This window comes from Anomalospiza imberbis, chromosome 1 (genome assembly GCF_031753505.1).
Source record: "Anomalospiza imberbis isolate Cuckoo-Finch-1a 21T00152 chromosome 1, ASM3175350v1, whole genome shotgun sequence".
NCBI lineage: Eukaryota > Metazoa > Chordata > Aves > Passeriformes > Viduidae > Anomalospiza > Anomalospiza imberbis.
Window position 1 is genome coordinate 63,470,917 of NC_089681.1, and position 72,089 is coordinate 63,543,005.

The 72,089-nt window shown below is 36.1% G+C and overlaps 2 long non-coding RNA genes across 3 annotated transcripts; both read left to right on the plus strand.

The window, feature by feature from the left end:
- The first annotated feature begins 18,648 nt into the window (after positions 1–18,648).
- Positions 18,649–20,630, plus strand: LOC137476554 (uncharacterized). Its single transcript, XR_011000411.1, has 3 exons — positions 18,649–19,060; positions 19,546–19,661; positions 20,319–20,630. It is a non-coding gene; the product is annotated as an uncharacterized lncRNA (long non-coding RNA).
- A 3,019-nt stretch (positions 20,631–23,649) lies between these two features.
- Positions 23,650–57,917, plus strand: LOC137476544 (uncharacterized). 2 transcript variants are annotated; one of them, XR_011000409.1, is made up of 4 exons: positions 23,650–23,871; positions 25,258–25,322; positions 56,164–56,211; positions 57,670–57,917. It is a non-coding gene; the product is annotated as an uncharacterized lncRNA (long non-coding RNA). The 2 variants fall into 2 exon arrangements; XR_011000410.1 differs by lacking the exons at positions 56,164–56,211; positions 57,670–57,917 and adding an exon at positions 30,027–31,350 and having other exon boundaries at positions 23,651–23,871.
- Positions 57,918–72,089: the final 14,172 nt, after the last annotated feature.

Here is a 72,089-nt window from a genome sequence, read left to right on the forward strand (position 1 = left end):
CTTCCTTCATGTGGCACTATTTCCTTGCTGTATATCAGATCTGACAGAATGCCTTGACACGAGTTCTGTGCACATAATAGATATGACTGCACATAGCAGAGATAGAGCCTGCTCTGCCTCTATGACCATGACACAATGCCACATTAATATTTGCTATGTATTGCAAAGCTTACTCAGTTGTAGTAAACTTTAGTTCCTAAAGGTTTAAGTACAGCCCTCTGTTACTTTGACTCCTGCAATGTATAAATAACACTTTGCACTTACTGCCTGATCATAAACTAAACATTTTAAAAGTTTTTTGTGAACACTTGTTCATATTTCCGTGGTTCTAGAACTTGATTACCCAAGAAATCTGCTTGCAATTTCTGGTCCACATTAATTCATGGCTGGCCCTTGGCTATAGTGGGAGGGGCCCTGAGCAACCTGGTCCTTTGAAAGGTTCCCCTGTCCATGGCAGGGGAGTTGTAACTAGATGATCTTTGAGGTCTCTTCCAACACAGGCCATTCTATGATTTGTGAGTCTATGATTGTTCCTTGAAATTAGTTGCTTTTCCACCATCTCTAACATTTTTACACAACATATTGGAAGATATAAGCAATTACAATCTTCTTCTTTTTGCTACAATGAATGAACACAGCCTTTAAAGTCACCAGCTGATCAAAAAGCACTTGAGAAGCAGGTAAAACTATTTTTCAATTGTTCTTAAGAATATTTCAGTTTTGGTCCCAAAGCTCCATAACTTCAAAGAAAAAAGATATGTTTTAAATAGGGAGTGATTATAATAATTTTTAAATTATTTGAATATACTTTAGACATATTTAACATATAATATATTTCCTCTGAAGACCTCCAAGGAATTAAAAATTCACTAATTAAGTACTGTAACATCCTTGAGAGGCATATACCATAATTATCTCCATTTTACAGATGGAGCAAGTGAAGCACACGGAAGCTAAGTGATTTGTCCAAACTAACACATTCCACTGGAGTGTAGCCAGGAGAGATACCCATGCTTTCTAATTTCCAGTGAATCAATAGATTATGCTACACACACCAGCCCCCAAAGGCAGGCTGTTACTGTTTCTTCACCAGAAATTTTTGGCTTCCTTATTGAAAACAAGATGCAAAACTGCCTTAATTCAAATTGTCTACTAGCTGCCAAACAGTTTTTAAAAATGTATTAACATACAAATAATTATAAAGGGCTCAGTGAAAGACTGACTTGAAAATGATACCCAAACAATCTTGCTCAATGATAGTCTTCAATCTTGTACCTTCTTGGCCAGTTGCATGTCTGTTCATTCAAAATTCAGGTGTCTCCCTTCATAGGACAAAATGATGTCTGATGAGGTAATAGTAGATTGCTTACACACCAAGCAATCCACTGGAAGATGCTACCATGACCCTTTAACTAATCAAATGTGCATCCATTACAATGACAGGGAATATCTTCATTTTGGACAGTGTTCTGGCATAGGTTTAATCATATGAGAGGACAGTGGCTACAATCACTCGTTATATCCATGACAAGCTGTTTGGCTTTCCCAAGCCAAAACTTTTGTTGCTGACTAGCAGCAGTTTATAAGGTTCTGGAAACCTTCTGAGAAATGTCTCTATTCTCTTTGATATGTCAGATTTTATCCAACATAAAATTCATTTTTCAGAGCCAGATCTGAAATTTAAGAAGCTTGCTGTTTCATTTCCTCTCTTTCCTGCATCTCCTAATTACTAATGGGTTATTCTCCTCTTTTGCATATTCTCTTTCTAATCCCCGACTTCTTTATTACTTTAGGACACAGCATCAAAAGGAGAGTAACACATCTGCCTCCATCTTCACTAATAATGTGCTCCCTAGAAGGAGCTAAAAGACACTTTTCAGAGAAGTACAATATGAAACAGCTGGTTTCACTTCAGGAGAGAAGGACATTGATTCTGGTCTTCAATTACAAAAAAAATTCCAGACAACACCAAATAAGAGGAGTTGCAACTACTCTGACCTCTTCCATTCTCTGAGTGAGAAATGAGGGGACTACATTGATGTTTCTGAGATGGAGTTGGCTGTGGGCCTGAGAGCCTTCGTGGGCTTGCTCAAGTTGCAATTTCACCTAGGTAACTCTCAGTAATTCCCTTCTCAACATTTTGATGCTTTGGATACAGTCTCAGATGCCATCTGCCCTACAGCATATTGTTTCAGATTGACTAATAGGTCCAGTGAGTTAAAATTTGCCAGAAAAGCAAAAATAGTAGAAATGTATAGCTCTTATAACTTCCTTGTCATGCAGAAGTAGCTCTAAAAATAAGTTGGCCATTATAAAACCCTTGTACTGATTATTCTATTAATTCATATTTAATGCTACTCTTGCTCAGACTAAAAGTAATGACTTATGCTTATGTAGAAGAAAAGAATATCATAAATGTTGGGGGGGAAAATGGTGTTTCATTACAAAATTTAACATATTGAAGAAGCTGGTTTTGCTGTTTGCATGAAAAAATACAGAGATTAAAGATGACTCTGAATTTCAACCTCACAGAACCTCATTCAACCTCCTATCAACCTCTGCTCTCTTAGAAAGTTTACAATGTCCTCTTACCATAAACAATTATTTGAAAAATTGTGGAAAAACATGGTATTGAAAACATATGTGTTTTGAATATTATATATTCACAACTAATCATAATATTAATATATGCATTTATTTCCAGTATTTGGACTTATATTTTAAGAAATTACAGAATAAGCATCTATTTTACAAATAGAATTATTCTCACACCTGTTATTATCTAAATACAAATTTTGAACTAAATGAATGCTCTAAGAAATATTATCTGAAATTACCATTAATTTAAATAATTTTAGTGGAGCTTCTTCCAATTCTTAAACAATGTATATTATCATGAGACAGACAGTGGATATATATGATAGTGAGAAAAAAATTCATAAGCTTTGCATTTAAAATGAATATACATATACAGGCAGTAAAATTTGCCAGTGATGCTTGAACAAACTTATATGTTAAACTCTTTACATCTACTTTTATGTTACTATATATTCATTAATTAAAGAGCAAGAGCAAAAAATGTATAAAGTTGATGAAAGGTTTAAAGACCTAGTGACCTATCTCAGCCCCAAGGATTACTACAGAAACTGTGTGTGACTGCAAATTATTACACCAGCCTTATGAGGATAATGATTTCCCACCTTCCATGGTGCTGCATTGTTATCCATAAGCTCCCAAGCTTAAGTCCTTAAGCTTGTTAATAACCATTATAGATGTGCAATGAAGTGAATCAAGACTAAAATGAACTCACCTGAGCCTAAGCAGATTAACCCTGTTCAAGTCTGATGATGTCCATATAAATTCATCTGGATCGCCTTCCATCAGCAAATAGAAAAGTGCAATAAAATAAGGGTATATTTTATCTGTTCTTTTAGAAATAAGTGTAGGAAATTGTGCAGGACACAAATTCAGGAATAACTATTTAAACTGCAAAAGAGGGTCAGCTTTCCCTGGTGGGGACATATCTGGGCCCCTGGGATTATATTTCATATATGTTCAGGACTTAGTATTCTTGAATCCTGCTCACAAGCTGAAGGCACTATGTCTTGTAAGCTGACTGCAAAAATGTGAATTAAACAAAGCTGGACATCTTCTGCATTTGATTATTAGATAGTACCTGAGAAAGCCATTGAAAAGATGATGCATGCAAAAATGAAGAAACATTTGCATTCATAATAAAGATGAAGGTAGATATTTATAAAATTTTTAGAGTAGTGCTGTATTTCAAAAGAAAGAAAACATATTTTGAATTTGTTTTATTGTCGAGGCAAATTGAAATGTTTATAAAATAATCTGCTAGGATTCATAGACAAAAAGATAAAAGGCACTTAAACATTCCTTCAAGGGGATTTCACATACAGAATTATCTTATTTTTGCACATATTTAAGTCACAGTATTTCTGCGTGCAATGAATATATGCCATATTTTAGTTTGTAGAAATCCTTACCTAATATATTAAAAGTCAGATTTATAATTATTTCATTATATGTTTGTCATGGTTTGATGCTGGCGCAATGCCAGCACTCCAATAAAAATGCACCTTCCCCAATAAGTGCTGTGAGTTGCGATCAGGAACATAGTAGAGCAGACCCAAGCTTAGAAATAAAGGGAAAAGAACTTTATTAAGCTACTACTATGATAGAAGACACACACTAAATCCAGAAGGAAAACCTTCCAAAACACTCCTCCTCCCCCCACCCAAGCTCCAACAAACCACAGTGAGACACAACTTGGACCCTCAATCAAGTCATCACCCTTCAGATAACCAATACTCAGTCCATCAAGGGAGAGAGGAGTCTCTCTTGCACCATAGATCCCCCGCAGGAAACACAATTGCCACCCTTGTGTTTCCATGTCACACATGGCACCGCCCAGAGAAAACCTGCCAGTGTGACACTCTCCTTTCCCTGTTTCAGTGCTCTCACCACCGTGCATGGACAGACTGCTCATAGGGCTCCTTTAAGGATGCTTTGCCAAGGACCTAAAGAAACAACAGTTCAGTTTCTCATTTTGGGACAACAGTCCCCCCCCATTTCCTTCCTCCCCTGGGGCCGAGGGTCCAATAGTTTCTCCTTTTTTGGGACAACAGTCCCCCCCATTTTTCCTCCCCTGGGGCTAAGGGTCTCAAGAACAGAGATCATATTCTTCCTGAAGATGGAGGGCACCACCACACCCTCCTCAGCTTTTCTCTGTTCACTCCATTCTTGTGCTGGTATTTGCTGAAGCAGGTCTCTCTGCTCACCATTGCATCCCCCTAAAATTGCAGTCTCTGTTGCAGGAGGAATTGGTTCAGTCTATGGCTAACAAGAAAAGACCAGCCACAAGCCACTCCATCATCTCCTCTCACCTAAAAATTTCTTCTTCTAACATCTCAGGTCCCAGACTGTCTCTCTTCTCTTTCAAATTGAGGAGGAGTAATATTTCACAAAACTTTCATTTCCCAGGAAAGGGTTAAAAGTCTTACACTCCCCAGATGGCTGAAATCTCTGCCCCAGACTCCAACTCCCACGGCTGGGCACCTTCCCCACCCCTTCTCCTTCTCTGCCGGCAAATTCCAGGTGCCATCAGGCTCTTTGTCTCTTTCCCTTGGCGTTATGGGGGGGGCGGGGGAGGAGGAATAGGGGGAACAAAGGCATCTCCGTTTCTCTCCACCCTTCCATCTGTAGGCAGCCTGCCCAGTTCCATTCCTTCACCCCCTGGCCTACCTCTCCCAGGCTGCTTGGCTTCCCTTCCCCCACCCAGCCCGTGGCTGGGCAGGGGAGGTCCGCACTGCACTCTGACCAGAACCAAAGAGAGAGCTACCTTGGGAGTTCTTGCTTTTAACCCACTGTGTTCTCAGAGGTGTGTCCATGCCCTCAGTGGTCACTCCAAGTGCCAATATCCAAACCTGACCACTGATTGGTTAGACCCAAACCTCCTGAGAAAATTCACTTCTGTGTCAAACCACAACAGTGTTGCTAAAGAATGTGAAAGAGGTGGAGTTAAATGGGAAATTTAAAATTGGAAATGGTGTTTCAGTGTTTGAAATGAAGAAAGAGTGACCTTCTGATGGTGCTTAGATGAACACCAGAAAGGGGCAAAAGAATTAAATTAGAGCCATGACAATTGGTGAGGTGATTTTGATGTAGAAAGACATGACAGGTAGACTGAACTCAGTCTGAGTACTTCTGAGTAGCAGAAGAGAGAGAGATAAGTATGGAAGCAATATTTCAAACAGGAATGATCGTGTACATGTGAGGAAAGCAGATTAGTAATTAGGCAGGAAACCACTACAGCAACAGTGTTATTGCTCAAAAATAAATATAATTCATTACCCAGATATGATCTGTATGTTGTATGCAAAGAAGAGTGATATCACAAGGACAAGGAAGAGAAATCTGGACCTAGAAGGAAGACATTTATTTGTGGAGATGGAGAAAGGAGATCAGGGTGATCTGGAAGAAAAGTGCAGACATCAATTTTCTATGCTGTTGTCAAATCCAGAATGTTCAGTGAGAGAAAGGAGGAGTAAAAGGAATCATGTCAATTATGTGACAGAATACACAGCAAATGATAATAAAGTTAATATAGAAGTGGATTTTTAGAGACCAGATGTATGGAATTAAAAGAAAAGCCCTCAAAATTGGACTACAAATGGACCTCTGAAGAAAGCTGTTCTACCAAGCATATCTTACCACATGATTGGCATCATAGCTCTGTGGAGGGAAAAGGGGAGGGAGGGGAAAAAGAAATTTATTAATAGAAAAAATCCAGCATTGAGAAATACTATTCATGATGGACTAAACAGAGGCAAACTGAAGCAAATGTCCCTGCTATCCAAATTGCCTGCCTTCCTAGAAATTTATTCTCCGTCTCTTGTGCTCTTCCCCATCTATGAAGGCTGCGGAAGACAGTTCCTCTGTGATATTTTTCAAGAATACAAACACTTTGCTTTCCATTAAGAGCTGAAGCCAGTACAACAGCAGAAGTACAAATAGTTCTTGGTACAAATAGTTCAGGAGATTCTGATTTAGAAGCTGTTTGTTTTCACTCCTTGTAGTTCACTTGTTGATTCTGTCTCAACTCTGCATTTTTCCTCCATCTGTATCTCTGCCTTCTTATTTCCATCCAATATTCTTATTAAGTTGAGGAATGAATGAATGAATTTTTTTCCCTTTAATTTCTATGCAACCTCCTTATTCTTTACACAGGCACTTGGGTTTTTTATGTACATGCTAAGCTATCTGGAATGTTTTAGCTTACCTCCCAGAAACATATAGAAGTTTGAAGAATAAGCCAAAGTAGAAAATTCTACTTTAGATTTTAATTACCTAATTTATGTTTTCCTCAATCCTGGTCCCTTTTCAAGAACAGCTAAAAAATAGAAGATGGCAATGCCAGATTTACAGATGATTTTCAGACATTCATGGGAAAGCAATTAAAGATTGTTTGAGCTGAGGATCAAAATCATGTAAAACCAGACTATTTCTAGAGAATATAAATGCCTTTTCTGTTAATTTTATAGAAGGGGAAACATGGTTGTTTTGTTTGTTTGGGGTTTTTTCATTTTGTTTCATTTTGTTTTAGCTCATCTGCCTCAAACAAGATTGTGATATATTCTGATTAGAATCTTAGAACAAAACCTGCCACAACTGGAGTTTCAGTTTCCTATGTTCAAGTGTTGTTTTTCCCCACTGAGCAGCAAGAGTTCAGACAGATGTATGTAATAAATTCAGAAATGTTGATCTGCACTGCAGATGAAAGGCTGAATAACAGTATAGTCATAAAACTGAAACTTTTCATACCATGCAAGAAGCCTGTACTATATTTTGCTCTGCACTTCAAGATATATCACAATGACAGATTCTGTAATGTCAGGATATGGTATCGAAAGAATTCAAAGAAGTTTCTCAGCAGCTGCTGTTAGAATAGTTGCAATTGACTTATAAAGCTGTCTGAAACATAGTCATTTTCACTATTTCTTACACTTTTGGAGTACTTTTTTGTTAGTCAAAAATCAGATTTAGAACAGTCTAACTAATATATTCAGCCATTCTACAAGACTGCTAAAGATAATGTTTGTAGCAATAAACTGTGCTGGAAAGTTTATAGTAACAGGAAAAATATGTAAACAGAACTTCTAGAAGGTAAGTAATTTTTATTCAGACTATCCAAAACACTTAATTTTTTTTTTACTTTATAAACATGTGCTTAACTCAAAGTCCTAAAAAAGGTGGCTTGACAGTTCTGGCCAAGGTCATAATCAACATCTGAACCTGTCAAAGCAGCTTCCAGCAAAGCCAGGAAAAACTCTGACACTCTCAAGGCCCCCAGTTTTCTCCTTTTAGTTTTCCTGGTGCAATCTCTGCTTTATAAAACAGTACATTTTCCATCCTTTTTATGGTAAGTTTCATATTCTTAATTCTTTTAATGTAAAATAAAAATATTTCCCTCATCTTCAAATGAGCATTGCAAGCCACAAGAAAGGATGCTATTGGGAGTTTTCTTAATTAGAAAAGCCAAATGAGCCATTAAAAAGTGGTAACATTATTTAGAAAAAAAAAAAAAAAGAAATGTAAGCTATTTTGGAAGAAACTTACTATTCCCAATTTCATGAGAAGTCCTTAACCATAGGACATAGTATAGCAGGCTTGTCCACGTTTCTGTGCATATTTGTGGGTTATTAGTACAGCAGTGCCAGTTTCATTCAACCAGACCTGTACAGAAGTTCTACATGGAAGCAAAATTGAATCAGTTTAATTAGTAGAAACCCATTTACACCTTAAAAATTAGGCCATTGTTTTACCATTTACTATTTGTGATGGAAATCCAATAGAATTTCTTCTTGCAATAAATACATGCAAACCTGCTTTTTAAAAAAAGGTCTGTAGTATTCAGACTGCTAGCATACAATTACTGACAAATAACTTCATTCCTTTTTACAGGTAGCTTATGTTATGGCTGTTCCATCAGCAGGAGGTTGCAAAGTCAACATCCATGGAAAACTTTTGAGACACACTCAACAAAAGTACTATCAAGCTTTATCAGTCACAGCAGGCAGATGCAATTGTAAACATGTTTCATTTGGAAAAGAAACAGCTTGGCTTATGATTGAGATAAATATTGGTTTGCATTTTCAACATTTACTTTGTACTAATAGACTGTTTCATTTCATAAGCATATAAGCAATCATGGTAAAGTTATGGCAGGACTGAAGTGTACTGGCATATTTATTCCTTGAAGTTCTCCAATCAAAGACAAAACTCAGTTGTTTGCTTTGATATTTATTTAATGATGTGAGCCCTGACCGGACTTGAGACAACCTCAAGTATTTCATAAAGCAGTGAGTTTCTTTTGAAATGGAACAATGTAAACACACTTTCAGGTGTTGTATAAATAGCAAAACGGTAACGCATAATATTTCTTTAAATTAGCACAGTGTTAATAACTGATGGGGGAGGGGGTCATATATAGGTTACTTGGCAAAACAACGCTGTTTCTCAATGTGTAGGAAAATGCAGAACATAAGTCACAAAAGTGCAAAGTACATGATAGAATAATGAAGATCATTTAGAACTGCCCCTGGATACCTGAAAAAGACTATCAAAATGCTTTAGTGATAGTCCTGAAGTGATTTTTTTATCCCAACAGACATATTATTATTACAGTAACCACTTTATAGCATTATAGTCAACGACTGAGAGATCTCAGGTGCTTCATGCACTCTCTGTAAGTATTTTAATATGGGTGTTCTTGTTGCCTGTTCCTGAGCAGTTGTAATTTCCATCTTTTTCCTAGAGTTGAATCAAGATCAGTTCAGACAATCAAGGGTAAAAGTTGAAAAAATCCATTAGTAAGCACTGAGTGATGACAGAAACAATGACTAGACTAGTGACACTGTGGTACTGCTGTACAGATACAATTTAGTAATGATATTTTAATTTCTGTATTCTCTGTTGGACACACCAACTACAGTCTACTGAAAGCACTTTCGTCAGTATGCTCACAAGCACACATATCCTTCCCATTTTTTAATGTTGAGAAGATGCATAAATTGCAACTGGAGCCGGACATCACTAAAATTAAGATTAAAGGAGTAATGTGAGTGTTACTTGACAGCACAGTGATTGCTCCAATGGAAAAGTAGTATCAGTCAAGCTAGGACAGCTCAAAAGAGCTCAGAAACTTCTTTTGGTAATTTTGGAGCCAGTTTTCAGAGGTGAAGAAACACAGAAATTCCTCTCAATATAAGACTAGAACTTCGGACATAAAACCAAACAAGAAAGAAAACTTCCAAAAGAATATACTTCTCTGAAATTATTAGAAGATCCTGGCTGATAAATTCCTTTGTGTCTTTTCACCCAAACTGCAGAAATGTTTTTCCTAATGTCAAATATTTTTACTTGTTTCTCAGGGTGCCATGTTTTCTGGCTCTTGAAATCTCACCCCCTTTACCAGCACATCTTCAAGATGTTTCTATCCATGTCTCTCCTCCATCTTTAAGAACTTTCACTCTACACAACACATTGCTTCAACAGTGGACACAATTTAAAGTGATATTCATTACCATAAGGGTGGTTTACAATGCCTGTCCAAGCTAGCTTTGCATTTGGGGCCTGATCATCAGGATTAGTGCATTTAACAAAGCAAATGAAACTAGATCCACTTGAATGAAACCATCTGGGTGGGTCCTAAACTACGGAATATCCAACAACACATTGGACTCCCTTCTACAAAATTCAATCTCCATCTCTTACAAAGTCATTACAAGAGCTTGATGCCCATAAAGGTGAGATTATATAAATATTTTTTAAGTCTTTACATCTTAGATTTTTGTTAATAGGTGTCCCAACATTTTATAAGATTTTATAGAGAAATATATACAGTCCATGTGCTCTTCTATAGGCAGAAGAGCAAATAATCGACCACAAAGAAAATGCATTGACTTTCAAGAATATTCCACTACAGTTACCAACCCTAGTGTTAGGTGTTAAGAAGATGTTCAACCAGCATATCTATTGTGTATTCACCAGAGGTGGGTGGCATACAAAACCCTAACATTATTCCAATCAGTACCATATATAACCCTGACAGAAAGGGACTTGTGCTTGATGTCAGTCGTTCTATGACTGCCAACTCCATGGCAGATTTTGCTGGGAATAACTTTCATCTCCACTGACAACTAAAATATAGTGAACAATGTTGTTACACTACTGAGATGAGAGTGAAAGGGCTATGTGTGAAGTGTCAGTCAGAAAAAGCAGAGTACACAATATTAATGTCACTTACAAATAGAAAACATTTAGGAAATAATAAAATTATAAATTCATACATAGAAGAGAGGGAGCAAGTTCAACAAAGAGGTTTAGTATTTTTTAAACAGAAAAAAGTCATAAAACAGCACAAGGCAGGGGTCAATGTGGGTAATCCTAATGAACAAGCATTGATTTCTGTTTTTGGAATCAATAGCAAAATTACACCATGGCAGCAGAAATACATGCTTCTTGTACCAACCAACTTCTCCCCTTGATAAGTGAGGCCTCTAGATGCATATTTACCACCGTCTAAAATCTTTTGGTAGCACAGTCAGTGAACTAATTCATCCAAAGATTACTGAATGCCATAAACTTTCTTCAGTATATCTTCCAAAATATGTGAATTCTAAAAAAAATGCAAACTTTACTGACAGGAAAGAAAGCAAAATAAGTTTTTCAAACTTTAGAAGATGCTACAATATGTAGGCTTAATTGATGCACCAAGAATATGATAATATGTAGTGATGTGACCTTAGACTGAATATAGACTAAAGAAATACCTTCTGGAAAATTTAACTTCTGTTCACATACCTTAAAAAATATGTTGAAACCTGAAGAGGATTAAGAACAGACATACAGGAAGCCTTCCAGTTCTAGAAAACATAAAGGACACCAAAGGATTTATTTAGCTCAATTTAGATCCAGAGGGTTAAAAGTCACAATATAAATAAAAAATATTCCTGTCTGTATTAATGGATCTAAAAGGTGAAGAGATGACTGCAGAGCATGTACAAAGGCAAAGAAGAGCCTATAGTTATCATTAAAACATGATCTTTACTGTTTCTCACTTTTTCCTGTCCTTCATTCACCTTCCATTTCTTGTATCACAAGGTCTACTCTACAACTGCAAGCCACCACTCATTCTTGCACTCTGTTACTCTTACCATTAGTGAATGTCTAAGAAATATCTAAATTCATATTTTTCTTCATCTCTGGAATTTATCTAATGAGCAGGTTCAGGCTAAACAGGTCTGCTTTTCTTCCTAGAACTCATGTGCCCTGTCCACATCATCATTTGTGGCATTTGGTTTATTCCTCAAATCTCTCTCAAATTTCAGCACATAGGGGCTCACTGACTCATTTTAAATAATAACTGAAAAAACCCAAAACCAAAACCTCTTCTACATGTTCTCTAGTGAATCCAGCCCATTTGTTGATCCTTCCTGAGTTCATTCTTATGCACTTTATTGTTTTTCCACACTTCTAAAACTCCTGTGGCTCTTTCTCCTTGAATATATGTGTAGCTTACTGATCTGCTTGCCCAGGTGGTCCATCTGTCTTGCACCTCTGAGCTAAATGAAGTTCTATATTATACACAAATTCAAATGCACTACATCCTAGAGCCTCTCAAATAAGATCCTATACTTTGCCATCAGTCAAAACTACTCTCATTCTAATGCCTAAGGGCATCTTCCTAGACAACTAGCATTCACTCTTCTCCTTGTTCTCTCAGTTACCCATCAACTCCAATTTTTTTTAAATGGCTATCCTCTTATGACTGTCTGCCATTACCTTTTTTAGGTTTTTTTCTAATCTTTCCAATTTCTCTGTCAGTGAGTTCTTCCTCAAAATATCTTTGAAATGTGATACTCCCAAAAAACACCTGAACAACATAACTAATATCACTCATTGTAAAATCTGATTTGCTGCTTCTTTTTCTACCTGGCTTTTGTAGGCTCTGCTTTTGATGAGTATAGCATTCAGCACAACAAAGGTCATGAGTTTGAGCTCCAAATTATAATAATATTAACCATATCAAAACCAGCTTTCAATATTTTGGAGGACATTGTCTTTTTGGATTCCACATATCTCTGTTAAACCATCACATCTCAACACAGACATGCAAAATCAATTTTTGATTTTTTCTCTAGAATTCAGGTGGTTTGCTGATAAATATTTGAGTCACAAAGGTAAAAATAAACCAAATAAATGGGTTAGTTCTGATGTATCAGAAAGCTGAATAAGGAAAGATTAGTGTACATGAGTGTTTGAATTCTGGGTCCATCAAATATTAAGTGCTCTTAGGAAAGCACAAAATCAAATGCTATGCAGATGTGTAAACAGGCTAAAAACCATAGCAGTAATTTTGTTCTTTTAATAAAAAGTGAAGTAAAAAAAAACTTGCTTCCACTTGAATTTCTAAAATCGCACATAAAGAAATAATTCTCACCTTTTTTAATTCATGTGAATAAAACCGCAGGATTCCAATCACCCAAACAACTTAAAAAATAGATCAAACAGAAACCATTCCAAAGTTCAAATAAAAAATTGATGGTTTTAATCTCTGTTTGACATGGCATTAAATAAAGTGACCACAAAATCATATCTTTAGGCTTATATCCAATCTTCAATTGCAACAAAGTCTAAAAAAAATCCACTGAATTTTGATAAACTCATTTTGCCTAAGTATTTATTCTTTTAAAAATAGAGGCAAAACAATCAAATTTAAAAACCTGTTATGACTTCAATGTTTGCTGTATATTTTTAATATTTGACACATTCTCTTGAAATACGTGCTTGTAAATGAGAATTTTTTCTAAAATAAAATGTTCTGAAATAATATATTTTTTGCCAGAATAACTCATGTCTTGAAAGAACTAATCTGCTATATTTATGAGTGTTTTTCTTCTTTTTCCTCCAGCTTTATGCAGAATCTCAAAGTTCTTCACAGTACCTTATTCTCGCGAGACTGCACCGCTTCTCCTTCTCTGCAATGTAGTAAATGTGAAAGTTGACCCCACAGGTCTTAAATAGGTGCCCTTTGCTTTTATGCTAGTCATGAAAATCACAATTGCTGTAATAATTTGCTCCTAGCAGTAGTCTAGCAGCTGTCTAAATTTACAAGGTCAGCTCTAGCACAACCTAAGCCAAACTTTTTAGAGACCTCAGGGTCAGGTTTCAAATAACTGCACATTCCTTCTTTACCCAAAAGTAATCCCTGAGACTCAGCACACTTTAAAGATGAATGTTCATCTCTTCTCACATTTGAAACTTCAAAGGCCCAATTACTACTGGGCTGACATGGGCTGTTTCATGATACTTCCTGTGCAAAGTGCTACCTCTCTGCACTCTGTGTTTCTGATGCTTCTGTTATCGCTGGTCAGTTGCTCTTTGGCAACACAAAATTCAATACCAGGTTTCCTCTCACTTCTTCCTTGCACTTGTTAAAAGCAATTACTGTTAGCATCCATATTTGAACTTTGAGTTCTGTTTCCGGGATTGTTTATATTCTTTACGATGGCTACATTAATCATCAGCTATTGGGTTATCTTACAGTCAAAACTATTGGAAACACCTGGCTGGAAGATAAAAACAAAAGTAAGGCTACCAAAAATATCAGGATTAAGCTCAAGATAATGCCACCATAAGACTGTCTGTATGAAATCTGCTTTCAGGGAAATACTTTGACAAAACAAATCAAATGATTCAAAGATAATGTTTTTCTTGGTAGCAGCAATACTCTTCAATGTGTATTTGTGCATTTTTGCTATTGAGAATGTTCAGCTGCTATTTTCATTTACATTCAATGACTTAAAAGTTTTTAATAGTGGAAAAAATCAAGAGCAAAAATTTATATCACAATCAAATCACACATCTTTTGCCTATAACTTTCTTTGCCTAAGTGGGTATTTTGAACAATACTTTAGTATCAAATCAAAACTTGCCATTCTTCATTTAGTATCAGTGTTCAATTCTTAAAATAATCTTTTGTGATACATCATAAACAAACAACCTTAGTTAATTCATTAAATTCTTAGTCAATACGTGACAGTAAAGGAGAACAATCCCAGGATGGCCAGTTACTGAAAGGAACCATGAATTCACAGGACAGATGGAATGGGTTTAGAGTGGACAGGGTGGAAAGAATAAGATTCCTTGTATAAAATAGTTACTCTTTTTTCATTTTTATTGCAGCTCAATATTTTTTAATAGAATTAGGTATAATAATATAGTTTGCACTGCACTGTTTGCGTAAGAAATACTTCAGTGACTTCTGAATCATGTTTTTAAAGATGTGAGGACTTATAATTTATTTAAGAAGATTAAACCTAATACAGCTGCAAAAAATTCAAAGTTCAGTTGTATCTTGATATTAACATGCAATCTTGAAATTGTTTGTCCTTTATAAGGAAAAAAATCAGTGAAATCATTCCCAGTAACTTAATACTCTTAAATGGTTTATAATAAAATGGTTTGCTCTTCTTTCAGGGATTTACCTTAATGATATCATTCCAAAGTAGTCTGGTTTAGATCAAACTGGGTTAAAGATCATGACTGTCAAAAGATGATGTCACTTAGATTCCATTACTAATAAAACCAGGGGTCATTTTGAGTACAGAAACAGATTGATATTCATGCTTTCTTTACCTCTAATATCTTTAGTCATGCATTACAAAGGTAAAACTTCACCCATTCCAACATAGATCAAGACCATAGAACATCAAGTTCATATTTACAATTCTTTAACACAGTTGTTAAAAAGTCAAGAGCAAAAAAAGTCCAAAATCAATTTCAATAACTGAAATCAATTTATTTAGGAAATTCTAATTTCAGTATTTTACAAAGATTAGGGTTAGAGATGCAAAAATTGCATCTTAATTTATTAATCCATTCAGTTGTAAATAAAAGCAGTCAGTATAGCCAATCCTGAATATAATGACTGTGAAATGTAAAGTTAGGATAACCTAAAATAAGATTGAAAGGCTAAAATCTTATAGCCTATTTACAGCAGTTCAGCAGTTATTCTTCTCTTGCCTTACCTATTTTGCATCTTCCTAGTACTGTTTGCTGTACCTGGTATTTTCCTGGGATTTTCCAGAACTGTCCAACTTTCTTTATACGTAGAAAACACTAAATATATAACTAAAATACAAATAAAACAATAATTGCAAAATAAAACAAGCTTAACCACCTGTAATGAAGAACTGCAATTATAATTTAGAGCAAGAAACAATAGAAGTCCAATTAAACAAAAGAATATTTGCCACCACGGGATGTTCAAGTTGCATGGAGTAGTAGCTTTCAGTGAAATCTCTAAGAAGTCATACAAAATAAAGTCCTGTGATTTTCGCTACACGTTTATGTCTTGCCATCAGTAGTCTAATGTATGAAAGGAAAAACATGTACAAAACACTGAGCACTGGATGAGTGTAAAAAGAGGTATGTGTTGGACTTTGGCCTGAGTACTTAGGATCCTACTTGTCAACTCCTGATTACCTGATTTCATGATTTTAGCAGTTAAAATCTATCTAAATCTACTGCTAAGACTCCAGGAAAGATTCAGAACCAGTCCATTCTGGTAGCCAAGATTACATTGACTTCTGTATGGTGAGACTCCTCTTAGAAAGGACCACTAGGTGGGGGTGTGATGGACAGGGAAACAATTTCCTTGGATGTTTGTGGTACCTCCTAAAAGACCTGCTCTTTGTTAGCTCTGACACACATTACTATGAAATGCTACGGTTCTTCTCTGCATTCATTTTTTATACAGTTTCTGTGAACTTAAATGCTACCTATTGACAAAACATTTACTTCACGACTATGCTGTAACATGTTCTTCCACAGTCCGTCCTTAGGTATTCAACCAATACCACCATATTACTCTTTAATTTCTCCTTTCTCTTTCTTCTTCATATTTCTCCATGCCAATTCTCCTCTGTCTGCTTTATTGTCAGGGTTTCTTTTAAATTAGTTTCTGCTGTGCAACCAGTAAGATGTAAAAGAACTGGAAAAAAAAAAGCAAAAAACAAATATCCATTTCTGAAAGATGAACCATCATATTTTGAAACCTGCATCTTTTCCCTATTCTGTTTTTATGTTTTGTTAGCCTTTGGGTATGAAATATTTTTAAAAAAACCCAGAAAAAGATCTTTTTTGTTTCTGAAATTTCAGTATGAAAACTGAACAAAAACTAATATTAATAGAAGAATAATGTTTAAACACAATTTTTTTCATAAGGGAATAATCTTCTCCTTGAAATTCAGAAAGGCTGTATAAATATGTTTAAATGAACACTTTACAATATACACTCCTGATAAAATGTTTAACTTGCACTTAAAAGTAACGTGCCATATGGAGAACTAAACAAAGTTCATTCTAATGTGGATGAAACAACCTTTGGAAAAAATAAACACTGCCAAATACTTCATAGGTTGAATCAACCATACAACCTGTTGAAACGTGAATTATCTGCTGAATCAGATATTTCATCTAGTAAATCAAAGTTAACACCTACTGAGTCAAGCATAGCACCTAGTAAAAAACTATTAGTAGAGATTTATATGTATTCAAGTGAATTACAGTAAACACATTGCTCAATAAAGTGGAAGCCATCTATTTATTGCATTATGTTTAGATGGCAACAAGTGTTCTGCTCTGTGGGAATTTCCCATTCAAATAGCAAGAAATAAGGTCTTCCTTTTGTGAGTCAGTTTTCTTCATTAGATGGCTCAGATCCTCACCAATGAATTCATAGATATTCTAATGTCCCAGCAGAACTTGTAGGAATAATCAGGGCGAGGGGTAGGGAGAAGACATCTGTGCAGTTTCTTTGCTCCCTGCTTCTTTTATTTTTCTTTCCCTCATATATCATGCTGCTTCACATGTAACTGCAATGAAAAGTGTGTGAGAAGAAAAAGGGCTCTTGTCCAATGCAACTCAAGAAAATTTCAGTTTGTAAATCCACTGCTTCAGCAGCAGGTAGTTCTGCACATTGTATCTTTTCTCAAATCCTCCAGTCCCTCTACTTGTACAAGCTTGTATAAAGGCTTATTTTTTTGGAATGAAACATGCTACCTCTGTGTTGTCTTTTGTCCCTAAACAGACTTTTTTGCTGAATATTCATGGTTTTTCAGTATTTTGTTTGACAGACTTTCTTTGTATAAAGACCAGTGAATGTTGCTTTTTAATTCCATTTGTTTCTTGATATTATGAAGAAAATACTAACGTCCCTTAGCTATAGCATTAAGAGGTGTCTTTTTTTTCCTACATCTCATACCTTTTGATCAGGTTACAGCATTCATTTAATTTCATTGGTTTTGTGCATTGATATCCACAGTAAGTATACCTTTCCTCTAGACCTGCCATTTCTTAAGTCCTATTGTTGCCTTTTAAGAGCCATTTCCTATCTTTTTGATTATGGCCTGATTATGGCTTTTGAGACATAGTATATGTGCCTACATTTGTGTCTTAATTTGTATCAGGAGAGCAGTTTTGAACAGCCAATTGTCCCCATTTACTCTATTTTGATATGCACCATGGAGCTGCTATGGAGCACTTGAACTGAAATCCTTTCAGGTGAAATTAAGAAAGAAGAAGCCATTCCAATGCACACCAGCTGCAAATGGGTTGGAGACTATAGGATAGCCTAGAGCTTATCCCCCCTTCTTCCCCCCCATTAAAATGTGACTTGTATGGGCATGAACACTAAGTGTTTCATAGTACAGATCTTGCTTCTGCTGATCTACTTGCTACTGCAGACATATCAGAGACAAAGGCAATCCCAACTACCTTTCACATTCTTCTTTAGCAAATCAAAACCTAAACTCACACCCACATACCCCACTTATAGAGAGATGATGTTTTATTGTGATTACCAGTGACAGGACTCAAGGAAATGGCATAGAACGGCATGGGGAAGTTTAGATTGGATATCAGGGAAAGGTTTTTCACCAAGAGAGTGTTTGGGCACTGGAACAGGCTCCCCAGGGAGATGATCACAGCACCAAGCCTGACAGAGCTCAAGGAGCATTTGGACAACACTTTCAGACATGATATGACTCTTGGAATGTCCTGTGTAGGGCCAGGAGCTGAACTCAATGATCCTGATAGGTCCCTTTCAATTCAGCATATTCTGTGATTCTGTGATTCTGGATATTTATGTTGACTCTGCGCAGGAAAAAAAAATGTATTAACATTTTTATGTAGACAGTAACATAACAGCTTTCTTGCTTTTAAAAGATTCACACAGGGAAGGTACAAACTCCAAAAATAATTTCATAGTGAAATAAACCCGCTTAAAATGAAAATTCATAGCTATGACATATATGGGTAAAGATACTGTAATACTGAAAAGGAGTCAAAACACAAAAAAAATTCTAGGTTTTCTAATTAGATTTTTGATATATCGAGCAGTAATCTATTTCATTTTCACTATGTGGGATGTTCCATTCTGATGCAGCACCTAATAGTTACCTGTCAGTAACAGGTATGGAGAAATAAGAATTAAATTACATTCTTATCATAATTTGAGTGAGATTGGTTTGCTTTTCTGTTGTTCTTTTCTTTTTTTTTTCATCATCATTGCATAAGAAATACAAGGAAATCTGAATTCTGGATTATAATCAATGAAGTAACAGACTTTCTGCAAAAGGTTTTGTTGATTCAGTGATGTAAGATATTTGAGTGTTTGGGCTAGTTATCAATAGCTTAACATGATACTGGAAATAGAACACTCACTATTACAGAAAGGTTGCATGTTGTCCAGCAACGAAGTTATGTTTCCAGAGGATGAATTTTCATATGGCACGTAACTGTGAAACAGGTTTGACTCATTAATACATGACTTGTTACTGATCTAAAAGAAAATTGATTAGTTATTTGCTCTGCACCATGCTTGAGATACTGAGAAGCAGCTGCATATGTCTTTTATCTATGGATTTGTCACACAGCATTTTCTGTTCATACACACAGGATCAAAAAAACATATTTGTTTTACCTAAAGCAAACAATGACATCCATTATGAACCTACTTCAGCTCCTTTGGTATCTTGGAATAGGCACACACTAAACAGAAAGTGACATATATGGTACGTTTTTCATAAACTGAAATATGTTGTTTATGGTGGATGAACATTTCTTAAAACCACAAGATAGCTACCATTACTTTACACTGAACACGCAAAGGAAGAGTACTCATTATCTTTTATAAAACCCAGCAAAATGATCTAAAAATGTCTGATACTGTTGTTCAAAAAAACCTAAGTTTTGAAAGGTTAAATAAGTAATTATTGTAGAAAAAATGCAAACTGTTCTGCATATTAATGAAAAATTACCTTTTATTGTTAGATAAAATAGATTTTTCATTAATCTGGTTTTGAATGGTTAGTGTCAAATTATACAATGAGATAAAACATTATCTGTAGGCTAATAATAAAATAATAACAACATTTGATTAATTATTATTAAAGCACTACCAGGAGAGGCAAAAAATTTCTTACTTGAGAACTTAGAATAGAAATAGCAGCAGAAGGGAAATGAGATCAAAAAGATAGTACAGGAGGAAAAAAAAAAGTTTGTGCAGTAAGAAGATTGCATATATTAAAGGTTTTTACACAAGGATGATTTGGCATTGATTAGGACTCTCCAAACAGAAAGAGATGGTTGGATGGAATTAGGTTTCCATTAATGAGGGGGACTGAGTTAAAGAGGAGGGAAGCAGCTCACTTCCCTCCTCTTTAACTCAGTCCCCCTCATTAATAGATGACCAATGGATTAATGGAGGCAAATGGTAACTTCAGCATAAGAACATTTGTAATCACTGTGATCACAGTTTCCTTCAAGTTTCTGGATGCACCTCACTCTCCACTGTCACTGGAAAAACAAGCAGTCACTTTTAGAAGGTGTCTGACAGAGACCTGCTGTATCATCATGCAGCTCCCTATGCCAGTTTCCCTGGAACATGACACTAAGTCTATCCTTGGGCTCTTACCAAATCACTCACAAAAATCTGTAAATTCCAGTATTGTGGCTATAAAAAACATAGAAGCATCCTGACTGTGAAAGTGCAGAGATAAAGTCACTACCACCTTCCACCAATTTGATCTCTGTTCTCTTAATATCCTGTATTTTCTCCAGGTTAGTGCACTTCTTTTAAGGACTTAGTGCCAGGGGCCTTAATACATCCTTCTCAGGATCTGGCTGTGAGTACTTAGGGACACCTCAGTCCCTGCACAGGTCTGGGCACCATCCTTGCTGACAATGAGTAGAGGCACGCAGGCCTGGCATCTATTCAGGAAATAATCCAAAAAAATTACATGAGTTTCAGTTTGGTGGCTGTATTTCTGTGGAAATTATGAAGCCAGGCAGTCCTATTTTATAAATGTTTATGCAAACATAAGGAAAATAAAAACAACAAAACAACAGTGGAAAAAACAGTATTTTGCAAATTCAATCTGAAGTATACTGAAGCACTTTGAAATATAGCAGTGAAAATTACATACTTTGCTGGAGCAAGTATGAACTCATTCTAGCACAAATTTCTTTGCATGGCCTATAGTTATTGCAGGGTATCAGTTGACTATGAAAGGAACTTCTTAAATGAAAAATAAAATTATAAATAAACAAGAGTGCAAACATATTTTTTCAGTTATAAAATAATGGGGAAAAATATTCCACAATATATAAAATCATCGCATTTGTAATATGTGATTCCTCTTGCAATATTTTAGGAGATAATTTTGTTTAAAGTGTCTTAACTCAAAAATTGAAGAAAAATTTTATTGTGAATTCAGAGAAGGTCTTAACCAGGAATAAAAGTTGAGAAATAAGTACACAAACTAGTGAAACTTTTTTTCCTGAGAGCACAAACCTGAATGTTCTTATGCTGTTTACATCCTCTTCGCAATTCTCTCCATTTTCCTTAAAGAATTGCATCACTGTGTTCGATATTGCACTGGAAACTAAGGCCATGCAAATTTGAAGCCCTTATCAGTTTAATTTCTTGATTTATTCCTTCAGAAGTTTCTTTGTAAGAATTGCTTTAAGATCCCTCCATTCTTTTTGAGAAGGATAGGGACAGGGTTATATACCCAGCAGTATAGAGGGTATATACTCAGTTCTAGAGGGCATTAGCAAATAAGCAGTGAGCCCAGTAATATCACTAATGACACAAAAATCAGCCAAAATGAAGGAGCCACATGGTCATGAAACTGTGTGCCTGATGCACTCCCAACACACACTCCATTCACTGGGGTCAAAGTTAAAAAAATAAAAAATCAGAACATTTATGAAAAAAACACCCTTACAGGCCTCCTTCAACATATGAAAGTCAAGGCACTCACAAAGATATCCACCCTTTCCTCTATTGCAACTCCTCTGAAAACAAGACAGACCATGCACACAAAGGAGGCTTTTTCTCTCAGCTTGACAGCCCACTGCATGCAGGCAGATAAAAGCATTTTGAATCCTTGCCAAGAAAGAAACCTTAAAGCAGCTTCATTAGGCAAAAGTAAGATAATCAGAGTAAATATACAATGCTGCCTTTGTTACTTAAGCTGTTTGATTGGCTGTTTTGCTGTTGGTTGGCCAATTAATACCCTGAGCACAGGGCAGTGACAGTGCCAGGCACCTCAGGGCACATGCAAGAGTGTTAGCATGGCAGGAGCTGTAAAACAGATCTGCAAAAATCTTCCTATTTCCTGCTTGTTCAAAGCTAAGAAAAGATCCATCCAAGAGGTCATTCCAGTATGGTAATTATGATTTGTGTATGTTAATTATGTCAATGCAAGCAAAAGTGTGCAGCTCAAGGAAAAAAAAAAATTAATTTGTAGTAACAACCTGAATGCTGGCCCCAGCAGTGCAAAGGGGTAGGTAGCAGAAAGGGCAAGCAGAGAAAAAAATTAGCTGGTGATGCTAAATGAAGATATCTGTGACTCTGCAAGTAAAAGAGAGTGCTAAAAAATTCCTTAGAGAATTGCCATGTCATGGTGACCATGGAATCAGAGTTGGATAAATGCTGAGAAGATGAACTGCAAAGATGAACATTAAAACATCCTATGCTACAGTAGAAATACTATAGGGCCTTTGTGCCTAACTCCACAGATGAGCTGAAGATCTGTTCCCATCCCTACTGTCATTACCATTGCAGGACATTTGACCACTAGTTCCTTAGACAACAGGAGGTATGCAGTGCCTACAAAATGTTTAAGTACTTATAGTTTCCCTTCAGCTAACCCCATTCTTCTGACAATCTCAGACAACATGTTCCTTAACATCAAAATCTTTTACTGCCCATCACAGAATCCCTCCCACCATAATCATGTACAAGTGCATGACTGTAACAATTTCTGTGTTTCCCAAAACCAAAGGAAAATGTCCAAATGTGAGATTATTTTCTTTTCAATCAAGTGGGTTAAAATACTAAACCTGCTAAGGATGCAGGAGAGAAGCTTGCTTCTTGTTGGTCCAGTCACAGGGGGCAAATGCAAGAGGGAAAGTCAGAAAGCTAAATTCACTCTGCTAGGTAGGGGACTAAAGTCCCTGACCTGCATAGTAATATTCTCTGAAATCATGCAGGTTGTGAGGGGCAGGCAGGGACTCATAATCTCCACATATGACAATGAAAGAGCCTACAATACAAAAACTTGGCTGAACCTTCATTGTAACAGAACCAAACTGTCAGCAGTGGAAACTAAAATAGTTACACGGGGTCTCTAAAGTGGAAGTCTGACTGGCAGAAATGTCAAGTCCTGTGTAAGACATTATAGAGTCTGAGTAGGAGGATAATAGATGGGCTTGTGTTCCTAGGCTGCTGACTTCTTGTGAGGGGTGAATTAGGATATGCTCTGAACTGGCAGTTACATGTGCAATAGTCATATAGCATTGTTAAGACCATTTCTTGTGGCAAAGGCTGCATCTAGCATGGCTACATCCTTGTAGCTTGTGTATCCTTTATCTCTGCAGCTCAGAAGGATGTAGTGGATATAGAGAATGTGCATACAAGGGAATAAAAATTGCAATTATCAAGGAGACAGAGTAGCTACGTCACAAGGACAGGTTAGCATCCTAAGGAAAGGGCCTGACCAGGGTTTATGAACTCAAAGGGGGAGATTAACAGAAGTGCAGAGCTGTTGTTCACTAAACTCAGTAATAGATTAATTCTGTGACACTAAGTAAGGTGGTTCCAAACTAGTACAACATGGATTTAAAACAAAATACCTGTTCAACCAGTGGTTGGAAAATATCTGGAACTTGATGCTCAGAGAGGCAGTAGAAGCAGGGAGATCTGAAGAAGAAAAGGTACAGAAAAACTCATAAACAACAGGGTCACATATGGACTCTAAAACCATGGGTTAAGATATCATGTGCAATATTCTAATACAGTAGCTGTAGAAGTTAGTGGAGTACCTGAGTTATGGCTTGCAACTTGGCCAGACTTATGAACTCTGCAAAAATGGCATCCTTTGACTTGCTCGCGGCATAGCACTGGGCTAGATGGACTGCTGGACTGCCCTAGGGAGGACATTTCTCATTAACAGTGAAATCTTAACACTGAAATGTTGAAATGTCTCTTGCACCATGCCAATGATTGACTGTTGAACCTAATCCTAAGAATATCTGGTCATCACTCCAACAGTGTAAACACTGCCTGAAAGCCTTAATGTCTGAAGTTTGTCTTTGGTAGCTGTAAATATTCACCTGGGCTTCTTCACTTTAATCAGCTTGTACCTTGTTCTACCAAGCAAACTTCTCACAGATATTTACACCCTGCAGATAACCAAACTGTCCAGTGAACAGGAATTCAGCTATAATACACAGTATGAAGAGAGATGTCATCAAGCATAATGCCAATAAGAAAGATTCATCCACATGCCTTAAAAAAGTAATAGTGTTTATCTAAGACTTAGCTGTAGAAGCCAGATCAACTGCCCAAGGGATTTTATTCCAATCCTCACAGGAAGCGTGGCATGCTGGCTACAGTTCTCCGACTAGGACATGAGAATAAATCTGCCACTGTAGGTGAGGACTTAAGCAGCACACCATAGCTGCTCCTTGAGAGATCATAAAACACCAAAAGCTGTCACAAATTTTTGTGAATGTCCAACACAGATCATGCTCTTGAAATCAAATGGCAAATGCTCTCCAGCATTCTAAAAGGCATTATAGATATAGTGAAGTTATTTCACTGCACTTTCCTGTTTCAAAACAGCAACAAAAGCTGTGCTTGTTCTCATTCAGTAAGACCCGATTCTAAATAATCTAAACTTCTAAAGTAACTGAATGTTAGACTATTTGAGTTCCAAAGATTTACTATTCACAGCATAAAGAATTGTTTCCTTTTATCACTTTTAAATTTGCTAACACTCAGAGTAATTGAGTGTCTTCTTGTTCTCACATTATGAGACTAAATTAAGAGCACCAAACCATCTATCTTCATTACACAATTCACTAGTCAGTATATCTGTTCATTCTTTTCTTTTTAAATTACTTAAGTTAGCTTTTCCACTCCAGTTTACATGCACTGCTCACCCTGCTAATTTCTCTGTTCTCAGTGTTTTTTTCCTATTCATCTTTTGATTGTTCAAAAGGAAGGTCATACAAGATGAATACCTTGTTTTCACATGGTTGCTGAGTCAGAACTTTACTAATCAAAACTAAGCAGGCCTTTTTTATCTATGTTTGCAGGCATAGGCTTTGCATCTTTTTTCATTACAGCTCTTGCAGACTATTATGGACTATCCCCAACCTTTGTGTGGACTGATGACTAAATTTTCTCCTCCCCTTCTTTCTTGGCATGATAAAATGAATGGACTACAAAATCTTGACCTCTGCTGAAGTGAGTCAGGATAGAGATTGGCTGTAAGAGTGATTGAAAGAAATTAGTATCTTTCAGAGATAGTTGAAACAGTTTCTTTATTTTTGGATTTGTGTTTCTGCAGAAAGTGCAGTAAATAGAATGAGAGGCACTGACTGAACAAGTAACTGTTCTCAGCACATTCTGTTTCTTGAGGAATCCTTTCCTTATCAGTGTTATTTTCTACCCTCATAGTTGGCAAATCAAAGAGAGCAAGAAAATGTATCTAAAAAGGCAGAGAAGGACAGATGAAAAATGTATTCCCAGAAGCATAATATCTACATGATATGACATTTACCCCGACTGCAATGAATCTAATTTTCAATCTAGTTCAACAGAGCCCTGCAAAATCACTTCACTGGGTCCAAAGGAAGAGATGGTTCCCAAAAGCAAGACCATTCAATGAGAATGCCTGTTTTTAAATTAAGATATTGACTTAAGAACCACATTACAAATGTGATGTAAGGAAAATAAGAAGAAAATAATTACAATGTACCAGTTATTCCATCATTTGACCATACTGGGACATTGTAGTATAATCAGGGTCAAAAGAGAAAGGGCATAAGGTGACTATCAATCAGGAGTGTTCAGCACATATGATTGAATAGAAAGTGGGTAATACTTGGGTTACATTAACAATTTCTGCATTCCTCTCCATATCATGACAGTCAAAGTGACTGGGGACAGAGAAAACGAGAAAGGATTCAGCAGCAGAAAACTCAATAATGAAAGCAGATTTCAATCATATATAGCCTGGCTATATATTGGGTTAGGATGTGAGAGATGACCCTCTGGTATCTCATCCAGAGATAATGAAAGCCCCTCTTTGGAGCTGTTAGTTAGCAAATCCAAGAGAAGGCATCTAGTACTTACCTTACTCCCAGCACTGACTGGGATACCATTCAAAATTTTGCTATCAAATACCTATTCTGAGAGATTGTAACCACACATTTATCTGCTGGTGGGATCAGGTATAAGGGAAAGTGTGATTTAGTTTCAAACAGGGAAATTATCTGATATGACACTATATTAAAAATAAAATAGAAGGTGCATTTGAAAATTTATACTTGGAGGTAGCTTGGAGTTTGCTTGCTGACCACAAAAACCTCCCACCACAAGGCTGAGACAGAGGCACTAATATTCTGAAGGTATATGGAAAGAATTCCATGGAAGGAACAATTGAAAAGCTACAATGCTTCAGCTTGGAAAAGTGATAATCAAGGACAGATGTGATGGAAGTCTGTGAACTTAATGAGTATCTGTAAACTTAATGAAGATGCAGAAAAGGAAGTCGATTTCCTTGCCAGAAGTTAAAACCATGAAACAAAACAAAAGGATGTGCTTCTTTGTGCACAGTATATGGTATCTCTGCTACGGAGTCTGGCAGATGCAAGAAGTCCAGTCTTTTCTTACACTACTATAAGGTTTGTAGAAGAAAAATTCATTAAGAATTTTAAAATAAACTGATGATTTGATGTTCAGCCGTCTCTGAACCACAAATGGTTCAAGGCCAGGGGAGAAGTTCAAGGAACTACCAAAATACCTTTCTTTCTTTCTTATCATCTTCCCTTGACATCTGGTGTTGTCCGAGAATGGTACTGATGTAGACAGACCTTTGGTCTGAGATAGTGCAGTTATTCTTACATTTTTATGAAGAACAAATCAATAACATGAGTTGTAGCAAATTGCAAGGACCAGATGGTACTCACCTAGGAGTTTCAAAGGGAGTAAAATATGAAAAAGATGCACTGCAATAAATGATTCAGTTAAAATATAAAATGTCCTTGGTAGCACGGATAGTGGGAAATAAAATTTCAGTTCACAGAAAGGTTCTCGGACTGAACTGAAGTTCAGACTAGAAAGCCTGATTTCAATGCTGGAGAAAATGGTAGAAAATAGAATAAAAATAGACTGAGTAAGTATTTGGAGAAGTGTGAACATAAAGAGGAAGAAATAATTTGCCTCCTGTAAATATATTTTGGGAGTTTATTCAAAGAATCAATGACCAAATGGAAAACAGTTACTTGACACTGGCTTTTCAGGAAGATTTTAACAACTTTTTCAGTAAGCATTTATAATGAAATTAAGTTTCCATGAACCAATAATAAATGCAGAAAGATAGCAATTAATTACAAAGTTGATGATTTTAACACTAGAAAAGGATAACACTAGGGCTCTGGGACTTCTATTTTGCAACATGCATTAAGGATCTAATAGAAAGAATACTTTGGTGACAACACTGAGGGACACTGTCATATAGCTGAATGACTGGGAAATAAAGTGGTAGACAATACCAGTGTTAGTAGTTCAAAGCAATGTACATGGAAAAATAATCCTCACTGTTCCTATGCAGCAATGAGCTCCAAACTAAGTATTATAATGCATAAAATCCTGGAACCTCAGGCTAACACACTGAGGTGTTTAGAAAAGAAAGCAAACTTTAGGAGGTAAAATTAATAGAATGGAAAAGAAAACATTTTGTCCAAGTTATGTAGACTACTCAAGAACTTGTACACAGTTTATATTTTTAGGCCACTCACCTCGTAAGTATACAGTAAGATTGTAAAGCTACAAGGAAGGGTAAGAAAAGTGTACAGAAAACTGTTTGTGAAGAATGAGTTAAAAGACTTGTATATGAAGACCGAGTTAAAAGATTTGTATTTTTTACTCCAAATTAAGAAATTACAAGTAGGGAATCCACAGAGAGGTAGATGATGAAGCATGGAATCATAACTTTACAATTATGTGTGAAACAAGGAGGATTGGTAAGGAAGTGCTTTTCAGACAAGTGAGGAGACATCAAATGAGATTACCAAATGCAGGCACAAATTCCTCAAGATCTGTTACCCCTACGTACATTCACCTCCAGGTCAAAAGATCCCCAAATAGAGAACATCCTGTAAGATTCACAAGTATCTAGACAGAACTCTGCTTGGCCTGCTCTTACGTCTTCAAATAGAAATCTCCAAAAGTGGGAAAATTGTTAAGAGACCTAAGTTATCATTCCCAAGCATTTTCAACAGCACTGCCAAAACTCTAAGAGATGATGAACTGGATTTGTCTACCATATGACTGTTTATTCTAGAAAAATAAAATCTTTCATTAATATTACATAACAGAGATGGCCTGTCACTGCAATGTAACACTGCAATTTTGAAAAAGCTTTCTTCTACATGTCAATGACTACTTTTTAAGTTATTGTAATACACACAGATTTCCTTTGGACTAAGGTCCCCAACTTTTGGAGTCTAAACAAAGAGGTGTTTGGTATACTCAGTACAATTTAAAATGGCTGTTTAAAGATTGCCACTTCTACCACTTGCTTCCTTTTCTAGTATATTACCTTCCTTTTGCTCTGTTTCCTCCCTTCCCCTCCTTTTCTGAAACAGCTATTAATTCCTGCTTCTCCATGTTTTCTCTCATCCCACCATTGCCTCTGCTTTTGTGTGAATTTATTAAATAGATTACAATGGGAATGAAGTGTCATTATTAACAGGGGATAAGAGAGTTCATAGCCTTGAGTCACTGGTTTGGAGTAGGTTTAAGGTTTGAACAGACACTGCTGTTTCAGCAACAGCTTCATTCACATCTGGAAGACTTCCACAGTATTCAGAATTAAGAGTATATATTTGGGATTATTACTTGCTTATAGAAAGTATTCTGTAGTAGAAGATCCAAATGCATGATCCAAAGCCAATGGATGCTATGCTTAACATAGGTCTGATAGATTCAGCTTTTTGCATAAAAAAGAGATCGTATTAAAGGGAAGGGTATTTTTTGGTAATTTGTTAGTTTTCCTTCAAAGAACTAATAGCTATCTCTGAGCTGACAAAACTTTCAGAAAGATATTCTACTATATTTAAATTATCACTATTACCTTTGGTCCCCAGTAAAACAGCTCATAATAAACATTCATTTCTCAGGATGACATTTAATGGAAGGAGGGAACCATGAGTTTATGGAGTGTTCTGGACAAGACAGACATGTTCTTTATGTACTTTTTTATAATTTTCCATAGGAATTAGGCCATGTTGTGTTTAGGAATATAATTAAATTCCCCTTTATTCTTGTTCTATTAGTAGAATATGCAGAAGAGTATCTGGTCAATGGATTTGATGGGCACATTTGTAGGTTTCAGAAATGAGACTCGGATCTCTTGACTCAGTTCACAGTTCCTGTCACAATTTTCTCTCTAATATTTTCTATGGATACTTACACATCACCTGAAAATCAGCATGGCTAAAGCACATGCCTAATACTTTATTCTTGTTCCTCTTTCAGTGTAGTTATGGCCTTTCTTAGATTGATACCTATTTGTGCCATCTCTTATTTTGCCCTTTCATTAAACACTTCAGAACCAGATGGAATTTTTTGTAATGTTTTTCAATATATTTCATCTAATATGTCCTTTCTTGTTTTTTCATGTTATTACCCAGTATCTCAACTTTCAAAATATATTTTCATCTGCCTTTTGAAATTATTACCTTAGTAATATTCAATGAGAATTAAGATGAAAAGGCAATTACCTTTGTCTGTATTTTTAATATTTTAGCCTTTTTATTTCATCTATTCAGAAGTTAATCTGAAGCTTTATTTGCAGCACTTTGTTCCATTTTGAACCAACTGAAAAGAGTCTGAAAGTCAGCACTGAGATTGATGAGAAGGTTTGTGGAATGTCTTGATGAGTTAAGGTTGTTTAAGCCAAAGAGGAGATTGAAGATAGGGACAAGAGTCTTCAAATAAGAAAAAGGCTGCTGCAGATAGGAAAAGAAAAATCCTTTTTTCACATTCAAGTTGGATAGGACACAAAATAATGGGTTTCAATTGCAACAGAGAAGATTTAGGTTACTAATGTGAATATTTTTTTTATAGTGATCAAAGTTAGCAAAGCATGAGAACAGGTTGTCTGGGGAGTCTGTGAAACTTCTCCCTTTGGAGATATATAAAAATAGCTTGGACCAATATATACCTGAGGTGATATTTGCCTTGTTGATTATGCCTTCTGGCAGGAAAGATGGATTAAATGTTCTCTTCATGCAACCTTCCAGTCTATTATGATTATAACGTTTATATTTCTAAATTTATCCACTCTCTCAAGAGCTTTGAAGAACAAGAAGATCTCAAATTTGATTTGATAACTGAGGAACAGTCAGCGTTTAATCAAAGAAAAAAAAGTTGCTTGTTGAAGTGCATCCACTGTATTTAAATGTTAAGACATTGGAAATTTTTCTATATATAGGAACATATTCCCATGTGAAGTGTGTTACTGTAATAGCCTGATTCAAAAGATAAAAAATATATGGCTCACTGTGGGCACACTAGCAGCTGACAAGCTGGAATACTGCCTCCTCACTATCCACAGATGAAAGAAAGTGCAGCAGCTGTTACTATTCAGGTAGCTGGTAGTGATGAAGAGCCCAGGAGGAGCCTGAGGCGGTCTACTGCCTTGACAATTGCAGGACAGATGGCCTTAGTTGTGATTTATATTACTAAATATTTTTCTCTTTCCACCTCTGTGTTGCCTGAATCTAACATCATTCAGGTGGTCCTCACCCAGGGTATGACTCAGGTAATGAGGCATTACTCTTCTAAGAGGTGCAGAATTATATACTGCTGGCATGTGTGTAAGACTACACAGGACCTTTTGTTCAAGAGTCAGTCTTAAGTGCTTGTAAATTAATCTTTTCTATATTTTTGAATTATGGTATTTTTATTCCTTCTAGGAGTAAGATTGTGTGAGTAGCAAGTTTCAATAAGGCAACTGCAGAACAGGCAATCATCCATTCATCCAGTCAGAAAGCCTGCTTTAAAACTGTCTCACAATAATGCTGCACTCCCAGTAGCAGAAACCTGACATTCAGCCAGAGCACTTCTTAACAAATTGATGCAAAACTTTTTCCTCAATTAAAAACTAGTAAAGAAAACATTTCATGGCATGAATTGCAGAACTTTGATCTTCTAAAGCATGATTTTGAGACTAATCAAGCTTACAACTTGATTAAATCCAAAAACATTTCTAAGTTTTTGTTTGGGGATTTTTTTGGGAAAGATGAATTAAACAGGAAAGGGAATTTATTTTTGAGTATTAAACTGCAGATTAGAAATCTTCTGAATTGACAAAATGAATTTACACTCCAGAATAATTCAGCTAAATACACTTTAGTATTAGAAAAGGGAAGGATAGATCACTTAGCTTTAGCTATGATATAGGACAGACTGTCTTTCTATGTCCTACCTTGTTCTAAATCTAGTTTTCTTTTTCTATAAATGCATTTTTTAAAAATATGATTCCTTAACAAATAGCAATTACTGAAAGAAAACAATTGAAAGGACGTTTTCCTTCATTGATGTACATATGGTTCTGATATGTTCCAATAGCTTCTTCATGCCCTTGATCTCTTGGATTGATATCTGTTTCCCTTAGGGTTTTCTTCAAGTTAGCAGTTTTTTCTTTTCCTTTTTGGGATTTTCAGCAAAAAATATATTGTATTAGATATTATATATAATAGTTACATATACAGGCACATTTATATATGTATGCTTATATATATATATATATGTCATAGAAAAGGTTAGAAGAGGCCTCTGAACATCATCTAGGAAGGTTAACTTTAGAGATAGATCATGTTCCTCATATCTTTTCAATCAGATTTAGAAAAATCTCTTACCACTGCTTAATTACCTTCACTGTGAACTTTTTATTCCTCATATTATGTCATCAGTATTTTCCTTGGTTCAGCTTGTGACTGTTGCCTTGTTTTTGCTCTGGCTCTGTCTTTTTAATAACCGCCACTTTGGAAAGAATAACTTTATAGAAGTCATTTAAACTAACACATTTATGGAGAAAATACATTTTCATTTTTTAAAGATCATTTGCCAATTATAACATTTTTTAAGCAGTTGTCTGCTTCTCTTCTATGAAGTCAGAAGCCTTGACATCACAAAATTCTAAATTCTGCAGATATTCAGATATACTGGAAGCATCACAGAATCACAAGAAAGGTTTCTTGGTTGTCCCACTCTTAGCAGCTGTTTGACTTGCCATACATATTTAGATATAGTATTCAAGTAAGTTGCTTCAGTTAATATTAAAACACAGTAGAAAAGTAAGGAGGAGCAATCAGCCTCGGAAAAAAAATTGTTACAGAATCTAAGAAAAACAATTAGCCATAGAACAAACATGTGAAACATAAACCCTCATGACTTACAAATATATATCCAATTATGGGTCTAAAAAAGAGAAAACAGCTTTCATGAGCAGGGAGACAGACACATAAAGAAGAGAAAGAAAAAGCAATCATCTTTTCTAAATTTTTTCGCCTCAATTTTTTAAAATTTTTTCTTTCATTAAAATAACTGAATTTGGAAAAGTTCTAGTCAGACATTATTTTTTGTCAGCTAGAGGGCCTACTTCTCCACAAATGTGATTCTTTTTTTACTAACATCAAAGGGTCTTCATTTTTACCAAAACACATGATCTATAGCGTTATGTTCTGCCCTCATAATTTCCTGTATTTTTAAAAATATTTTTTAATTATGTCAAGGTCAGAAAAAAGAATCCCCATCTTTCTTCCAATTATTTGTATACGAAAGTTCTTTTTCAGCAAGGTTTTTCAGATGCAACTGGAAAGTTTAAAGAAAGGACATGCGAGACTTCAGAGATAATGTGCTGTTTTACGCTTGGATTATGATCATGCAGTCTGGAGCCGCACATATGTTTAACTCATGCCCTGTAAAGTGCTCACAGTAAAAAAAAATAAAAATTCATACATATTTGTTTTATTATAACTAATGGCAAAAGTCAAGATATGTAATCATTGATTCCAAATGGAGCGGCTACTGCCTAAAGTACAAATCCAGCATCACCTATGAAATCTGCTTTATAAAAGGCAGGTGAGATATTACATCAATACAGCCGCATTTTCATTCTTTTTTATGAAGACACTGAAAACTGTTTTTCAGATATCCTGCCTGTATAACAAACTACTTTTGATCAGATTACCTTTGATAGTTTTTTTCATCATGTCTCACCATTTAATATTTAGAATATTTTGTTTAGAATTAGAATTAGACACGAAAGGCAAAAAATGTTGGTTTTGTGTCAGACCAAAAAAAAAAAAAAAAAAGATGAAAAAAGCAGGGTCTCAAATGGACAGAGGAAGTTTTAGAGAAGCTAGAGATGTTCCTGAAGAAGATTGTCAGCAAAGGAAATGAATGGATTTTTGAGACACAAATACACAAACTTCATAAGGAATAAAATGTAAAAAAAACATAAAGATAAAAGGTGGTAGTGATCTCATTTTCATCTAGGTATAGACTTGGTACACTGAAAAATACTCTGGTGAAAGAACTAAAAGAGAGTTCCATTGGGCCATGTGTGTCACGCAATAATCAGAGCCTAGGGATATTCTCGCAGTGCTAATGCTGAAGTTAATGAGCATCTGACTCCTCATTGCAAGGCATCCCAGCTGAACCCCTCAAACATCTCCAAATAATGTTTCTACTACTTTAAAAAAGGTGATTGTTTCTTTAAAAGAGTAAGAAACTGTGCTTTGTTTGGCTAAAAAGGTGCAATCTGTTACCCACACAACAATATTCAATCACTCTGAGGCACCTTCAGCCATTACTGCTGCTGTAAAGGGTGCAGCGGCTCTTGGTGTGATGTGATGCATCCTACGGCTCAGCTGATTTCACCTGCCCTGGCTCTCTGCCTGAGGCTCTCAGAGCTTCCTGCAATTTTTCCCTCATGGAATCTGGATGAAGCACTGGCTGCTTCCCTGCCCAGTGTGTCTGTGTGCATTGAGGATTTGATATGACCACTGCACCAGTCTCTCAGGATACCACCCTGGCATGTGACCATTTTTTCTCATTACAAATGCCCAACATCTATTTCTGGGAGGTGGTGGCACTAAATGCAAGTGAGATTTAGCTTTTTATTTCCCACTGTGCTACCTGATACATCTGGAGGCTCCAAGTCATTGGCATAAATGTTCTCACTGTACAAGCAAGATGATTTTCATTCATTCTCTACTGTCTGAGAATATTACTGTTAGAAACCTTATGTCTCAGCAATGCTGCATTGTATTTTGAGAGCTGAATATGACTATGTAGCCTTTTTGGTATGTTTCTAATTATGACATCAATCTTCATAAACTCATTAGATCTGAGATAAAGCCTATATCTTTGATACTTTACAACAGATATTCTGAATTTTTTTGCAAGAACCTGCAAGAAAATTCCATAAATATCTGATAGATAGGATAGACACATAAAACACGGTCTTATTTTTCTTTTTTCAATGAAAATGTAAGACTGGGAACTTAATTTCTTTTTTTTTTTTTTTTATGAAATACTCAGGCTTTCATAGTTGCACTGAAAAAGTCACTCTGATTTCCCACACTTGACATCACATATTTATGCAAGTTCTGTAGTTCTGTGGCAACTGTTGAACTTCAGCCATCTGGATTCATGTTCTAGCCTTGGGCATCCACAACCTAGCAATATTTAACACATCTCTCTCCATATAGAATTCATTTGGCATCTTCTGAATTGCTGTTTCAAGCAAAGGTCTAGTAGAACCAACAATCTGGTAGACTTCTAATACACCTTTACTCAAAACAGCAACTCAGAAGATGCCAAATAGAGGAAAGTCTGCTAAAGTTTTTTTCTTTCAGGTTATTTGTGTGTAAACTCTGTTTCAAATACTGACATATTCCACTTTTCAGCTACCTTGCTAGTACACAGATAAAATGGTGTGTGCTCTCTCTCTGAAAAGCCTAAATCAGCACATAGATATGAAGCTACTCTGACCTGTTCTGAAATCATTATCATAGTGGTCAAATAAAGGCAATCAAGTGCTACACTATCAAATGGATTGGCACTAAATGTTGTGGGGTTTGATGAATCTAGGAGAGAGTGGATCATTATATCACTTTGTGGCATGGTGCACGTCAAATGGCCACAAGGAAGTAACATGAGAGTTTAGAGTGCCTTAAATCTAAATATCCTATGGTGATAACCAATGCCTATCTTTAGGTCAGATTTTTGATGTAATATTTCGTTAGGCTGGATGATATTTTCTCATCTATTCTCTCTAGCACAGCAGGTGATTATGTCATACCACATATCTAGTTTATAGCTTTTCTGACAATTGCTATATGGAAGAGTGATAGTTATACCACGTTTTCCAGTATTTTTAAGTATATCACTGCAAGGACTTCACCTGTTTTATGATAATTTACACATGTTAGGCTTTAAATTTAAAATTCTGTTAATGCAATAATTGTACTTGTTTTTCAGTCTTCTGGTGAAGTGTCTAATGAAGAACACTCAAAGTGGTCTTTTGTATAACTCTTGTCATAAGAGAACAAAAAAAACCTCAGCAGCTCTGTGATAATTCAGATCCCCACCCTTTGAGTTCTTGTTTTCTCATACCATCACCAAGTAATCTATGGTTCTTTTGAATCTGTGTCTTCCACAGCAGGATCTTCATTTCTATGTAGCCAATATGCAAATAAGCACTTTCTTGTGCTTATTCTTCTCTCAATACTTCCTTTTTTTTTCTTTTTTTTTCTTTTTTTTTTTTTTCCCCAGAAGTGTTTCTCTGGAAAATTAACATAATGATCCTCACAGAATGGTTATGATCACTGTTAAAAAGTTCTTTAGCAATATGGGCCATTTTTTGTGATTTTTTAGTTTTCCTTCAAAGAACATAATCTCTGAGCTGACAGAAGTTTCTGAAAGATAGTCTACTATATTTAAGTTATCACCACTACGTTTGGTCCCCAGAAAAACTGCTCACAGTAAACATTAATTTCTCAGGATGAATTTAAGGGAGGGAGGGAATCTTGAGTCCATGGAGTGTTCTGGACAAGACAGGCATGTTCTTTATGTCAATCACAGGTATAGTTAACACAGAACCAAAGAATGTGCCATCTTATGGTGATTATGATTATGTTCAAAGCATGATTATGTTCAAAGATTTTTTTTTTCAGGAATTGGCTGACAGCAGTTTAGGATGGGTAGGTGGGTCCTGCTTGTAGCAACTCCAAACATAGTTTTCAGCCAGGGCATTAAATATAAAGGAATTGTATGAAATACATAGAATCATAGAATGTCTTAGGTTGGAAGGGACCCTAATGATCATTTAGTTCCAATCCTCCTTCCATGGGCAGCAACACCTTACATTAGACCAGGTTGCTCAGTGCCCCATCCAGCCTGGCCTTGAACACCTCCAGGCATCCCTGGAGACATCCACAGCTTCTCTGGGCAACCTGTTCCCGTGCCTTTCCACTCTCACATTAAAGAACTGATTTCTGATATCTAATATAAACCTCTTCTCTTTCAGTTTTAAACCATTCCCCCTTGTCCTGTCTTGTAAATGCTCTTGCAAGTAGTCTCTTTACATGTTTCTTGTAGGCTCCCTTCAGGGATTGGAAGGCCGCAATTTGATCAACCTGAATCTTCAAGGGTATTCAGGAAATGAATTTAATTGCAAATAAATTATTTAGAACAGGTTCTTCATTTGTTTGAAACATCATTCTCTGCTCCTCTTAACCTTCAAGCAAGGTATACCTGTTTCTTTGTAGAGACATTTGGACATTTTCTTTCAGCCTAGTCTAACATGCTTGTATATGTTTCTCATGACCTCTAGCAACCTTTCAAGTGTAGTAATGTCATCTATGCAATTCTGGAGCCCAGCCTGCCTCTTGAGAATCAAAAGTACTGTTTACAGAATACATACAAATACAGCATTTTTTACATTTATTGGATTACTCATTCTATAAGGTCTTTGTTTTCACATAAAATCCTTCAGAAATCTATGATCTTTAGAGTGAAATAAATTCAGGTATGCTGTCTCTACAGGACAGATATAGCAAATAAAGAGACACTATCACATAATGCTTCAATAGCCTGATTAGGTGTGCACATGTGGGATTTTGGGAGATTGCTTTGGGGCGTTTTTCACCAGTGTAACAAAATCATTAACACTGCATGACTACAACTATTCGTGTTCAAAACAGAACACATTCTCCTGGCCACATCACATATTTTAGATTGGGATCCATGATAATGGTAGAAGATAATGTCTATTCTTTCCCCAAAGGTTGCATTTCTCTTGTAGGATCATAATAATTTTCAGGTTTTGTGTAGATTTTCACCAACAGCATAGATTTCCTTGTATTTTAATAGTTTCCTAATCCTATAGCTTTACAAATGCCAAATCACTGCCAATTTCTGCAGCATCTGCTCTAAACGCCGAACTTTTCTAAATCCAGTCAAGTTGCAACTGTGACAACAGGTCTGATTCAAGCAGTAAATACTCCCTAATGCCTGGTGTTGCTGTAATCATGTCATATGCCGTGTTCTATGACCATTTTAGCTCTCAAGCTTGTATGGGAGAACCACCTTCTTTGCAACAGTTTCTCAGACCAGGTCTGTGCTCACAAAGCTTAAAGCATTCAGCTAAGGTGAGTCCTTTAGACAAGGGAGGGGGGCGGGGGGAAAGAACATCAATGAAACAATATTTAACAATTGCAAAGAGAGAGCAGAGTACATGCTGGTTTCTGCTGGAAGACAATGTAAAAGCAGCAACACTCATTCCTCAAAAAGTGCTTTTGCAAAGTAGCAGTTGCTTTCCAACACTGACCCAAGTGCTATAAACAGACTCTAGGCACAGGTTGGAGGTGCACAAGCAATACTGATGTGGGAGGCAGAGGGGTTTCTTCTTTATTACCAGTTGTCGCTGTCCCATGGAAAGGAGCCCCAGCCCGTGGCGAGCCGGGGGCTGCGGAGGGCAGGGAGCAGTATCCCAGCATGGCCCCAAGCCCGGGCACGCCGAGAGGCCCCGGGCCCGGGAATGCCCCGCTCCCGGGAATGCCCCGCTCCCGGGAATGCCCCGCTCCCGGCCGGCAGCGCAACCGAGCGGCGCCCTCTACTGCCCAGCGCCCAGACTGCAGCGCCGCCGCGGCGGCTCGGGCCTGAGCCATGGCCCGCGGCGTGGGCATAGGCCGTGCTTTCCTTTCAGCCCTACTTGTCCTACTTTTGTTTTTCTCCAGGTAGTCAGATTTTCTTGTGCATCAGAAAAGATATTCCTTCACCAGGTTTGGCATTGCTTTTCTTTTGATGAAGCCCAGGGTATGGTTTTGGGCTTCAAGTTTCATATTGAGCCGCTCATCTACCAGCAGCTCCCCAAGTCCATCTCCTCAGGGCTGCTATAAATCCATTCTCTGCACAGCTTCTGTTTGTGCTTGGGATTGCCCCAACTCAAGTGCAGGACCTTGCACTTGGCCTGCTTGAATTCATGAGGTTCACCGGACCCTCCTCTCAAGCCTGTCGAGGTCCCTCTGGATGGCATCCCTTCCCTTCAGCATGTCAATTGCACCACACAGCCAGGTGTTGTCAGGAAACTTGCTGAGAGTGCCTTCAATCCCACTGTCCTTGTCACCAACAAAAATGTGAAACAGCGCTGGTCTCAATACCAATCCCTGAGAACACCACTTGTCACTGGACTCCCCTTGGACATTGAGCCATTGAGTGCAACCCTTTGAGTATAATAATTCAGACAATTCTTTATTCACTGAGTAGCCTATCCATCAAATCCATGTCTGTCCAGTTTAGAAACAAGAATGTCATCCAAGACAGTGTCAAGTGCTTTGCACAAGTCCACGTAGATCATGTTGGTTGCTCTTCCCTTGTCCACCAGTGTTCTAATTCCATCATAAAAGGTCAACACATTTGTCAGTCACAATGCCCTTAGCAAAGCCACATTGACTGCCACCATTCATCTCCTTATTTAACATGTGCCTTGGCATAATTTTCAGGAGGATATGCTCTGTGATCTTGCTGAGCACAGAGGTAAGACTGACTTTTTAAAATATTACATCCAGATCTAGTTCTAATTCAAGACATCATATCACAGAGTAAAAGGAAGCCATCAATGCTTTATGACAGGAAGGATGATTCTGTGAGTGCTGGATGCCTCAGTTTTTGAAGGGAGGACATACAGGAGGAATGGTACATGAGATATGTTTAGCCATCTACAAAAGAGCAATGTACATTACAAGCTGGGATTTTTGTGTGTGTTTTGTTTATTTATGCAGTTCCCCTGGACTTCCTTACTTCCCTTTTTTAAAATGGCTGTTATGTTTCCCTTTCTTTAATCAGTGACATCCTCACCAGACTGACACAACTTTTCTAGTATGATGGATGGTGATTTAAACACTTTATCTGCCAGTTCCCTCAGGACCCAGCAATAGAACTCATCAGATCCCATGGATTTGTGCACTTTCAGGTTCCTTAAATGATCTTGAACCCCTTTTTCTTAAAGTATCTCTCTTCAGAAGACTTTTCTGAAGCCCAGTCTTGAGACTTTCATTCTGCAAGAATGATTTCACAAACCATATTATTTTGATTTAAAATCTCTAAAGGCATAATAGGCCTTAATTTTTCAAATAAGTTAATTATTCTTTTTTTCCTCAAGAATGAAGTTTAAAAGGAAAAAGGACATGCATTAAACAAGACTTATGATTAGAATTTTAAATGCAATTTTGTTAACAAAAAGTAAATAAATAAAACACACACAAAAATCCCAGCTTGTATTGTACATGGCTCTTTTGTAGACGGCTAAATATATCTTGTCTACCATTCCTCCTGTATGTCCTCCCTTCAAAAACTGAGGCATCCAGCACTCACAGAATCATCCTTCCTGTCATAAAGCATTGATGGTTTCCTTTTACTCTATGAAAGTAGAGTAAAAAAAGTACAAAAGTACAAAAAGCAGCTAATATAATGAAGATCCTCATAGTGAAAGATAGTTACAATAGTTCCTTAAATTTACCCTTTTTTTGTATTTCATTTTTCCTGCACTCACATTCTTTTCTGTTTTATTTCATGTATGTACTTCAACTTTTTGAGCTCTTCAGGCACTGAAATACAAGAAGAGATTAAAATTATTTAAGATTCAGCCATTAACCATACAGTAAGGTTTCACAGGTTCTTGTCCTAGAAATGAAATGTTAGCTGTCTCTTGTCAGTTAGTCTTTGATGTTTTACACACATACACAGAATAATAAAGATGTATTGATTGACTTCTGTAGAGGTTAACCTTAAGATTTGTTACACTGAGCAGTGAGCACTGACTTAGTCAAGCAAAGGAAGGTAAATCAATCTGTTATTTTCATCAAAATACCAATACATTTCTACATAGGCATAGAATTTACTTATAAACATATTTGGAGCTCAGCTTTGTAATTACTGAAAATCAAGATATGAGACTATAACATATTCTTCTAATGGTTTAAATAAAGGAAAAAATAATTCTCATGCACTAGTGAATGACTTGACAATAATGAATTCTGTCTCAGGGAAACTGAGCATTTTTGTGTAATGGTTGCCCAAAAATATAGCTTTATGTCCATTGGAAGAGAAAAAGGTGAAGCTTATCACAATAATTTATAGCCTTTATATGCTCTTATGTTTTCTACTGAGGCATAAGGTTAGTCAGAAACTGACAAACAAGAAATATCTACATTAAATGACAACAGGCATAGTCTTTTAAAAAAATCTTATTTAAAAAAATCATGTATCTGGGTAAGAAGTAAGTTAAACATTCTAAAACTCATTCTATGTCTAATAATTAAAACAAAAACAAAATACAAATTGGGTTTCTCTGTACTTAGGATCATTCACCTCATATTTGCTTCAATCAGTTCATTTCATTTATAAAAGCAATTTTTTGCAACAAAGCCGATGGAATTGGAAGAAATATAAAAGTTCTGATCATCTTTAGAAATATTAAACTTCATTTCTATATATATGAGAAAGTTTTAGCATTTTAATAAAATTCAAAATCAGCACTAGAATTCCTTATATCTCTGTTTTACCAAGCCTTTCTTCTCCAAGAGTTATAATGGAGTCACAAGGAGTTGTTAAAAATTCTACCAGCACAAGTCTGTAGTGGTTAGGCCCCTAGGTTAAGATCCTAGCTTAGAAACTCCCAACTCAGGGCAGAACTCCAATCAATTCTCCCATCTTCTTGGTGAGCATGCCATAATCATGAAACAAATGGCCGCAACAGCAGCTGGTATAGGTATGTCTGCACCGAAAAAATAATTGGGAATTGTCTAGAGAGGCAAGTGGAGAGTACATCCATCACCTCCAGATACAAAATTTGCACTTGAGGAGTCTAGCGATCGATAAACTCTTTGAACACACCTCTCCTCTGAATCATCCTTGCATCAGAGAATTTCTCCTTGGTCTCATTGTAGTTGAGATCTCTCCCAATTACCTACCACCATGTAGTGAGGACATACCTTTCTGTCTTCCCCACTCAAAATCACAGCCTGCAAAACGATAAAATTTGAGTGAGTGGAACTTCTTTTTGAGGGCAGAATTGTCCTTTTGTACTTTCCTCTCACTTTTTATAATGTCATTAAGGGAAGTATAAGTCCTGCTTAAATGTAAACTTCAAACCGCACCAAGGCTTGAATATTTCAAAATCTCTTGTGCTTCAGTTTTTAGAGCAGAGAGATGCCAAAGTATAGACTGGACTCTGAAAATCCTTACACCACTTTCTGGAGTATGCAGATATGCCTGTTTGCGACAGACTTAATAATACAATATTTTACCAATGTTTTTTCATTTCCCAATATTGCTGAAGAATAGGCCAGAAGACTAAAGAGGAAAAAAACTTAAACTAAAACACATGAAGGCTGTTACTTGTTTCTTTTATTTGACCATCTACTTAAAATCAAAGAAGTGGGGACCTAATTAATTTTCTTCTTTCAACAGAAAAGAGAGATTGAATAAGAGAAGGAAAACATCGGTGTTCTTTCCTTTTGAGTAGAGCTTTTTCTACCTTTTTATTTTTTTCAACAGAGCTCCTGATAGGGTCTTCAACTCTCAATGCCTTGGCACAATCAGGATTTTATCAGGAAATTATTATCTGTCCTTTTGGACTATGGCTACATATTTTGTTTTCTCTGGACTTGCTGACTTAAGGGGTAACCAGAAAAAAATTTCATCCTCTGAAAGTTTCTTAATTTTAAGTTTCCCATCCTACATGTACCTTGAAAACTGAAACCTCTAACTTACAAAAATCAATTGAGATTACATGAATTAAAATAATTTTTGTCTTATTTTTACATCCACCTGGAAATGCTTAATCATTTTAATAGTGAATTAATGCAAATTTCTCAAAAATGATAATTTTTGAAAAAAGAGGTTTTTTCTTCTTTTTAATATTAATACTTTTGATAGATTCTAAAATGGATTCAATTTATATTCATGCTAACAAAAATATGGTGACTGTTTTGACAAGATAACATTTCTAAAATGGAGGAAAAATTAAAGCAAACATTAGGAGAAACACAAATGGTCTCTTGAGCAAAGGTACAATATGCCAGTTTGGTGGTGTGATGGGGCTTCTGTTGTCAGAGAAAGGTTAGAAGAATGAGGGGTGGTATGAAGACAGATAACATTTGGTTGGATAGGTAATACTGCTCCCAAGAAATCGTATAAAGCTGTAGATGGCCAAAAAATATTTACGAGTTCATGTTGTTTCCCAACTTCACTACATTGTTCTGCACTTGCCAAGATTTTTTTTTCTCTTTTTTTTTGCATTTCCAGCCTTTTATTTCTCTCCCTATATCTTCTTTCTTGTTCCCTTTCACTTCTGTCCACCTATTCTAGTTATTCTTGTTGTGGCTCTTAGTCTCCATTTATTCATCCACACTCCAATTTCCAATACAGTACTTCATGAATTTCATTTTTAACAATATTTTAAAAAGTCACAGCATCCACCCAGTGGAAACATTTGTGCAAATACTACAAAGGTAGCTCCAAAAAAAATTTCAAAAATCAAAGAAAAATTCCAAAAGGAGATTCATTTGAAATTTTATTTCTTGAGGGTCTTACTCATGTGTATTGAAGGCTTTGAAGTTTCAACATTATTTGTTGTAGTACCATAGCTAGTGGGTGCAAGTATTCAGTTGGGTCCCAAGGAGAAAAGATTAACTTTTTCAACCTGAGCCTTAAACCCACCTGTGACTTACATTATCCTACAGAAAAAAAAAGAAAAAGAAAAAAAAAAAAAAAGTGTGTGATGTCATTACTTTGGAAGTGCTAAATGCTTTCTGGTGAAGCTGTGGGCAGAGAGAAATTGCCTATTATTACTTGTTCTTAGAGCCTGAGCTCTTAGAACTACCTTCTAGTACTCAGAAAAAACATTCTACATATATGCAGTGTATATATATATATATATATATATATATATATATGTGTGTGTGTGTGTGTGTGTGTGTGTGTGTGTATTTCTTTTTAATACATATATTAACACAAACATACTTAATCATGAACTCATGCATAGACTGTGTCTTTAGGATTGTTTGTAAGTGTTTTACTATTGCTGAGATGGCAAAAATACTTCAGCATTTTAACAAAACCACTGTTTAAATACATTTATAATTAGTTCCTAGCTATGAATATCTAGAACGTGTGTCCAGTATTTATTAAAGACATAGCATAATGTAATGACCTTACTGATAGACCTAAATATCAGAGTAAAAAAAAAGTGTTGTCTCTGCATCCATCCTATGTACATTAAATGTAATGTTTTTTCTGAGATTTTGGTTAGATCTTGTGAGACCTTCAAGAAACAGTCAATGTAAGCTGCAGTTCCTGAACGTGTTTTAAGATTTCACTGTCTGCAAGTGCCCCTCTGCGCTTGCTTCTCCTTTCCTCTTCCTCCACCCCACTTTCCTTATGTCTCAGTAAAAGTGTACTTCAGCCTTCACTGGCCATAAACAGATAAAATTGACATGTGGTCCATGGTATTTTAGGGCCTGCAAGCTGTGGTGAATATTCAGCTTTTTTTTTTTTTTGCTTTTAGCTTCTAAAAGAGTTGTTTTTCTATGTCTCCATGGCCATCTTGCTATCATTCATGCAAAGCAAGAAAGACAGGGAAGATCCTAACATCCAGGATTTTCTTCTCTTCTTTGACAGGCAGTAATGCTGTTCCTAAGTGCTGCCACTATTCACCCATGGAAAGGAATCTTTTCCGACCTGCATAACTGTCAAAAATGGACACATATGAATGAGCTCTGTATAGGCTGAGAACTGCAATATCAAAGCAGCATTATTTACACACCCTACCAGAAAACACTGGTCCTGGGCTACCCTTGCCCTTGTCTCCTGCTTAATTTAACCCCAGGCCACACAGCATGGCTTACTAATTGTGGAATGCTGTTTTGAATACAAGGTTCAAATAGCAAATTTAAGCTGCAGATTTAATCTTCCAAGAACTGTTGAGATGTATGTAATTTTCTTCCACAAAAGCTGAACAAAGAGAGGGTATAACATTATGATTGTGTAAATCTTCTTTCAACACCACCATTGTACAAAGTGTAGACTCAGTGATTGAATAGCAACAAACAAAAGTCTCTCTTCAATTAAACTTCTGTGACTCACACACAGAAGGCTTCATCTAACATATCTACTATAATTAGATTCCTCCTTTAAGGTAAAGTGCATTTGTTTTAAAACATGTTTGCAATAATGCCTGAAAAAAACAACATGATAAAGATCAGATATCTGTTTTGTTCTGATTCAGTCCTTTAAAGAAAACTCAGAATTTTACACTGGAGTGGTTTAAATGTAGCTGTAAAATTATACAAAGAAAAAAAAATCTAATAAAAATTGCATGGATTTTTTCTGGTATCATATGAATATCCATCACAATTCAGCACCTATAATCAATTGATATACAGTAGGTAAATGACAGTTCATAAGTTAAAAAGTATTTCAACAGCAGTAGCTAGGGGGGAAAAGTCAGTATATTTCTACTTTCTGCAATTGCACAAATTTAGTGGAAGACTAAAATAGCTTTCAGATGAGAAGTAGACATATTTTATAGTAAGAAAATGAGTAAAATATTCATTGTGCAGCAACATTCAAAAGTAGTAGGTCATCAGCATTCATTGTTCACTACTAAATATAATAAATATATCTATTCTGTGACAGAAACACTAACCTGTTGCATAAAAAACATAGTGTGGGATGTTATCTTTGAGGCCTTAATGTACCACATTCTTTCACATATTGGCATGCAAATCTTCACAGGGGCAGTCCAGAACTTCTCCAGTTTTAAGAGCTATTCTGTTAAAATTGAGTAGATGAGACAGATTTTCCCTCACATGAAGAGATGAGGGAGCAAAGTGATGTGTGCTCTCCATAAATCAGGAGAAGTACTTTTATACCTGTACCATATTCTGTAAACTTTTCCTTCATCCATTGTTCCAAACAGCCCCAAGAGTCTCAACGGAAGACTGAGGATATGGCCAAATAGATTTGTGTAACTCTTGTGTTTTTGTGGCAGTGCTGCAAGATTTATACCCATGGACTGAAAAGATAGAGAACAGGCTGACCTCAAACATATGCAAATAAAAATTGAATCATCTGGTGTATTTTTGATATATATATGTGGTAGTGAGGAAGTTTGGGCCTGTATAACAAAATGAAGCTAATGTTGAATGGATACTAATGCTTCCCTTTATTTTATTGCATTTTATTTTTTTAATTAATTAGTATGGTTTGGGGATAGTTGGGGTGAGGCTAGATTGACAGCTGGACTACAGGATCTTGGAGGTCCCTTCCAGCCTTGATGTTTCAATGAGTCTATGGTTCAAAGTTGCTGTGAATGATATTTACATATTTTAAAAGTGAAGCTGGAAAGATGATGGCTTTGTTTTCAGTTTGATGCCTGAACTTGAGGTTGTAAGAGGAGTAGAGATCAGGGTTTTTTTAAGGCAGAAGTATTGGATTCTGGCCTCCATAAGAAGGCCTTTGTCTCCTAGGTGAAAAAACAATGACTCAAAGCTCCTCCCAGCTTGCTTCTTTCCAAGAAACAGAGAGGGGACTTTCCTGTCTCCAATGCTGAAATACTAGCCTAATATTGCAGCATATCCTAAGGCACAGTGGGGCATAAAAATCCTCCTATTGCCATGGATGGTGAAAGATCTGAGAAGAATCAGATGGTGGAGATCTTGTCTCATAACTGTGGCAAGGAAAACCCCATTTCTTTTCTTGATTTTAGCTGGTTTTATTGAATTGTAGGTGCCAAAATATTTTCAGGGTTCTGCAGGTGTAACTGGTCTGCTTTCTCCATTGCCAGTGCCACTCAGCTCCCTTTTAGCCTTTCCAGTCTTCTCTACAACCAGGTGTGGGACCCACCTGGGAATACACACATTAATTTGTCTTGTTCCTCCCTCTGTGGAAAAGATTGAGCTAAATATAACCTTTTCCATCTACAACTCAACATTGCTATTATATATGACAATTTTCATACAAGAGAATAAAATACTGTGTCTCCAAAGGTTATCTCTTTTGTTCTGCATAGAGGGACTACACAATAAAAACAGTTTTCTTTTCAAAGGAGACCACACAGGTGTCCCTCATGCTTGTTTTACTTTTTTGGTCACATAGTCACTGTCACCATAGGTGGCACAAATGAGTTCTCTTTTACTTCACACTGGCTGCTTTTGGAATCTGTCTGTGAGTGTCTTCTGCAGTACTTAAATGATTCTGTCTTTCCAGAAGCTCTTTTCAAGCCCTGTTCCCCCTTACTGATTTATACGTCATGCTCTGATGCACAGAACTCCAAATGAAATGGAGTTCAACCAGTAGCTGATCAAGGTGTGCTACAGCTAGACAATAAGCATTTTATTATTTAGTTATTTATTTGCTCTTCTTTTATTTGTGAAAGGGTATGTTAGAATAAAAGCCGTAGGAATAAGTGTGCAATTGTTATGTCAGTAAGTTTCAGGTTAATGTTTTCCTTTTCCCTGTATCATTGTAAAATGTCTACTGTTCCCATTCTATTGCTGTTTGTAAAGCTTCTGGCAGCCCTAGCTCTGTACTTAAAATAGAATAAATTATTTATTTTTAAAATTCATTTTCTTCTCTCATCTCTGAAAAGGAAAAAAGAATTAAAGACCTTTCTTATTTAAAGTCTTATTGAGATAAAATTATACAGTTTACTCCAATGAGGGAACGTATTCTGTAGAAGAAAATTGAAAGCAATTGGTGCTATTTTATTTACAGAGTTCCACCAACATTATTCCTCTTAGTCCTTGAGGAAGTAATATACTCTCACCCTTAAAACGCTGTAAGTAGTCGATAATCCATTATTACAGTAAGCCGTACACTCTCACAGTAATTATCTAATAACCCCTTATAAAAGACCGTAGCTTCCTAATCTGTTTATAATTATCATTTCAATGATCCTGTGCATTAATGTCTGACCTTCAGCAACTCTGACCTGATCTTAATTAGCTGTAATATCAAATCATCACTATATAAGAAACTAGCCATGACCAAATGAATGAACCCCAGGTACAGCTAATTTCTGGAGCAATTATCTTTTCATGTAGGGAGATTTAAATGATTATCTGCACAATTTCACACAGTTTTATGTAATTCTGCGACATTATAAATTCTGTTTTAAATCATATTTCAAAGGCATGGCTGTGCAGACTGAGTTCATATAGTATACTAAGCTATCAGAACTGTATATCATACTACCAGTGTATAGGAGTAGATGATTTTTTTCTGTCATTATTTTCAATTATGCAAAGTATATTTCACAAAGTGATAAATTGTAGCTGAAATATATAAATACGTGCCAAGGTAGTCTAGGGGCTAGTGACATCCAGTATAAATTGTATGTCATTTTGAAGTAATGTTACATTATATTAAAATACTGTAAGTAATTGATAATACCATATGTGTTAAAGCAAGATTAGAAAATTCTAAAATGTATATTGGTAATATACATGCGGTATTTACAATGCATTTGAAGCTGAGTATCATTTATCACATTTTAAAAGCTACTGTATAAAAAATGAGAATACCACAGAAAATACTTGAAGCTGCTGTTTTACACACAATTATGCAGTACTAAGGGCATAGGACTATTTAATGTGTTATTAAAATACCCAGGCTTCTGATTTATAGTTTAATCTGACTGGAACATAACACAAACCTTCATGCCACCCCAGCTATTTACCTCTCGCTTTTCTACTTACACAAACACACACACACCAGTAGGAAAATTCAGCCTTACAGGTAAACCAAGTAATTTAGGACTCGGAAGACAGTTCTGCAAGCAGTACAAGGATATACCACATTAGTGCCTTTTTGAAGAATACAACCCTGTAAAAACCCAGTAAGTATTTGTTCTAGGTTTTTTAGGGACACATTTTTTGCTCAGTTTGGAGAGAAGAAAAGAAAGGACATTTTATTTCAAAAATTGCAAGCCACTTGGATGAAGGATTTCAACAATTGTATTATTTGCTGCCCTTTCCTAACAAAATTTATCAAAGTTAACCATGGAACCTTCTTTCTCAGAGCTCTTTCAAATGCTAACATTTCGTACCTATAAGCCAAAACATTTGTCCTACAGCCATCAGATGAAGATAGCAGCCTGATGAGGGTGATTGATGTGAAAGGTAATTTGAATGGAAGATGTTGTGTACATCCTCTTAGTGATGCCACAATGACAGCTCAGACAACCTTTCTGTGATATATCACCCAGGAAAATGGAAAAGAGTAAATTTAACAAGTGGCATTGCCTTCGTATCAAATATTTTCTTTTCTTCTAATTTAGCAACTTCATTCTATATTGTGTCTAGTTTTTTATAAATATCAAAGATAGTGAGCAGATATCTTGTTCTTACCTTTTATTTAAGTCAAACCTTCAGAAAGTGATCTATAAATCAGATAATTAACTTCCACAAGCTAAATGAACTAAGAAAATAATTCTTAGAAATTATCAAAAGGTGGCGGCAAGGAAATCATAGCCTTTTTCTGATCAAATGGAACCATCTGTTATCCTCTACAGGACCATTTCTTTTCTTTTTCACTTCCTTTCCATATACACATATTTTAACTCCTCCTAATATACTTAAAATCAACCATGCACTTTATGGCAATTCCTGGCAATTTTCTCCTTTACACTTCCAGCATAATATCTGTAGAGGAAAAAATTGTCTGTGCTTATATCAAACACTGAATAGTTTAAATCATTATATAAACTTCAGCCATTTTATGGGTTGAGGTTTTGAAAAAGCACAATGAATTATTTTTATAGAAAATTAAGTATTCACTTTAAAATTGATGCCATATATATCTTCTTGAAATATTACCATCTTGCTCTAAAATTCTTTTCTGTTTTAGATCTTCTGTCCTGCATTTCATTTTCATATCTTACAGTTGAGAGCACACATGGACACTTCAGGAGGATTAAAATCAAAATCAAATTCTCTTTTCTTCAAAAGGAAATAAGTCTACATTTTAATCAAAGACATTTTAGTAGAATACAGATTTCCTTCTTTTTCAGCTTAGATAATTTTAGTGTGAAATCTTAGTTTTTACCCCCGTACATTTCACTTTAAAAAGTAATTTATTAAAAGCTTATATGAATTTTATGACATTTACTCATGGATTTTAGAAGACAGAATGTGAGCAAGTGCACAATCTAATCGGCAAGAGCTGAAAACATCAAACTTGTGTAGGAGAAAAAGACATTCAGGCTTTTCTGTATGGATTACATTTACTTTGGAAGAGAAGTAAGCACCTGGAAACTCGACTTTCTTCTGCAAACCCACACACATAGAGACAAGCCTTTCATCTCCTTCTTCTGGAGAACATCAAGCCAGAGGAAGCTAGGTTTTGGGTCTTAATTGCAATTACAGTATTTCTCAAGTCTGATATATCTCACATGAAGCCCACTGCTACACATTATAAAATCTTCTGGCATATTAATCTAAGTATTTATTAATCTGTTTGTCAGAAAACTAGTATGTGAGAGAGGATGATAAAGAAGTATTGTTAGAGGTGAACAAATAAATAGAAATAAGCTGGAAAATAATGAGACACATCTTGTGTAGATAAAAAAAACTCATTGGTTCTTAGATTTACTTAGCTTGGAAGAAGTTTGAAAGAGGAATCACACATTTTTCCCTGTTTACTCAGTGCCTGGTATAACAGAAATTCAGACAGTGATGACAGGTCACAAAGTCTACTTAGAAATACAAAACATCCAATTTGCATTACAAATGAGTGATATAATGGGTTAAAGAAACTGATCTTTGATTTCAGCAAAATGCTAAGGACCTAGTAATGATGACCTGTAGGTTTGTACAAGGCAAAATCATTTGGGAGTGTCTAGAAAATATACATAGAAGGGAATGAACTTAGTTATGACAAAAATTTCTCTCATGAAATTATGTTTTTGGGAGTTGATGAAGAGTGGGTCCATAGGCAACATTTGCCATAGCTCATGCTTAACAATGGCAAATCTGCCTCAATTAATATAAATGTTTCCTCGAATATTGAATACATGGTCTGTGTACTGGACACATGCTTGGTACTAGAGAAAAGGTTTTCATAGCAGCTTCAGGCAGTACCTTGAACAGTGGGGTTTATTCCCTTTTAGAAGTTTGTTTTGGTTTTTTTTGAGTGAAACAATGCTGAAGGTATATATTTGCTTTTAGGCATAGAAAGGAAACAGACATCTGAGAGTTTTACTGGGTTTGTATTGCTACTTTTGCTTTTGTTTTTTAAATTACTTAACAAGGTCTGTCATACCTCAGAATTTTAAACTCAGGTGAGCTTGTTTCAAAATTGTGGAAAACAGTTTTTGAAACATCTTAACATTGTTTTTAGGTATTTCCCCAAAGGCTTCAGCCTTCCTTTTGAATTGAGGTTTTACTGAGATGAAAAGAAATTCTCTCTCATTGATCCCCATAGGAAAGGCATTTGTCTTTGAACTCTATTTTTAGACATGTTTTCACACATGTTTACACTTGGGGGGATATGGATAAATGTAGTTTTGTTTAAAATTAATATATTTTTGTTTACTTTATAGGCAGGTAGAGTTCAGATTTTGTACATGAACTCAGCTATCATACACACCTCCTGAGAGCCAATGTTTCCTTTGAAGAATTTCTTTTTTACCTGCATGCTCCACCCTGTTGGGCTAAGTGTGGCAGATAGAGAAGAAAGTTTTCCATATCTTATCATTACACCTCAAAAGTATCATTCAAAATAAGGGTCCTGAAATTACTATGAGCTGTGCTAAATTCAATTTTTCATTCATTTTACATCTGTCAACCACTAACTTAGTAGAATGACCCTTGGACTTTTACAATGGCACAATGTTAAAGATTTTGACCAACTTCTATGAATCATCTTCACAGATTTAAGATTCAGTGTAAGTTTTTATCCAATTCTTCTGAAAGCTCATTAGCTGCATACCATATCTACTGTTTGAATTAAAAGGGCTATACCATGTTGTGACCCCTGTTTCATACTGCTCTGATAGAGAAGTGAACCAGGTTATAAATTTTTAAGCTTTACTTGTTGAACAGCAGGACTGAACTTTCATACCTAAGACTTATAGGTAAAGGAAAGGCAAAGTTTATCATGTAAGATCTTAACATGCCAGGAATACCAGCAATTTCCTCAGTGGAATCCTTTTACTTGTGATAGGAGGTCTTTCCTGGGAGGTAGTTACCTTCATGTGCACAGCCTGCAGTTAGATTCCTCATAATTTCAGGGTACATTTACATGGAAAACTTCTTTTGTAATATGCTACAGGTGTGAATTCAATGCATCCTTTCTAGTAGAAGTAATTTACCATGTCAGCAATATTAACACACTGTGAGATGAAAGTAATCAAAGGGATCCTTGCAGACTGTGAGATCCACATGGAAGTCATCTACTGTGTGATTCAGATGCCTTTTACTGTGTACAAATGAGCCTTCATAGCACACAGCTTTCATACACTAACAGCAAGTATTTTTTGTAGCCTCTGCCATTAAGTTTATATACATAAACACACAGAATCCCACTGTTTTGTGATAAAGGCCAGAATGTCTTAAGTGAATTAATAAACCATGTGTAAATTAATCTAGGAAAGTAGCTGCACTCAATCCTGGCTTTCACTGAAAAATTATTCCTCTTAGTAAAGGAAGGAGAGAGGAAATGATTTTTAGGTCATCAAGCTCATTTCTCCTCCACTGGTTACTCTAGGGTTATTAAAATACTTCCTACTATTTCCTAATCTTGTTCATGGCCCTGCAGTCCTTTGACCACAACTTTATTTAGGCCTATGTAATTCATCACTCTTTGTCTTTTTTGTAGTCTGTCTTTTCTTCCATTCTTCTGCTGCACCTATGGATAGCAATAGTACATTTTATATCCTCTTAACCCTTATTTTGTCAAGGCAAGAAGCCCCATTTTTTTAACTCTTCATCAGTTGTGCTTTCCATTCTCCCAATTACTGTAGCAGTCTTCTGTATTTTATTGTTGTAATTCATTTTCAAAATGGAGACTTGGTATAATATATTGTATCCAGCAATAGCTTGTCTGATACATCAAAAGATTATATTTGTACAGAAAAAAAAAATCAATAGCTCTAATTTCAAATGCTATCCCATTTCTGCTTTGTCTGTTTCTGAGATCATCTGATTATTTTTAGAATATATTACATATGGCTTTTATTATAATTTCATTTTCTCTTTTGTGTTAAAACATTAATGTTAGTATGAAGATATTCTGTCCTATGCCTGATTCCTGGACACCTAGCAGCTTCTTTCCAGTTTCTAGTTCTACAAATTACTATCTCTGCTTTCATTAAAGTATTTACTGCACATCACAATAACAAAACCCCTCTCCTGTGCAGGATTGATTAAACATGTTTTTCAAGAATGTTTGTCAATATGCAAATTTAGGAACTTACTGACAAGACAGTTGGAAGTTAATAGAGTGATAGTATGTCAGATTCAGCTCAGATGTGTCTCATTGTAGTTAAATGCCAAATATATTCAAAATCAATTATCATTTTCACACTTTGTCTTACAGCAGGAAGGAATTAATAAAAACCTGAATCATGAGTCTTCCCAAATGCCAGGATAGAAAGCATAAAGAAAAAGTTCTCTAAATATGCAATAGGAACTGATAAAGTCAGTAGTGAAGCATCAGAAAGAGAAGTAAGGAGCAAGCCAGCCTTTGGTCTTCCACCAGAAAGAGACAGCTGGTAAAACAGAAGTGGATTATGTTTACTTACTGCAAACCATGAACCTAGTGGCTTTTTCAAAGATTTGTGTGGTCATCTGTTCTTTCAGGCATGCCAGGTGCACAGTCTACACTGCTGGTGTTTTTTGCCCCCTAACTATTTGGATTTATGGTACCTTCATTATTTCAAACTATGTTTTTGAGAAGCTGTTTTCAGATATTTTCACCTTAATTTCTTCTACTTTTGAGCTCCTGAATATTCTTGGCCTCCAAAACGTTTTCCCCTCCTTTCCACCTTCTTACGCTGTGGTTTCTGTTTACCTTGCAGGCAGCGCGTCTCCCATTCTGCTGCAGAATATCAACTGCCAGCTGATGGATAGTAGCTGCAATGTCGAGCTGTACTCACAGTGGTACCAAAGGGCACAAACATTACCAAATCACTGAATCAATGAAACAATTAGGTTGGGAAAGATCTCTGAGATCATTGAGTGTAACCAATGACCAGAGTTCACCATATCATCTAAACCATGTCAATAATTGCCATTCCCATTCTTTCCTAAAACACTTCCAGGGACAGTGACTCCACCTCTTCCCTGGGTATTCAATTCCCATTTCTAATCACTCTTCCTTTGAAGAAATTCTTTCTGATGTCCAACCTAAACCTCCTCTGGCACGGCTTAAGACTTTGTCCTCCCGTCCAGTTTTGTTACCTTGGGGAAGAGACCAACCCTCACCTGACTACACCCACATTTCAGGTCCTTGTAGAGAGCCACCCATGAACCTCCTCTACATAACCCCAGCTCCTTCAGCTGCTTCTCATTAGACTTCACCAGCTTCATTGCCCTCCTCTAGACTCACTACAGCACCTTATTATCCTTCCTGAATTGAGACGCCCAGAACTGGACACAGGACTCGAGGTGTAGCCTCACCAGCAGGCACAGTGCCGAGGAATGTAGTACAGTGTATTATAGTACAGTACTGGTATCTCTAGATAAAGGTATTCTCACAATTCACTCCAATCTGTGGAACTAAAGCTGCTGTAGGAACAACTGGAAATTTTACTGAAATTTTACTTTTTAAGGGTCCATGTGTCTCATTACAGGACATCCCAGACTCTCAACACAGCCCTCAAACACTATCACTGTGCATTAATAAACTAATCAACTGACCATGCCTTTGTGATGCTATAGTAAGAAAAAAAAATGAATTAATCATGCTTGAAATTCATTCGATAAAAATGGAAAACTGAAACTACCCATTTACATCAAGAATATTTTAAAATATTTATGTATTTGGGAAAGTACTTCCTCTCGTATTTTGTAGTTATTGAACTAAGGAATGAATGTATCTCCTCTACTGTTTATTAATTAAGAAATTATCATCTGTTTGGCCTGATAGCAGAGTTACTTCTAATATGAAATTGGAGAAGAGTCCTTTCCACACACCAACAGCACTTGTGCTGTAGATGGTATCTGGAAAGCATGACTATAAATGTCATTGGGAAGGGTTGATGGGAAGGATAGGAAGGGCAAACCTTAATGAAATTACCTCTTTTGTTTTTGTATTTGTACCTAACACAACTGGATTTGAAGTAAACTAGGAAAATATGTCCACATTGACTAGTGAATAATCATACCAAATTAAAATAGGACTTTGAAATACAAATTTTTCTGCATTTTGATTGAAACTCATAACTTCTGTAGAGGTATTTATTTGAGTAAATGAAGGACTAGGGAATCAAGTCAGAAGGAATTCTGTGGTTCATGTGAGCATTGAGGGGTTGTACAGTACATGAAATATTCTTTTTTGGTTTTGTTTTTAAAGCACTAAAACAAAAATAGGTCAGTAGTGTGGGAAATGCATTTTACAGGTGATGTGCACTGCACATATGGCTATACAATTTTTATGTGTCCACTATTTGCTTATTCTATATAATGAAACTCTGCTAAAGTCTCAGATTATCAAAATAGGAAAAACCTTTTGTATAATATGAAAAGTAAATTTCAATCCACATTGTTCCCTGTGCATTTCTTGTAAAGATTTCCAGTGGGGAATAAAAGCATGCAGGATCCTGTCAACACTGAGTGTTAACAATGACTCAAGAACTCAGTCTAACATTAATTAAAAAACAAAACAAGACAAAACAAACCTAGACTGATGAGATACCGAAGACATTGACAGCTATGGACGTGTCTCCTATGATCTTGGGTAGTTTAACGATACCAAAGTTAGAGGCATTTCTATTGACTCCCTAGAGGATTAAGCATGTTCTTCCAAGTGTTTGCTTAAGATGTATTTAATAAGTTACATTTCATTTTTTTAAGGTGTAGAAAATCAAATATGGATTTAAAGAAATCCATATTCATACAGATGCCAATCAGTTAACTTCTGTCTCCATAAAGCTGCATGGAAGATTTAAAATTATTCTCCAGAGAACTCCTTTTAAGTTAAATTCCATAGTCTCATATATGTGTTTTGTGACAGCTTCACATAGGCCCAGTCACTCGGTCTTTGCACAAAAATTAATACAATCTCTACTTTGTGCACATTCTTTACTGTTTATTTTTATTTTTAAGTCAGATTGAATGTAATATATTAAAAACACTTTAATCATTTAGTTATAAGAATTCACTCAATAGATTTTTTTCCTCTCTTTTTAATAGGACTTTCTGAACAGAGTTCTTTTGATCTCCTTGACTGCTTTCTATATTGTAAGTCTAATCCTATATTTAAACATTTTCCTACATTTCATCAAACACTCTGATTTAAATTTTCCTTAATCTAGCTAGTAATATTAATCTACTCCTTCACTCCATATTGTAGACCATGTAATTTCCTTTTAAAAATAAATAAAAATAAAAGTGGCTAATGAAAATGACTACTACAACATATTTGAAAATACTCTGCAATTTAGCATCACAAAAAGTGAACATTTAAGAATTCTAAATGCCACCCTAATTAAAGGAACCTTCCTTTTAAATGTGCTTTTTTTCACATGCATAAGAGGCCTTATTCAAATGAAGGGGAAGACCTTTCACATACATGAGGCTATAATAGAGAGCTTAGCATAACTTCTACCTGATTTTCAATGCAAATGGCAGAGGAGAAGTTAGTGTGTTGATGCAGATTATGGTTTATCCTTCTCACACACCACAGAATTCTTCACGGTCTGGAAATATTTTGCTTATCAGTGAGAAGCAATGATCAACACCTCACACCCCCAATCCCAGCGAGACTCAGAAAGTGAGATCATCAATATTCAGATACAGTCAGATTCTCACGGTTCCAGACTATTAATTTGCTCCTAAACTGAAGGTTTACTGTACAATTCGCAGTACAAACATTTTACTGCTACATATCAAATATCAAACAGAGTGATTAAAAGGCAATTTAACAATGTTAGGTTGCTGAGAAGTGGCAGACAATTGGTATTTAAATGCATTATATGCAGGGAGACTGCTCCTTTTACTCTTCATTGAAAAAAATTAGTATTGTAATTTTCACTTGTTCAAAAAGCAGAGTATAGGAAGAGATTTCTATGCCTGATATGGCAACTATTCTCAAATTAAACTTAACAATGCATATATTTTTCACAATCCTTTAGTCAGTTCCTGTATTTACTTTCTACAAAAGCTTGAAGTCACTGCTCATGTCCCACACAGTTTCTCCTTTCTGAGAGAACAGACACTATTTATGACATGACAGAGGAAAGAAATGAGCCAAGCACCACAGCCCAGAACCCAATTAATTAATGCACACACTAATTTAGATTAACATCTCTGACAGTGCAGGAGCAGTTCTACAGTTGAAGAGGGGAGGTACATGCTTAGTGTGCTGTTTTCATGAGGCTTTCTGACCATCTTGCTGGACTCATGTAGCTCTAGCCTGTCTTTAAAATAAGTGAAAAAGAAATAAAACAAACAAACAAACAAAATCCTCTTTATTCTTCTGGACACAAATTTGCCCCTTTCTGTTGATGTCAATCTTCTCTAGAAAAGCATGGTGGGTTTTCAGGTGGATCTTTGCTTAGGATGTCCCAGTGATGGTATTGCCATTATTAGCATTTATTCAAGTATTTCTTCCCCTGAGGGAAAAGTCTTAAGAAATTAATAATGGAAGTCACTCTTCAATAAATTTCTAACATGTTTCTGTTGTAGCTTTGTATGTAGTGGTGGGCTGATATAAGGGATATTTACCAAGTATTAATAAACCTGATAAACCTAGACGTCTTCTACTACTAACCTGCCACCAAGATCTTCCAGCTGGATAGCAAATCCTCTTTCAAGCTGTCACAGAAGACAAAACTGGGTCTTGGAAATAACTAGAGAAGAGGAGGACACCATTTTTCCAGCTCCTCCAGAATGCAAAAACAGCTTTTTTGTTTCCAAAATAAAATAAAAATATTGGAAATAAAATATTCCAAGAGCATCAGTACTTTTATCAAAACATGGAATTTGAAATTATTCAAAGCAGGACTTTATGTGTTCTGTTTGAAAAACAGAGATGTTGTTTAGTCAGTAATTTAAATGAGGAGAAAATTGTTTAGTCAACAGTTTTCAAGGTGGCTATGTTTCTGATATTCCAAAGGGTAGCTTAGAAAGGGCCCAGAAGAGCTCTAACTTGCAATTTGGTTTTGTTCAGTAAAGATCATGGAGACTTTGTTTTGCGTAACAGAGGTGTGAAGAAGTCAATTAATATATTTTTGCATCTCAGGTCCATAAGACACATGGTCTAGAGGGTCATGAAATGGTGTCCAGGAAAATATTGGTGGAGTGTGTTGAGTTTCCCCTCCATATGCCTAAACTTAACACTGTGGTACTTTCCTCTAAATAGAGACTTTGCTGCTGTGCTTTCTGTCTGTGAACTGCAGTGATACTGGATTGCTGTCCTCCCATGGAATGCCAGTTTATGCCCTAGCACCTTTTGGAAGTTAGAGTGGCTTCAGTTCCCTGCAATCTCCTTGGTGAAAAAAATTGTTTTACTGTAATCCAAGTGTCTTGATGCCTCTGGATTTCCAGACACCATTGAAATATTGGTGGCTTTTTTCTCCTATTTGTCCTGCTGTCTCTGAAGTTGCTGAGAGGAAAATTGTGCCAGTGATAAGCTCTTCTGACAATTCTGCTCTAGGTAACCTGTGATGTCTAAAAGGTGTTTATGGTATGGCCTCACATGGTTTTTATATGGTTCTGGAAAGACAATCTTCCTAAGACATAAAGTTTCTTCCAAACAAACTGAAGATAATTTGCCCACACAGCTGAAGAATGCAATTTCCTGGGAAATGTCTTGTTCATACAGCATACCTGTAAAGAGTTCAGTGGTTTTTCATGATGGTTAATTTTATTTGCACTGCCATATTTAACACTGTGAAAACACATCTGAAGTAGCAGATCTGTCTTCTATTTTATGTCTTACCATTGATAACTTTAATATAACTTCACAAATTTCCTAAATGCTAGATGAAGGTCAGTATAGGATGAAAATAAACTAACTGAAAGACAGCACTGAGGATGCCTTTTGATTGATTTAAATATCCGGAGAAATAGTTCTGGATATCAGAGAAGCAATCTCTGGATCAGCTGATTTAATTAGATTTTTAAATGGTTCTATGTATATTAAAACTGACAATGGCTCTTGAAAATCATTATTTATGTCCTTCTATAAATTCTTAGAAATGCATTGCGAAATACTCATGTCAAGTAATAGGGCAACATGGCTAAAATCAAAGTCTCTGCAGATTTCTCGCAGGAGAGGGAGGAGCAGAACATATCCTTTTAATTTTGCAACTTTCCTTATAAGCAATAGGCTTGTTTCCCGAAGAAGTGTTATCACTGATTCATGTATAACCAAGCATGCACTTAAAATAAGTGCTAAAATATTTCTATCTGAAATCATTAAGACAAGGTGCAAAGAGTCTTAAAAATGCACCATTTTTTAAAGACAGTTGAGACGATTTTCAGTGAGTATTAAAAATGTTGCACAAACCCAAGACTCAAACAATCATCCCCATTCTTTGCAAATGTAATTGATTCGTTTTAGGAGACCTGTGAACTCTTCAGCTGAGTTCTGGCCCACTAGTTATAATGGAAATTATTTTCCAATATTCTTTTTCAAAACAGAAGAAAATACAAAAAAGAAAAAAAAGACACAATAAGAAATTTAAAATTTCATTAATTTTCACATGATGAAAGATTCAAGTTATGACCAACACAGGGAAACAGAGCATAAAAGATCTGAGAATTTATAAATGGGTTTCTGAGATAAGACTGTAAGAGTACAGAACTTAAGCTTCCCACTCAGTGGATGGAAGTTAGATACTTGTGAAAATCAATCCTTAAAACACAGCCAAAACCAAAACAAAACAGTTGCCTCACTTAACTCCTATGATTTTGCAGTGTTTGAGCAGCTGGTTGTGGGTTTCAAGCTTGTTTCTTCATTTATGTCCAAAGACCTGAATCCTGCCCCCAGGTCATATATACAATGATCATCTACTAAAACATGCAAGGATAGTCCTAGGCACCAGTCTGCAAGACCATTTTTGTAGATAAAATACTAGACTTCTTATGTATATCTTCATGCATTCACGAGCACTCCAGGAAAATACTTTCAGTGAGGTAAGATTTGGAGTACACAAATGCTATTTCAATCCTTGCTTTCCACTTCTCTGCAAAGTCATAGAATCATAGAACCATAGAATATCCTGAAGGGACCCATGAAGATCATCAAAATTTAGGTCCTGCACACGATATCCCAAGAATCACACCATGTGCCTGAGAGCACATGCTTCAAGAAGCACATGCTTCTTGAACCTCGCCAGGTTTCGTCCTGTGACCACTTCCCTGGGGACCTCCTTCCAGTGCCCAACCATCTACTAGGTGAAGTGGGATGTGAAATGTTGCTGTGCTTTATATATGCAATATCATTCCATAACTGTCAGCCACAGTGATTATTGTACCCTATTTAAAAGAAAAATACTGTCTCTAAAAAGACATACCAATATAATACATCCATATGACAGTAGAACCTATTCACTGGCTCTGGGTTTAATATTTTTTTCAGGAACTTCCTCAAATCCACATCTTAGTGCATCTTAGTGCAGCATTCTAAATTTGGATTTTCAATTTAGCTAAAGGATCTGTAAAAACTTGTGTTGCTCCAAAACTCCCAGTTGACCACAGAGAAAAGTCAGCCCAGGAGTATCAATTATCCTTGTCAACTGTAATTTACACGTTCTAAAATACCTGGCAGATCTCTTTTTTCTAGAAAATAATGAAATGAAATTCATCTTAATAATATTGTTCTTCAGTAATATTTTTCATTCTGATTGAATGCCAAAAAGATTTAGATGTTACACAGAAAATCTATTTGAATACCATTTGTAGAGCGCCTCATAGTCAAACAAAACCAAGAAGAGAGAAAAAAAAGGCGGTCAAAGAGATGGAGCACTGAAAAGCTGAAATAATTCTGAAATTGCCATTGTTTTTATCACTCTATCATTCCTCTTACTTGTATGTTTTTCTATATCAATCTGTTATTGTTTGTTCTTAGTTCAGTTTGCAAGCCATTGGGGTTAAGAACAATGATAGCGCTCTATACTTACCTAATTTGGTGGGAACACACGTTTTATGTTCCTCAAGCATGTAGAGGTTAAATAACAAAGCAGTTTAGCATGCAGCCTGGCAGGCTCCCCTCTCTAGCAAGAGGATATGATCTTCTGCCATTCCAGCTGACATGGCTTCAGCATTGCTTTACAAAGACATAGCTTAAAGTATCCTGAATTTCTCTTGAAATTTTCTTGCCCATGTCCTGATCAGACATGTTCTGGACAAGCCTCTGAGAAATAAAGGAACTTTAACCACAGGGTATGTAGCTGGGAGCAGATTTTACTAATGACTCGTGTAGATTTATTACTAACAAGGCAGATGTATCAGCAAGACTGAGTGATTCCTTGGCCATGGAATTTAACCCTTGTTACTAACATATTCTGGAGCACCAACTTTTAAGTTGGAAATATTTTGTTCCTAGCCCCCATGGTGATGGTCTAGCAAACCAATTTCAAATCTGTGGTGCTTTCAATTTTGTTAACAACAAGATTATTTTGTAAATTATAATAATAATAAAAGTAATATTTTCTGCCTACCTGACTCTCAGAGTCATCTCTCCTCTCATGTTGCTGCTTCCTATCTCATTTTTCCCACAAGAAGGTGTGAAATTTTATTACATAGCTGGTGTTTCCAGCACTGCTGGTCCAAGAGTAGGACAATGGTTGATAAGGAGGCTGACAAGTGACTATGGAAGTACTTGAGATAAATGGCATATGAGAAAACAGCTGCAGGAAAATTAAAATAAATATATTCTAACAAATGAAAAAAATAGTGAGTGAAGAGGAGAAGAGGAGGCTAGAGATGGGTTCAGAGATAGTTTTCTTTAGCAGTATTTTAGGTCCTAAAACTATCCTACAGTCCAAGAAATCCAAAAGAATCACCCTTAAAAAAAAAAAAAAACAAAACTACTATGTAAATAATCAAGTATTTTGCATAAGTTACATGTATTCAAGTCCAAGCCATCACTTTGTACATACTTAAAATGGGAATGAGGAATGGACTTGTAAACTGATTAGGTGATGGATTAACCTTTTCATGGTATTGAGGCACACCTACCATTGTGTATGCAGCGTGCTGACCATTAAAATGGTGTTCAGGAGTATCATGATGTTCACAAGCCATAAAGTTTTAGATCTTCACATGGAGCAAAACAGCTCTGGATCAAAAGAATTAGAAATACTGTACCTTTTCCCACACTTAGACAGCTCAATCTTAATTAATTATTGCAGCTGCAGTGTTTGGCACCAATACGTACTCGTAGGCCTGTTGAAGTCAATAAAACTCTTCAAGGCCAAAGAGTACCTCACAACAAATCATTTTCCAGGACTGGGGCCTGGAATTATTTTGAAGCACAGCAGCTGTGTGAACATTATAGTTAGAGCATGTCCTCATTCTGCAGTCAAATTCAAACAAATATATATCTTTTTCTTGACTGGGCCTGTTCCTACAGGCGAGGGCACCCACTTCAAATCATTTGTCAAGTACGGCAAGATGCACACTGACAGCTTTGGCTCACTTTTGACACCTCACTAAGGTTACGATTCCGATTCATGAAATGTAGATACATAAGAGACCTGTAGTTATTGGACAGAGGCAATTGCTTCTAGGGGTGATTCAAAGCAGCGGCTCTGAACTCGTTAAATGCAATGCTATGTTAAACTGGTCAGATTTGATACACCCTGTTAAGGGCCATCTAACCTCAAATAAGAAAAAGACTCGGGAAAACAGTTTGAGAAGGTAGGCAGGAGCAACTGCTGTCTAAGAATTATGATGATTCATAGTGAAGATTTAAAATGAAGGAAAGCTTGAAATTTGCAGTGAAATTTTATTTGGAAAAAAATTGTATTAATCACACAGGATTAAAAAAAGAAAAATTATCAAAAATATTAGAAAAGAGGCAACATTTAAGCTTATAAGTTTGTTTTTGAAGTCTTCAGAGAAAATGAATTAGACACAAGTTTTTCCAGGAAGCAGAAGGGGAGATGGAAACAGAGTATCATGAACAACAATCATGAAACTAAAGAAATAAAAGATGTAAATCTAATTTTCAAATAAATTTAGGGAATGCTGGATGCAACTGAAAGATAGTAGGCCTTTTAAACTGGGTATTGTGTGGAAGCAGAGGACTTATTGCTGAGCAATCTTACTGAAGACATTCATGTACATCCATACTCCAAGCATGAATAAATTCAGATCAGGGTGCGTCACGAGCATGAAGCACTAGGAATCTGAAGGGAGATCATTAGGGTACTGAATGTCCTGATTTCTAGAGATTAATGGAGATCGTGAAGTTTGCAGAGTCTGGCTGGTAGCTATGCCTCTGTTAGAGGGTAAGCCTTGGGCTCCAGTCCCTGCTCACCTAACGCAGCACACCACCAGAGGCCCATTCTAGCCTACAAGAGCCTCCTATCCTTTCTACTTCTACTATCCTCTTTCCTTTCTGGAAACAGGGGTAGTTGTTCCAGCAGCCAAGCAGAAGGACTGTACAGTTTCTTTAGCCTGGTATCTTTTCAGCAAGCTGGGCTTCCTTCTACCAACCCTTCCACAACCACTCCCGCAGAAAGAAGGACCTGGACTGAGCTCAACATCCTGAAACGTCAGCACTGGGTTTCTCCAAGTTCTGTTTCTTTCCTTATCCCCTGCAACTAGACCAGCAGCTGGAATGCATGGAACAAATGCAGCTATCTGCCTGATCTCCTGCTACTCTCTTCTCTTCCCCATAGCAGTCACCCATGTCGACAGGTACATAATGGAAGATATTTCTTGGTGACAGCTGATGCTGGTGGTGTGAATGTCGAATTTTTGTTTCTTTGGAAGAGAATCTGTGATGGAGATTGGGATGGGGAGGAAATGGGAGTGTGTTCCATATACTGCAGCTGCTAAGGCTGGGCGATCTTAATCTAAGTAACAGGATGCTAAACATAAACATTTCAAATTGCAGAGTTCTTTTTTCTGGGTGTCTTGACACCAGTTGGGAGTGGCAGCTTCTTGTTCTTTCTCTGTCACCCAATTTGCCAAGCCAGACCATTCTACCAGAAAGTTTGTGGTATGAATTCTGTATCTCTATAGGCCAGGGAAGAAACTGGAGAGAATGGGAGTCTCCCCTTTATCATCTTTCTTTCTAAAAGTCCATGCACTGACAAACTGGAAATAACAGAAATATTCCATCTGGTTCTTGCAGGTCTGAGGTTCCTGCTCTAGAGACATGCAGATATTCAAAGACATCTGTGTATTTTGCACATAAGCTCAAGTCATGTCCTGTAGTCCACTGGCCTTCCCTACTATCCTTTGAAACACCTGAAATTGTGCCCTGATTGGATAGAGAATGTATATATTAAAAGTAAGTGCTCTGTGTCTCCTGCCTTTTGAGACACCTAAGCTGATGTTCCAGATTAAAGGGGATCATTTCCATTCTCAACACTGGCATGTCGTTTTTATTTTAAGAAATTGCAGTAGTGGGTTGTACTACTATTCCATTAAAGTTTAGAAAAGAAAAAAATACTAAAGAGTTTTTGGCATTAAATAGCTTAATGTCCTGATACAAATACAATAGGAAAACAACAACTTCAAGTTTTTCTTTCCCTGTTTTGGAATATAAACTCCTCCATCTTCCCTCTTCCACATCATGGGCAAGTATAATAATCACTGCTCTACAAAGTCAGGTTGGTTCTTTTTTTTTTTTTCTCCCAGCCTCTCTTGTTGATGCTATTCCACTTCACATAAATAATTAAATATTACTGTTAAATAATAAATATTAAATAAATGGGCCAGAGAGAGAGCAGGAGAAATCCTGGCACTAAGATCTTTCTCATAACATTTTCACATATTTTGTTGGGATTTTTTCAGGGAAATACTTCATTTTTTGTCTTAATTTAAAAAAATATAATTATGAAAATATTTTATTTAATTCTTTTTTCCTACCATTTGTATTGTGAGTTGCTAAACTGAACATGAGTATATATGGGTGTAAACATTGTTTATGATTCAAATCTCAGGCAGCAAATGCCAGAAAGTGTCCAAATTAATTACAGTAGAGAGAACAATTGTAGGGGTAGGCCTCTTCCAATTTATTGTCTGCTTTATTAACTAGTGCCACATTTTACTGCGAGGGTTTTGTCTTCTGTGTGCTATAAACATGTATTCAGGCAGCTGTCTAAACAGAAGGTGTATTGAAATTAAAAAAAAAAAAAAACCACAAATTGATGTTAAACTCCTGGAGCAGCTGTTGAAGTGGAAAATGTTTGCAAGTCATTGCTCACCTTCCAATTCTGAGAATTCTTCTGCTTTGAGAATATTTTTTCTCCCTCTCTTTAAAAATCCCATCATACTAATAAATAATGTGTTCACCAACACTACCTGAATGGGGAAATATCAAGCATGAGACCAGATTTTGAGCGGCTTGTAGAGGGACCTGAAAACTACAAAAATTGAGCACCATATATTAAGTGCTTGATCTTTGGGAAAAAAAACCTCCAAAACAGATGTAACTTTATTTTCAGAGATTCATTTCTTCCAGAAGTGTAAGCCACAGACTTTCATATTGGTTTTCTGCATTTATTATAATGAACCATTTTTTCTCATGCAAATTTCAGGATACTCGGAAGAGAAAATTTGAACTGGTTATTTCAAAATAAGTTATTAGACATATATTTAACAATATAAAAACCTAACTACTTCATGAAAATTTTAATGTGTTTTGCTCAAAATGCATTTAATTACTCTAATTGATTTGGCTACTCTAGCTTGGTTTTAGTCTTTGGACATATTTACTGTGACTTAAATTTGCTAAATGTGCTGTTGATTATAAACTAGAAAATGTGATTTTGGCATTTCTTCAGCCTTCAGACTCTTCATCCATACAACCTGAAAGCAAATATTCACATAGGAATGGGCTGATGTGGTGGCTGATTGGTTGCATAAGACAAGGTTGTTGTGAAACGATGTTTGAAGTTATTCAAGCTCACGTTAGGTGTTATTATATGCAATGAGCTGTTCTGAAGATGTGCCTGCCATTTTGGGCTGATGACTTCAGAGGCTGGTTTTGAACTAGAGTAGGGCTCTGTCTGCCCTGTAACCAGGATATGGGGATGTTCTAGTTTTGTTTCAATCTATTACCAAAGGATTATATGGTTGTTTTGTATTCAAAATCTGTCTCTCTTCTTCTTAATAAAAGGCTTAAAGATAGGAAGTTTTGTTTTCTGTATATCCCTCTGTAAAAATATGTATCAGAATTAAAACAACAAACTTGCTCCTCAACACAAAGGTTATCACAGCATGTATTAATGGCTAAAATAAATACATTTTCCCAACAAGACGAATTATGCAGCAATATTCAGTATACCTGGAAAGGTCAGCACAGAACTCGTCTGGGAGCAGAACCAATAAATTATTTGTGTGATAAGAGCAATGTGTTGCCTAGAACAAAATGCACTGTGTTTTTTAACTCCGACAATTTATTTTCCTTATAAATAAAATATTATCCATGGTAAAACAATGTAGTGTGCAGTGAACAGAAATAATCTACAATTTTTAGCATGCACTTTAACAATGGTGTGAGTAACAGTGAAACAAGTTCAGCAGTAGATGGAGACTAAGAGCTGGCTCTACAGGTAGGGAGGAAGAACTGTGGTTTTATTGTTTCTAAAAATACTATTATATAACCAGTTCTTGTTGCAAGATGTGCAGCCAGCTGGAGTGAAAATTCATAATGACAAGTAGATTTGTATATTCGTTCTATCCAAAGTATCCATTTGTTTAATTTTTTTTTTCTTTCAGTGACATACTGCATGTGCACTGAACACTGCTAAATCTATCTTCAAAATCCTTATCAAGTTTTTGGAAAATTCCTTGAATTTACGTTGAATAATTATTTTATCACATATTATAGTCAGGAAAAGGTGTTTTAAAAGATGTTTTAAGAAGGAATAATTTTGGTCATAACATGTAAGTCTATCTTAACACGTCTTGCTCTCTTCCCCCTAGCAAAGCCACTGTAGGACCTTTTTTGTCTGAAACTGATGGAACCTCTTTTAAGTATCCAGATGGAATCAGGGCAATAGCAGCTGCACCTTCTGTTATATGCAGACTCTATTCCATGGTATTCCAGCTCAGGCACTTCAATATTTATAGGTGACAGGATAGATTCAAAGGGCCTTTCCTGAACCACTTAGTTATGAGTATTTGGGGTTCAACAGATGACCTTGAAACTCAAGGATGTGCCTCTACCTTTCTGGTAATATTTGAATTACCTCACTTCATCCATGGTGCTTATGAAACACTGGCAAGAGAAAGTGTAATAAGTCAGCTGATGTTCACTCACCTAAGTGACAATTTCCTTCTGTTACCTTACTGTTTGTTTATTTCTAAGTTTAGAAATTCAGTTCTTTCCTCCCCTCTTTGTTTTTTATCTATTTTTTTTTCAAATAGAGTTCAAAGTCTGGGAGGAAATAATATTGCTAGAGATAAATACAATATCTGCTTTTTGTCCGATACTATAGCATATATGATACTGATGCATTTTTAATATGTTTCTTCTTTTTTTCTTATGAAGTATCTCATTATATAATTGCCTTTTTATTTTTTTTAATACATTTGTGAATGTATCTGTGACTTCCACATCAGACAGAGATGACTACTTTAATGGTTTTAATTCTTCATACTTCCCCAGCTATGGCAGGATATTAAGTGAGATTTGCTAAGCTGTAAGTTAAGTCTTTGAATCCTTCCTGGACCCTGTGTCACCGTAAGAGTTTGTTTATTTGTTTTTAGCAAAATCTAGAAGTCTCTTAAACTTCTACTGCCTTTTGAAACCAATGATTTACAGAAAATAATAAAATAGTGACATTGGTGCACAAGTTACTCATACCAAGCATTCACCTGAACTTCCCTTAGATTTCTGCATTACTCCTAATCATTTATCATTAGACTCCAGTTACATTCAATTAAATTCACTAAGGTAGCCACCTTAAATGTTCCCTCTCATAAAGAAAGCCTAGAAAACTAGCCAGGTAGCCATAACATATGTGTTGACATGCAGATGAACTGAATCCCAGAGCTGTGGTTCATAGAACTAGAAACAGACAGAAAGCTGAATTCTGATTAGAATTATGACTGATACCACAGCTGCTCTGATGGAAATACACTTTGCCATCCTTTCCCTAAAATTCAAATGGTTATCATCAGCAAAGAAATTGTAAACCCAGTCCAAAAAATCCCAGTGTACTGTCTTTAATACCAAAAAAATTAATTATGATCTGTCAATTTTATGTGAAAGGTAGCAACTATATTTTCATGATTCAAAACCCAAAATACATTTACAATAACGATTTCATTCACTTGATGTTAATAGCCTGGTATGAACTACAATGTGATGGTGTAAAATGTGTAATTCTACATATCAAAGCTCTAAGTCTAAATAAAACAAGAAAGTATGAAAATTTTCAGTTGTCATGAACTACTTTAATTTGCATTTTCATTTTATGAAATTTCCACATTTCAGCTTTTCATTCTGAGCTAAGGGTTTTTTAATTTCTCTATGCATCTCTACATCCATTATTTGTTTCTCAACCAAATTTCTCAGGTCAAATTTGCCTTTCAATTTAAATATATTTTCATGTTTGCCAAAATTAGTGTCAAAGGGGAATTTTTTGGATGGAGGTTACAGACTATTGCTCCCTTTTCCTCTCCCAGCATTTCTCAATGTGTCACCCCACTGAGGACAACATGTCCTTTCAGATCTCTTGAGATGGCACTGGTCACTGAATTACAGTGCCCATTTTGCCTCATCTCCCTTTAAGTTCAGCATGATAATAAGTAAGATGCAGCTAGATTCCGGTGGCTACTAAGATTGGAAACTAGGAGCTTGATGCTTGGTGTGATAGGCAAAGGGCAACTCTTTTCAGCACCAGAACTCAGTTAGCTCCTGCCCAAGAAAGCAATTTTTACAGACTTTTCCTGAAGATATATAAACAAGGTAATATTGTATTTGTCAAAAGTAGAAAAAGGGTATCATACTAAGTGAGATGCAAATTATAGGAATTTGTACAGGAGTTTTGCATTTGTGGCTAGGCAGGAGACACACCTGGCATATCAGCCATGGGACAGACAATGTGCACACTCAGCTTCTCTGTCCTGGCCTGCTTTCTTGTCTCGCTCTTATGATTTGGAAGAGGAAACATAAGGAAGCATGAGATCATTGGTAGATCTTGCTGAAAGCACTTGAGGATAATGTGCCAATTATCTGTGCAACTGGGCTCAGTTACGTTATAAATATTTTTATATGAAACATAGACGTTCCCAGTAATTTTAAAAATAAGATGGAAAATATTAAAATCACATGACCATTTATTTCTTCTTTACTCTTTCCCCCCCCTACTTTGGTAGGAAAGAGTATTAAAATTTCCAGGACATTAGTGGAATTTCTCATATTTATAAGAGCTAAGGTTCTGAAAACATCAACTGCAATTCAGAATGTCAGAGCACAAAAACTTTTTCACCTTATATTTTACACTAAATCTGACTAAAGAACCTATCAAGAGACTTAGCAAATCATCACGTCTTACTGTAAAGTAATTTACAGTTGCATTTGCAGGCAGGCATCAGCAGGCTCAAAACTCATTACAGCCAAAGATAACAACATTAACTTAATCCTGACAGGCAAAATACTCTAGTCAATACAATTGCAGGTATGGTGTTGCAATATCCAACAGCAAACAATCCTGAGAAAGGTCAATGCGGCACAAGTGTTTAACAATACAAGTGTTCCAGCCTAGTGTTTTAGACAAAGGTTATCATCAATGCTCAAATCAGAGAAATTCACACTGAATCATTGCCTTTGAAGTTTCAGTAACACCAAGCTTTCATCATAATCACAAGCAGTGGTATTAATGTGGGGTATTAATTTAGGGGTATTAATTTAAAAACCCCATTAGAAAATTTATCCAACTCAAAAAAGTGCATAAAGAAGTAGTCAACTGTTTATTTGCATTTTTACAATTTGTAATCTCTCTGTTCATAATATCTTGTTTACAAAGAAAGGTAGGTAAATATCTGAACATTTGCATTGCTTCCAAGCCCATATTCTCTATAGCACTACCAATTCCTAGATAGTCTGTTGTTTTCACAAGATCTTTTGATTTACGTTAATAGTCAAGTTAGAAGATATGTGACTTGGCAGAGTATGCAACTGAAGCATTAAATAAAGCTTAGCTGAATTCCTCTTTCAGGAGCACAGGCAGTTGTTTTGGAATCAAGCACTAAGAATAACATTTAGCAATAAGAGTAATAGTAGTCACCTTCTGGTTAGCAAAATTTCAAGAAAAAGCAGGAGAAGAACTCAAATACAATGATGATTTGCCTCAAACACATCTTTGTTCAGTTGAATTAAATCTCTTATTGATTTTGATGTTTGCAGTAAGTCTCTGATGCTAACACAGACATAAAACAACCTTTATAGAATCTGTTAACCATATAGGGTTGTTCTTCTGTCCTTATTTAATGACAAGAAACTGAGGTCCCAACTTCTAGTTATATTTGTGATTTTTCAGGCTGACTAATGCAAATCACATCTTTTTTAAGGCTGGTATTTTCAAGGTAATATTAAGACAGGAAGCTTATTCCTACTAATATTTTAGGTTCAAAAGAAAATAACTAATATAATTGTTAAATTTTAGGGCCTCATTTCTGTATTGAATCAAGTCATGTAAGGGATAAATGTAAGAAAAATTCAGAAGTTCCAGACTGGATTTTTTTCATCACTTTCCAATAAAACAATGGTTAGTATATTCTAGTAATGGGTTAACTCTTCATGTGAAGAGTTACGTACAAATAGCTGTAGAAGATTATCAAATTACTCTTTGCTGTGGCCTTTGCTGTGGGGGAACAGTTTTTATTACAATAACTGGCATGTTACTGAGTCATGACTCAATTTCTAGGAGAGAGCTGATGCTTCTCGGAGAGGGACAGTCTCGAAGGTTAAAGCAACCATGCTTCATTAAACAAATGCATGCCACTAGATCAAGTGCCAATAATGACATAACTGACACAGAGCAGAAGAGGTCTGTAACAGTGTTCTCACCTTGTTTCCACCAGCATGCATCATTGTGGATGCCTGTACCGAGGCCCAGCACCAGCAAGGGTAAGAAAACAAATGATGCCTTCATAGGGAGAGATGGGCACAACACAGAAATGTAATTTATCAAAACAAAGGAGAGATTGAAGCTGAACATCTGAATACATGTGTAGATAGACCTTAATTTCCAAGGTGTTGCAAAGTATACTTTGGGGAAAATAATAAGAATGTTTTTCAGAACATTTGAATTGCGGCCTCTTTGTCGAACTGCAGATGGGAATATGAAATATCAAGACATTTGTGATTAATCCACAATTCGTGTAAAACATCTGATTGCCTGCATTTGAATTTTGAATATATCTCTGAGTAGGTTTGTAAGAGCTAACATGCAAGAATTAGCGGTTATTAATATAATCTGAAATGGTCAGCTGTTAGCATAAATACTCTGCTTCTTATAAAACTTAATACAGCTCAACAGTTTATACCATTAATTCATTCTTTCTCCAGTGGTGATCTTAGCAGAGTGACACGATGGACAGCTGACTGAAAATAATTTTTTACTTATCCTAGCCCTGTATATTGCCAAGTATACTTCTATTCCAGACACATGGTAAAATCAAGCAACAATAACTTTCTCCTTCATGTCTCAGTAATTATGCTTCAAAGACTCTGAAGAAGTTTATTAAGTTTTTGTTTACATGCTCTTACAGGGCTCCTTCCCCCAAACATGCAAAATGCTTTTAATAATATAGTACCCATTCACTCAACCTAAACTGGCCACCTTTATTTGAAATTACTTTGGGATTTTTAGCCTTTCTACTTTGCAGGGAGGGTGCACACTCACTCAGTTGAGCACTGAGGGTCAGCAGTGTTGTAGTGATCCTGATGAACCATTATCCCCCTCCATGGAAAAGAGTCA